The sequence below is a fragment of the Belonocnema kinseyi genome, chromosome 2, assembly GCF_010883055.1.
Source record: "Belonocnema kinseyi isolate 2016_QV_RU_SX_M_011 chromosome 2, B_treatae_v1, whole genome shotgun sequence".
In the NCBI taxonomy this organism is placed as follows: domain Eukaryota; kingdom Metazoa; phylum Arthropoda; class Insecta; order Hymenoptera; family Cynipidae; genus Belonocnema; species Belonocnema kinseyi.
In genome coordinates, this window is record NC_046658.1 from 56847178 (window position 1) to 56899453 (window position 52276).

The following is a 52276-nucleotide window of genomic DNA, read 5'->3' on the forward strand; positions in this document are numbered from 1 at the left end:
GCCTCACATATGCTATATAGGGTGTTTTAACGTTGTTACGAAACTGCGAAAATACTTAACTTCAATCAATGATATATCGATGAAAAAAAAGCTATCTTGAATTTGAAAAATGGATTTCAGAGGGCAAGGGTGCTCCTTTGTAATGCTTTCGCCCGTTTTTGAAAAAAAAAAATTATTCAAGATGCTATGTAACCTCAAATATAGCAAAAAACGGTGTTTTTTGCACTTTTAGGTTACAATATCTCGAAAACTGAGGGTGATGGAATTTTTCTGAGGTCGGATTCGGATTCAGCGCAGCAAAAACCTTCGGGTATACTAGGTCTGGTCTCTGGTTCCAGACCTTTGTCAAATTTTGTCGGCCTGTGTGATCAGTACTGAAGTGTTAGTTTCAAGCAGTTTTTTCGAAATCTCATGTATGTATTCGGAATGTGGTATTTGGATGAAATAATAAAGGGGCACACCTCAATCCAATTAGCAAAACACTAAAGACACTGTAAATAATGCCTTGTGATTGCATACAAAGACAGTTTACTCCCAACTCACGGTAATATTTACTATTTACCAGAGCGGACAGGTAATAGCAAACAGTTTGCACAGTAAAAATACTAAATTTTCTGCACAAAAATTTACTTCTAGTTTTCTCATTAAATACAGTCTCTAAATTTCGGCAATTTTATCAATCTATAACATTTTTTAATTAAGATATTTTTTAGAATTACTTGGCAAACATTCATGTCGCAAACTACGTTGATTGCACAGATAAGTTTTGACATTAAGGAATTTTTTGCATCGTAGATCTTTTTCGTGGGATTATTTACATCTATTAAAAATTCGAAATATATTTTTTAAGCTGTTTTTCCTGTATGGCAGTGTAAGGTTTTAGACAGAACCAAAAAAATAATAATCCACAAAAGAAACTATTTGAAAAGGAAAATATAGTAATTTTGCTCAATTCAGGTAAACCGAAGTGTAAAATTTCTCTGCGTGTGTCTTGGAGATGATTATTTTTTCCCAGAACGGACTGTCTCACAATCGACCACCTCATCGATTTAATTTTTGAATCTCACTATGTCAAGGATATAGAGAAGCGATCTATACGAAATTTTTGACATCTGTCTAGTACGATGGACTCAATTTCACTCTTTTGAATTTGTTGACAATCGAAGTCATTCGAGAACGAAAAACGACTCCCAACCGCATCCTCTCGACTTCTACAAGGATTTAAACGGCATCGAATGGTGCACTTGGAATTGTCGCGTTCCGCACAATGCTTTTCACAGTGGCTCTTTTACAATCGTCCCTTCATTGCAACTTCAGCTATTGCCATCTTGGACCATTGGCCCTAAATCGTCGATTGAATAGGAAGAAAAGTGATCCCTGGAAGCCTCACGCCCAACTCATTTTGAGTTGTATTTCACCCTTGAAAAAAAAAACATATATACAAAATCCGAGATCTTATTTCCCCTCAAAAAAGGCGCCAGCCAGGTGCACTAATACTTTTTACATTAGTAAAAAATTAAGTTTTTATTTTATTTTCAATTCAACGAAAGAGGAATACAAAAAATTGGACAAATAATAATTAAGGAATATATAATATTTGTTTATTTAATTAGAATATAAAGCTGCACTATAAACCAGGGTAATTATGGTACCAAATAAACGTACTTTGTTCTTTTCCAAATATAAAAAAAACAGTAATTGTGCAGCAGTTTCTTTAAATTTTCGACAAATCTTGTGGAATATATTAAAGTTAGAAAAAGTTGTTCATTGAACAAAATTGTTTGGTTAATTAAATTTCGCTGATATGAATACAAAATTTGCTTAAACAACTTTGTGTTAAGTAGACAAAATTTTTTCGCAACTATTAACTAAAATTTTTGGTTCAATAAATTTGTTTGATTACACCAAATATTTGTTTGATTCGATCCAATATTTTTCTGAGTAAAGAGTACCCCCTTCATAAAATATTTTCTCTTTCTTTTTAAACATGGTTAGGGGTGGAGAAAAGTATTTCCGTTATAGACTATAGCATTTTTTCAAAGTATTACTTTTATTCTATACATTTTTTCGTAAAATTAATATTTTCGAAAAAAAATGGTTTGCAAATTAACTTCTTTGCAGTTTGGGCCATTTACATAAAAAAACTACATGAAGAACATAATTTCCTAATACTACTACAGACCTATATGATAAAATAGCGACGGCATAGATTTTAAAAATTTTAGTTGCTTTTGTTCAAAATTTAGATATTAAAATAAAGTTTAAATTTTCACTCGGTGACATGTCCTCAAATACAAATTCATACATAAAAATTGAGAAATTAATGACGAAAGGATTTTTGTGAATTATTTATTCTTATACAAGTCATTCGTTTTAATTTGACAAATCCAAAAATTATGAATATATATTTTATATTTCTAAAGGTGCTTTATTGAAGCGGGAAAAGATAAATAAGGATTTTAATTTTTCGTAGGTAAGTTAGCAAAATTTGCAAAATATGCATCGTACGATTTTTATGTTACTGAATTCGGTGACTCTTTTGAATGATTTCTCATAAAATAAGGAATAAAATTCATAATTTGGTTACAGAGCCATGTAGAGGACGACAAAAATATATGTAAGTATTTTTAAACAGATTTTTACTTCCAATCTAAATTCTTTTCCTAAATCGCTAAACTTAATATTCTACTCGATTGACACTGGTTCTTTTATATAGATTATTTGTTCTGCTATGCATATCCAGATTTTAACTCCAGTCACTTCGTTCTGACTGATAAAGCTGGTCGAAATTTAGGTCAAAATTGATTAGGGAAAGCAAAATTTATTAAAGTTATCAAAAATCGCCCTTCTGAATTGTGCTGTCAACCATGTCTTTTTCCAAAATGAATAAAAGTACTCAATACTTTAAATAAAATATTTCAGTAAATAATTCACAGATATAATTTCTAAAGATAACAGGAAATTCATTCCATTTGAAGAATATTTAATATAAAAAAAATAAAGCAAAATTTTAATTTGAAATTACAAATTTTTATATTATTTTACAATTGCGATATTAACCTCAAGTTGTTTGTTTAATGTTCCATTTTAAGAAACCATAGTTTAAATTCCACAACTTATATAGCATTTTCTGTCAATTTTACAGCATTTTTAGATGTCTTACAAATTTACTGACATTTTCTGTAAATCTTATAGATAATTATATTTTCGGTAAATCATATAGAATATTGCACAAATACCATACGATTCTCTGTAAACATTAAAAATCATTGCATGCAGTCACCATTTCGTAAAATTAGTAGACTCTTTGATTTCTTTTGCAATGAAAAAATTTCTGAAGATATTTTAAAAGAAACATATATTTGAAATTATATTAATTATCAAAGTTTCAATTCGTTATTTCAAATTTGTTCTCAATATTTACTGAGCAGCATATTGATAATTTTGTCCCATAATTATCACATTACAGATTTTTATATGCAACTATTAATAAACAACCTCTATAGTCTACAGTATACTGATTATGAAAGAATGAAATTCTATTTCCCATGCAGTTCACTCTTGAATGAAAAAATTACAAGTAATAAATTGCACTGTAAATTAAAAGACAAAGGCGAAGGTTGAAGCAATTAATCTTCCTGAGGCTCCGAAGGTACTTGGAAAATTTCTCGGGCAGTGAAGCAAGATCACCCCCACCTTATTTTCTAGAAACCTTGCAGAACGTTTATTTTATGCTCTAAACTCTACACTCTAAAGCGAGTTAGTTCCAAATTGTTCGATTGTCCTTTTCGAGTGGATGGTCTATTGTCGTGTGGTCGCAGCTGCGCCGTTTGGCTCTTGCCCCTTGGCGTGCCTTTTAAATCGCAATTATGCGTCGCGAGCCCAGAAGAGGCCCATTTTCTGGCTTTTCGCTCAAAAACTGATCCTACACCGGTCACCAACAATGCAGTCAGGAACGAATTTGAAGGACCCTAAAAGGGTCCCGCATTGTCGAGGGCGTGAGGCCCTTCCGAAGACCATTTCCTTGCCATTCCCTGACCCACCGTGAAAAAGGCGAGCACTATTGATTGTATGTATCTATGGCCTATGCCTATACCTATAGGCCTATAATAGTAGAGCAGGTAAGTTACAACGAGGATCGAGTTGTAAAAGATACCCCGTGGCAAAACTTAAGTTTCTGTTGTCCACTTCAAGAAGAGAGCAGGGCAGTGTATCGATCGTTACTCAGAAAGTCCTCGAAAGACCAAGAAATCAATGACGTCCAGATACTATCTCAGACCAATTGTTGATTGTTCCTTCTCTTTCCTCGAGAATCTGCTCTCCTTCGATCCTTCGAGTCTTCGAATTCCTTTTTCAGGCAGAGCTTCAATTTCGAGTGCAAGCTTCGAAAAGATAAATATAAAGACAATTATTAATATTATTGAAGGGGCCGTTAAAAAATTACGTCAAACTATTTTGAATTTTTTCCACCCCTTTCCTTTTTCATCATAGATCATCACACAAACTTTAAACCACCGAGGATGACCTCATGGATCCTAAAAATCTTGTGACTGGTCACAGAAATAATTTTGGTCAAACCCCAACACTTTTCCAACGTCTCGTAGGGCGTTAAGGCACCCCCTGTTTTCCGTTTACTATATTTCAACAAATATTGTCTCAGAAACTATCAATTTGGGAGGGAAAGTGTGCAGAATCAAAAATGTATACATTGATTGGATCTACAACTTTTATCAAAAAATTTTCCGAAATTTTTTGTAGTTATTGAGATAAATTCGAAAAACCATGCCTTTTATATATCATTTTCGTAATTAGTGCGCCAAAGTATAAGGATATACGGAGATTTAAATTAATCTGAGGTATGCGTTTTTGGGAATAATGGGGGAGCAAATTATTTTAAATAAAATTTACGTTTAGTTACCATAATTTAATGATTGCATTTTCAACAAAAGAGTTAAATTTTCAACCAAAAAGTTTTGTACCGAAAAAGATAATTTTTTAACCAAAAAGATGATTTTTCAGTCCAATATTTGAAATTTAAAAAAAAAATAAAAAAATTGTAGGCGAAACATTTCTAATTATAAGCAAATAGTTAAATTTTGTAGCAAAAGAGTCTCCTATACAATTTGTATTTTGACTGGAAAATTAAACTATTTGGTTGAAAGTCCAACAGTCTTTTGTTGAAAATAGTTTAATATTCAACAAAATAATTACATTTTTAAAAAAATAATTCATTTTTCAACTAAAACAAGTAAATTTTCAATGAAAAATGAAGCAGTTACATTTGTAGTCAAAACTATTATTTTGAAACAAAACAAAATGGTAAAAAAGATCAATTTAGGCGAAAGAAAATTTTTAATTTTCAATTAACAAAATAGAAGGTATAATTTTTTAACAATAAAATGAGTTTTTACCTAATGTGATGAACCTTCAAACAAAACAAAAAACATTTTCAAACTAAATAGTTAACTTTTTAAGTCAAATAATGGACCCACAACAAAAAGAAAATAGTTGATGTTAACCAATAAAATATTTTAATTCTAGATAAAAAAAACAGTTGAATGTAATTAAAAATATGAATTCTTAATGAAAAAATTAATATTTGAAATTTCAAGAAAAAAAATAATTTTAAATAAAAAGAGTCGAGTTTAGCCAAAAAGTATCAATTTTAACCAAAATATTTGAATCCTCGACCAAAACACTTTTTCATCAAAATAGATTAAACTTCTATCAAAATAAATGAATGTTTTAAATGCATAAGAATTTTCAAGCAGGAAAGATTTACCAGAAAAAAAAATGGTTTTCATCAAATTATTGTATTTACAAATAAAAAGGCAAATTCTCTAGAAAAAGGTTGAATTTTCAACCCGAAAATATGAAGTCTCAACCAAAAAGGTCATTTTTCAGCAAATAGCTGAATTTTAAACTATAAAATATATTTTTTTAATTGAATAGTTACATTAGCAGTTGAAAATGCTGATTCTTAACTGAAAGAAAAAACTAATTTAGAACCAACGAAGCGGATCTTCGACTAATAAAATGAATTGTCAACCAAGTAGTTCAACTTTCAACCAAGCGAATGAGTTTTCAATCAAGAAGATTGATTTTTTGTCAATGAAGACGAATTTACAACCAAATACATACATTTTCAAATAAAAACTAGCCATTTTTACTTAAAATGAACGAATTTATAATAAAATAATAAAATTGTTAAACAATACAATAAATGCTCATTAAAGTAGTTTATCTTTCAACCATGTACTTGAATTGTCAACCAAAAAGGATGAATTCTCAATGAAAAATTTGTTGGTTGAATTTTCAAATAAAAACGATCAATTTTGAAAAAAAAATATAATAGTTAAATTTGGAACCAAAATAGATGAATTTTTACATAGAACAACCAATTATTCGCATTGAATGAAAAAAAACTAGAAAAGGTGTATTTTTCAAAAATAGGAGAAAAAAGAGGAATAATTTTTTTACATTCTCATCACAGAAGGTATTAGATTTGTATAAAATTTGACCTCCCTAGTTTTTGTCAAAAGGTCCACGTTTTGCGAGACCCCCTGAATCCGAAAAACAGGTTTTTACGAATGTGTCTGTTTGTCTGTATGTCTGCCTTTATGTCTGTTTGTCGTTATGTCTGCCTGTCTGTGGGCACGATAACTTTTGAAAAAAATCAATCTATTAGATTGGCTTTTGGTACACTCTTTTAGTGTCCTAAGCTAAATGCAAAGTTCGTTAATCAGACAGTTGTTCATAGTACTTGAAAAAAAATGTTACTTTTCAATAGCTTTACAAGATTATCATATCAACTTTTTGATTTTTTTTCGAAACATTCAAATTTTGACCGCACGAGAAATAATTAAAAATCAAAAATTGCATTTTGCGCTCAAACTATGCAAGATAGGAAAAAGAAAATGATAAGACAAACATTGTGCACCCAAAAAATATCTACAAATTTGTTATCAATCACTTTTTTATAGGACACGTAGTTTTTATTTATAAAAAAAAATTAAAAATACAAAAATTCAATTTTTAGACACACGGCACAAGCTAAGCCAAAACAAATAGATAACATTTTTTCACCGAAGGTAGAACAAAAAATTTTTATAAATGGTTTTTTTACATTCTCATCAGAGAAGGTATTAGATTTGTGTAGAATTTAACAACAGTTTGTATGTATTTATGCCTGTCTGCCTGTCTGCCTGTCAACACGATAATTTTTGAACAAATAATTCTATTAGATTGGCTTCTAGTACACTCTTTAAGGGCATGTGATACTTACAGTTTCCCCGGCTTTTATTCCACAAAAATGAAGAATTTTAAAAACTGATTTTTTTCATAGGAAAAGAGGGAAATAGGGGAAAGAATGAGAAACCTTTATTGAGGCCAATTAATCCAGTGCCTCCTGTTAGTGCGATGTATATTTTTAGAACAGGCCAAAAAGCAAAACTATAAGTTAATTTAATTTTTAAGAAACTATATAGCAATTGAATTTTGTATGAATCCCATCTCTTCATTTGGTTTCTTTTCCCAATTGGATGATTCCAAGAAAGAAACAAAACAACACTGTTAATTATTGCATGATGTGACAAGACTTTTTTGTGTTAACAATCAGTTTTAATATATAAGCGTACTACCATTTAGCGCAACTTTCTCTCGAGATTGTTCATCGGCATGCCGTATATCGAATATGCTGTTTCAAGTTTTGCCTCACTTTTATCACACACGAGTCATTATATTACCTAGGTATCTATCTCCCGATAAAGTCGATATAGGCCACATTAGCTTCTCATGTACCTTAAAAAAAGAGACGGTGTGCTCACATCCGTTGCCTGTCAAGTGAAGCCAATAAAGAGATTAATGTATCACGTCGGAAGGAGCCTGTCGAGCTTACGTAGCTAATAAGTCTCGGATTACTACGATTAATTATGGAATTGTACGATTGCTAACGATCCTGTTCTGGGCCCACGTGTCGCCTCACAAATACCTTCATTATGGTGCTTTAACGATTGTCAATTAAGCCTCAGGAAAAAACACGAAGCGAGCATTTTTTTCGGTAAAAAATGAAGCAAGTGAAAATCTAGTTCAAAGGAAAGGAAAGATTTAAAAAATGTTTCCTCTTTTGAAAAAATGGTTTGAAGATGAGAAATAGAAAATTAAGAACGCTTTCTCGACGACTTTTTTTTATATTTTGCAGTAATTTTGATGAGCACAGATGCTTTAGCATTGCCAGTTTAGACTTTACTGGGAAAGAAAGTGACAGTCACATAGCTGCGAGTTTGAGCGTTAAATCACTTTGTGTTTGCATGGAGTCCTAGCCAGAATTGTGACATATGAATTGTCAGTGTAATCAGTCAATTGCACGCTTTTGCTTCAAGCTAAAATTGTAACTCAACAAGAGAAGTGTTTTCAGCGAGTCTTGAGTATTCAATCATAGTGAAATTGTCTAAACTCTAATCTAAACATTCCAATCATGTTTTTATTTTTTTTCTCAATTTTTTTTTAAACAAACAAAGGATTCTGTCATTCAAAGTAAAATACAAGACCAACCGGCCCTTATAACCTGATCAGATTGAATCACTTTAAAAAAGCGTATAACTGCACTATATGCTATCGATCCTATCTATAGTTCTTCAATTCGCCTAAAAATCCTTGAATTCTATAGTCAGACATCTGCTTTCACTCCCCTAGCCCAGACTTCGCAGTCCAAAATCATCTCAAAAAAGGATTAAAAGGTTGCTTTTTACGAAATGAGGGGAATAATAGGAGAATAAATTCTTTAAAATAAAATTAATAGATGCACCATATTAAATTCAGTATGAAACAAATTTTCTTAAAAACTCTAGAGATAAATGCATGTCTTCAAGACATAGAAAGTTGTCTCCAATGCATAAATTAAAGTCTGGCTCCGTCTCAAAACTGAGGCATGCTCAAATCGAACTTTTCGACTTTAGCATGTCTTGATTGGGGGCAATTAAAGTCGAACTCAAGTTGAATCATTTTTACTTGGGCAGCCACATACCAACAATAAGTCAAGTTGACTAAAGAGATGAGAATGTTATAAATTAATTTAAAACGATTTTTGAAATTTTTTGCGGTGGTTTTGTTGGTAAAAATTAGGATCATAACGTAATTTCTAGTTCGTCTTTTACCGCTGTTATCCTTACAAAGAGTCACGATCGTTGGACGTGATCGATATATCTCTCTTCAAGTATTTCAGTGATATAAAAAAGTCATGTTTCGATTTTTTGCAAAGTTACTGCCTTATCCGTAGAACGTAAAATAGGGAAAGAGTGTGAAATCTGCAGTCTCAACAATTTAAAGTCGTAGCAACTGTAAAAACTTCATATCGCTCTCATATCACATAAACCCAACGAAGCAATTTTACCCATGCTACCAGAGATCTGCTCGTTGAACAATTTTTAGAGAAATTGTACGTGTTGACTAATTCGTTTCCGGTATTATCTTGACCGCAATGTTCAGAGAATCTACTAAGGCATTGGTATTCTCACTAATAGATAAAAATTCCCAATCTAGAGCGGATAGGGTCATTGACAAAGTTCCCGATCATGGTCATTGGCTCGGTTGCATATCTATAGACACCGATGCTATAGCACGCGCAGTGAATATACCCACACCCATAGCCTCAACCGCATTCCAAAAGCGTGCCAGTGTCAGTTTTGAAAGTGAATGATATGTAATTTATAACCCAGAGCAACCAAAGCTAAATTCTCTTGAAGAAAGAAAAAAGAAAGGGGTGTAGAAGGAGGAGAAATTGGTGTTTTGGTTGGAGCAAGTGAGATAAAATGTGGAGAGAACGAAGAAACTGAGAGCCAACAGAGTCTAAATATCGAGCACATGTCGAGTCGTTCTCCCTAAATGCCACCGAAAATAGAACCCTGGAGTCCCATACGTCATTTCAGGACGCCTCGTATGTTTGGTGTTACGCGGTCGATGTTTCACGGTGTTTCGCGGTGGTGTAGACTGTAGATCGAGGGAGTGTCACAAACTGCATCCCTCTAATAGACCGGCTGTCTTCTTAATTGACTAGGTGGGTCGTTGTCGCGTGATGGGTCGCGCCTACCGGTCTAGAGGGATAAACCCGTCGAATCGACTTAAAATCAGCGCAGGACGTGATTCATGGAAAACGCAAGCTAAATAAACTCAGCTTTATGATCCTAGAAAATCTGCTCGCGATACGATGTGCTTTACTTTTACTTAGCACTAACACGGCTACTACAAGTGGTACTATATAGAGTAGGTATGCAACCTGTTTACGACTTCCACAATACAAATACAAAGTTGAGGTTTCGGGGACATCTGGAATGCGACTCGAATGGCAGATTTTTCTCACTGTAATGCCACTCTCATGCGATAAAACAGTTTTGCTGCCAGGATTTGTAGTTAGGTTGTAGCTTGAGGTTATGTTGAATCGTAAAGCATAGAGGTTTAGGAAAATTATGTTCCTATGCAGGAAAACAGAGGAAATTTTGGTCTTTGTGATTCACGACTCGTAAAGCTAGCTTCTTAAAAAAGAAATTGTATAGTGATTTTAGTCTACTGATTTTGAAATAAGATAACCTTGATATGATATACAAAGGCCTTAAATTTAATTCAAAGTATTTTGCGAATTTGTATTTTTAAAGAGAATATCATTGGTAAAAGATATATACACAATGTTCTTCGAAAAGTCATAGAAAACTCGTAAAATTCCGACGTTCACTTCGTATCATATAAGTACCATCTGAATAAAATTTCAATGGGTTAAAAAAACGAATAAATATAGGTTAAATGACTAATAAAATTTATATGATGACATTCTTATTTCTAAAATGAATGCTTCATTTTCAATTTATGCAATCATTTCCCCACTTGTTCATCATTTATCAATATTAGGACTTTGAATTAATTTTTTGTTATCTACTTCGTACTCGTTTCCCCTATACAAAATCAGAATTTTATATAACCTATAAGATGCATACATTGGAAATGTGACATCGAACTCAAATAAAGCCCTTTTATTGACATCTACTCTCAAATCTGAATCAGTGAAACGTGACTGATTGTCAGTGAAATTTCACTGATTCAAATAGCTAGAAATGGGTCACTGACAATCAGTGATAGGTTACTTATTGATTCAGTGATATAACCACTTTTGAGGGTTGACAGCCCTGCACCATGTCAATGAAGCAATCATAATAAAATACTATTTTATTACATTCAATCAAAGAATCATAGTAAAAACTCAAAACCCATCAATATGATTAAATATTAAAAAGGTGAAAATTTCCTGTACTTTTAAATGACAAACAACCTCGCATATTACTTTAATTTCAAGATTGAACTGTCATGTATTAACCAGGTAAGTAAGTATTTCCTATATAAGTGAGAGTATATTGATCCCGCAGTTAATTCAACAGACTTACAGCCCGAAAATTAAAAAATTGATTTCATTAAGGAATTATTTTTGCTACTTTCGTAAAAGATGAACAACAACACTAAACTTAAAAATGTACAGGTTATGCTTCATATGATTTACTCTGGTGTTACTGAACTTATTAGTGAATAAGTCCGAAATCACTAATTAATCAGTGAAATGTCTAACTATTATTTCAATCAGTGAATTTTTCACTAATTTATATTTAGAGAGTATATCTTTAAGCCAAAGATATGCTATTAATCACATTTAAAAATGACCTTTTTGTGTGTTTTTTTTTCAATTTCAGCAATTTAAATTCGCCCCACTGATAAGCCATCTCAGGATTGGTTAAGCACTTTTACTTGAAAACTTGGTGGATATGTAATATGTTACTTGTTTCTCTTATATATTCTCACGGAGAATACTGCATGGTTGCAATATCCATAAATATGATTGTCACAAATACAAAAAAGGTAGGATATGGGCCAACTACAATTGTGGCTGCTACAGCCACATAGGTGTTTTTATAATAGATTATTTATAACGTCTACACTGTGTAACTGCCATAAGTATATAGTGTGGTTGTTACAACCACACTATGTAATTGCAACATTAATAGACGCTGTGGTTGTCACAACCACACAGTAATGATGCTCACCCATAGAAAGTATTTGTCACGACCAGCATTTCTGGCCAAAGAAAAATTTTCTGCAGTAATTATTCATTAACTTTCATCGAAATCTTCATGCTATCAAGACTGAATCCATTTTAAATTAAGCAGGTTCTACAGTTGGATTTGCAGAATCTTTATGGGATGAAATATATTACACAGCCACACAAAAAAAGTGTGCGGATCTGGTAACAAGACACACGTATTCCTATGGATTTTGGGGCGCTGAATTCAAATTCGGTATCAAAAATCACCCATCACGACATGGTTGAGCCATAACCTCAAAAAATGACGAAAAATCATGCACTGAGGCAAATAAATTTCAAAATAATTCCAGTGATGCAAATTTTCAATTCAAAAACATGTCGACAATTGTGAAGGATCAACCCTTGCCTGATATCAACTTATTTAACATAACTTTACCCAACAGAACCTGACCTCAACTAACCTGAATTAACAGAAATTTATTGAACTACACGTAAAGCAATAGGTCAACTCGAGCCTAACCTAGAAATAAATTTAACCTAGCCTAACCTAACCTAGCCTAACCTAGCCTAACCTAACCGCACGAAACACAATTAAACTGATTGTGTTGTCCCCTTGTGTTTGCGGTACCGTTTGAATCAGCTTGGGCTTAACCTGCAAAGAGGTCAAAACTATCCTAACCTAAAAAAACCTGACCTAACCTAACCTAACTTCAACAAAACAAAACGAAATTTTGCTTTAGGTCAGGTTTTTTTAGGTTAGGATAGGTTTGACCTCTTGGCAGGTTAAGCCCAAGCTGATTCAAACGGTACCGCAAACACAACGGGACAACACAATCAGTTTAATTGTGTTTCGTGAGGTTAGGTTAGGTTAAGCTAGGTTAAATTTATTTTTAGATTAGGCTCGAGTTGACCAATTCGATGTAGCACACATTTGCTACTGGGAAAATATGCTACCAGAGCTTTACGTGTAGTTCAATAAATTTCTGTTAATTCAGGTTAGGTGAGGTCAGGTTCTGTTGGGTAAAGTTATGTTAAATAAGTTGATATCAGGCAAAGGTTGATCCTTCACAGTTGCAGACATGTTTTTGAAGTGAAAATTTGCATCACTGGCATTATTTTGAAATTTATTTGCCTTAGTGCATGATTCTTCGTCATTTTTTGAGGTTATGGCCCAACCATGACGTGATGGGTGATTTTTGATACCGAATTTGAATTCAGCGCCCCAAAATCCATAGGAATACGTGTGTCTTGTTACGAGATATGCACACTTTTTTTTGTGTGGCTGTGTTATCTTTTAGAGGAAATTACTAGTTAGGCGATGCGCACTTTTCCAATATGCAAAAAAAATGGTCTATGACATTATATCAGAAAATCTGCATTCCTGTAAATTTTGTCCACATTTTCTCTTAATTCTGCATTGTTCAGACACTGTTGATTTCCCAATATGTGAGCACATTAGTAATTGCACCAGATTGCTCTCTCTTTTAATCTGCATTATGGTAGCACACAAGAAGCAATATAAAGGCGTCGGGGCCTGATGAGTGACGGCACATGAAGTATTTTTTTGTGTACGTGAATCTGTGCAACTAAGCGCACTCTCCAGGAATGGATGAGATCGAACACTATGGTTGTGGGAGATCCAAACACTGTCGTTCTGGCAATTGCAAGACTGCAGATACAATAAGCTAGTGGTTTTATTGGATCTGACAACATAAATAAAAGATGTCTCAACAAGACTATTGGGAAATTCAACTATATTGTATGCAACTTTATAGTTTTAGTTTCTGCAACCATACCAGTTTTCTCCGTGCCACAATCGCTTTATAAATACTTGGAATCATGTCTGACTTCCGTTCTGATACAGAACTAAAAGTGTCGACTCAATTCGACCGTCTCGAACGATCGGAGCAGACCAGTGTAAATCAGGGAAAAGCATATAATGTGCAATGGATTGCACTTCGTAGAAGCGATTCGTTTTAACATAGAATGGGAGGTGTGGGATCGAAAATATCTCATCCTTAGGATGTGAAAGGAACTTGCAGAGAAAGAAAGTCAGGAAAAAAGGAAGAAAGAAAGGAAGTGAAGAGAAAAAGTAGAGGAAAAGCAAGAAGGATAGAAGAAAGGAAAGAAATAAAGATGGAAAGAAAGAAACACATAAGGAAAAAAAGCAGAGAACAACTGCAAACTCAGATGCTGCACTGGGGCGTGATAAGGAGAGAGAGAAGAGATGAGACGAAGAGTCGAAATAGGCGGAGTAGAAGCAAAAGGATACGCGTAAACACAAGTAGTTAAAGCGATCTTTAACGACAGGAAATGTTAGACGCCAGGAACATGTGTTTCGGGGTTTCGCGCTCGTTCTCCGCAATTGCACTCGTAACTTCGATAACTCGCTTATTATCGCGTACGTGCTGGACTTAATTACGTCGCTCTCTTAGTTTTACTCGACTCTCCCATAATCTTTCATTACTAAAAATATCCTCTAATTGCTGACATTTGAAAAACATTCTTAAAGCATCTTCCAACTCCAAAAAATATAGACTAAAAAGACCAGTAGACTGATACACAACGCATCACCTTCTTACTGCAAACCGAACTATTCTAAAATGGTTTTCTGAATTAAATATATTCCACACTCATTTATTATTCAGATCGAAAAGGAGATTCGAGGAATGATCAAAAAATGTGTTCGCCTTAGCAGAACTACACGAATGACTGCAATTAGTATAATGAACAACATCGGACTAAACATGTTTTTGTCACCTCAAAGGCATCGGTTTTTCGTCAATGTTTCCAAGTCAAACGCTGGATCACCTGCTCAGTTAATCTGCCTTTCCGCTAATTAATTAGCCCTTCCACTAATTAATTTATACAATTAGCGAGAAGCGGAAAAAGTCTCTACAGTCTACGTCCTACGAGTACAAGAAAGACTTTTAGGTTGGGTGCTGTCTGTCAGCGTGAAATCAATCGAAAGAGTAGCGGCAGGTGATCGCCGCCTTTTACCCTGTGGTGGGACGTAGCAATTTAAATTCTGCCAGACACCCTTAACCAACTGGGGTTCAAAAACAGAGCAGCGCGGATCACTACGAGCATAGAAAAATCGAGCAAGAAAATGTCCGGTGCCAACGACAAGAGTTTGTTTTTTGAAGTCTATATTGCTTACAAATGTCTCGTTGTAAAAAACAACCGCCAGGGCCCTAATGAGTCTGGTTTGTTAAAAGATGTCGTTCCTTTTCTCCTTTTTTTACCGCTGCATCGCGTGGCTCCATTAAGTTGAAAAACATTGTAGAGCGGAATCTTAATGTTTCCCTTTTCGAGGAAGGGCCGGCGAACTGTTCACCGATGTTTCGCGAAAATCGGTGGTTTATAGGTGCTTAAAAGGCTTAGAACGATCGCTTATTTCCAAAAGAGGAGCTGCGGGATTTGACAAATTGATGCTGTTTCCGAGAACCGCAGGTTATGAGTTGCTGATCGACAGACAGACTCATTAAGATTGCCTAAAAAGATAAGTTTTTTATTTCTCTTTTCGGCTCAGTTATTTTTTTGTAAATAATTTACATGTTTTTAACGATCGTCTACTGCTATGAGTTTTTATTTCGGTCAAAATATTCTCACGCTTAAGAAAAAAAGGTTCATTTTAAGACTAGATGTCAGTGCTAAAATTAAATACGAAAAAAATATTCTGACGGCGGGCACGGAATTAATCCCAGTTCATTCTATGAGGATAATATTTGTTGGCTTCAGATTATTTTCTTTTGTAATTAAATGAACAATATGAAGTTATCCTAATTACATTAGGTTATCTAAAATTTAAAAAAGAACAGAATTTTCAAAGAACTAGAATACTCGATATAACACCGCGCGCAGCACAATCAACGCATCGTTAGAGATGGAATCTCCCAGATGGTGGCTAGTTCGCGCTCGGAAGTGACTTCCGTAAATTCCAACATACACTCATCTTGCCATTCTGTGCCAGTCTCGGGGCTCTTCTGCACAGAATCGAACGCGTTTTTTCATTTCAACACCTAGGACTGTCTATATAGTCTCTCAATCCGGAACAGTATGGCACAGTAGCGCCAAAAGACTGAGGGTGACAGATTTCAAGCGTGAGGTATTAAAAATGAAAATACAAGCTTGAAGGGGAAGCTTGATGGATCTAGTAAATATGTTCTCATCAAAACAAAAGCTCGTAACGATAGAGCATGGCATCCGCAATTTAGTAATGTCAAACATATCTGGTAACGCAAAATTGTAGGTGGTAGTCGCAATTCCAAAATGAAAACGTCGCGATGTGACATGAACGATTGTAAATGGTCCGTGGGTGCACTTAAACGCCCATTTCCTCCGAAATCCACCGAAATCACTTAGACCGGAGCTAAGCGTTCCAATTAAGAGGTATGCGTGTCTCGCTTCTGGTATTCACGGACGGGGGGGGGGGGGGGGGGGGGGGGGGGGGATTTTTTCACTTCTTTCTCTTTTCTTGGTTCACGCATACGTTAAACTGCACCCAGTTTCTTCTTCTTTGTCAGTTTCTTCTTTTTCACTTATTTTTCTGCGTGGAGAACTTTTTCTTTTATAGCTTTAAAAAGCTAGTGGCTAAACAGATGAGCCTCGTTCGGTCTATTAGCGGATCTGCCATGCTCGCACGCAGAGGAGAATTGATATCTCTCCCAGAGATCACCCTTGTGTGCAGTTAGTGAATCTTCACGCTCTTCCGGTTCAGAGAAAACGATCATCGCGCTTACAATTAAATGCATCATGACTTGCATCCTCGGGAGATCGAAAAAATAATTTTAGAGGAAAAAAATTGTCTCTCGTGATGTGGGAGACCCCAGACAAGCACTTATTTTATAGCTTGTTTAACACGCACTTTTAGACGTGCTTCAAGTACAATGTTCGTTTGGATTCGAATTTACTGCTGCTGCAAAATTTATTGGATACTTTAGCGAGGGTGAAAAATTAAGGGTATTATTGCTATATAAGATGATAAGTTGGTTTAGGATAATTTATGGATACCAGTCCCTTTTTATCAATATGACCAAAAAACTTAATTTTAAAAATTCCCTGATATTTCCCTGTCCAATTTTTCATTTTTCCTGATCATTAATATTCAAACGAACACCACAGTATAGTGGTGTATACTACATAAATATAAACACTTATATCATTAGTGTACACAATTTTTACTTTTTACTCGAATAATAATTTAATTTTTCGTGATTTTAACATTTGGCTGCACTGTGCGAACGAAGAAAATTTGTACTTTTTGCTTAAGCTTTCAAGAAGTCATTTTGGTACCCACAAGGAGCTTACCATAGGTCTCCAGAAAAGAAAAGACCAAAATTTATTATCTTCGATACGCCCTAATGTATAGTACATATTTTCAGCAAAAAATATTTTCTTCAACCAAAAAGGTCGAATAACTTTCAAACAAAATAGTAGAATCCTCAACCAAAAAAGATTCATTTTCAGCTAAAGAGTATCATTTTTAACAAAAAAAAAAAAGATTAAATGTCTTTCAAAAAAGACGAATTTTTAAACCGAAAAGAACAAATTTCAACGGAATATAAAAATTTTAAATTATTTTCCATGAATTTCAATTACACTTCGACTCGGTTGAACCCGGTTACACATCATAACCACAGACTGAGTCAAGTGACTGTTGAGATTAGAATGTTATAAGTTAATTACGAGCGGCCACGAGCGTTGGAGGTGACAACAGTCACCCTTGGATGCTTTCTAAAAGCTACCATTTCTCATGAATTTAAATTATTATTATCATTATTATTATTATCAAATTTATTTATATAGAAATTCTCTAATTGCTTAAGTTTTTTTCAAAATCCCTAACTTTTACCTGATTTCAGGTTTTCCCTGACCGGCGGCCACACTGTACAGTGGACAATCAAACAATTTTTCTGTTAATATTTGAATTCATGAAGGCTTGGTGAAGAAAATTTTGTTTATAAAATCTCTTAACTTGTTTCATTGCCGAAAAAAAAGACTAGAAGGCTGACATTTTTTAAGACTGGAATGTCGAGTTTATGATTCATAACATCAAAACAGTCGACTTTCCAAACGTTGGCACGAGCCTAGATTTTTTCCTGCTCTTGTTCTTTAGTTGTTTGTGCTCAAATGAGTGAAGCGGGTCATCGGGGAACCAAAGCCAGCGACCGAACAAAAGTCAAATGCCTCGCGTGTCCCGCTGGAGCGAAAAAAAATGATGCTGAAGTTAAGCGGCGTGCACACTCCCATTCATCTCTAATACGCCAAGCTAAACATAGGTTCTTGAGACGAGTTGAGTGCTGCGTTTACGAAGTTTGTGGTTTTACTCACACAATCGTAGCTACAAATTTCCATTCAAACTGAAAACATTTATCTTTTCGTTTTTTTGTTGTTGTTTCTATTTAAACTAGTGTTTTTAAGCCATTGAGATGAATTTTTATTTTCATTAACACGTGAAGGCTATCAAACTTTGCAAATATGATTGAACAGTAATAGTTAGGTATCGTTATCATTTGATCACGAAAAAAGTAACTATAACGTTAAGGCCAAGTGTCGAGGCCCATCACTTCTTTTGATGGCAACTCGCCCAAAAAATATCTAAATTGCTTAATAAAAAGCATCTACAAGCTTAAAATCTTCCGAATTCAATGATAATGACCACTTTTAGCTTGAACAATGTTTCTCAATTGTTAGAAGGAAAATTACCAAAATTTAGAGTTTTTCGCTCCTTTTGCCAATCCTCGAATTGCATCTGTTCTCAAGACGAAATCGACAATAAGGAAGGTCTGAAAAAGTTTTCAGATATTCTTTCCAAATTATTTAATGCAGCACTTTTTTTAAATTCTAATGATCTGATATGCGAGTTCACTTCAATAATTAAACGAATTATAAAATAATTGTTACTATTGTCATTGAAAGGAAGAAATATTCCAAAATTTATTTCTTTACGTTACAGTGATTTTATCATTTTAATTTTTACACTGCACTTATCACGAACCTGCCCATTTAAAGTTATTAAACGGCTTCCTATCTTCATTCATTCTAAAGATACAGTATTTGAAAATAAATCTCCGTAAAAAATGAATTATTGGATATTTCAGAATTTAACAATATTTATTGCATTAAAGAACGTTAACAAAATATATGTGCATTTTTTTCAGATTTTTCCTAACATCGGCCGCTTTCTGGAAACAGGTGAATGTCGATGCCTGAAAAAGTAGGCCAAAAAAACCCTGTTTTTGGGATGTTTTGACCTTTAACAATTGATAAAATTTTTTTAGGATAAGAGTGATCATATCGTTGAATTTAAAACACTTTAAGCTTTCAGATGTGTTCAATCAAACAATTCACTTTTTTTTTTGCGAGTTGCAATCAAAAGAAGTGAGGGGCCTCGACTCTTGGCCCTGATTTTAGCATTGGAGCGTGGAAGGCACGGCAGAAAAAATAGTTGTGAAAAAAGTAACATTTCAATGGCAATAGTAATTCTAGAAGTAAGCCAACCCTCGTCAACAGATTCCGCAAGGAAAAATCCGAGGGAAAATCTGATCGCGCTGGCCAGGCCCAGAATAGACTGACATTTTTCTAGCCCTAAATCTAATCAGATGGTCTAGCTTGGGCCTGGCCAAAAGTGTAACAAAAGTGTATTGGGAACCCAAGTGCGAAGTCACATACGGCCCAATATTGGCCCATAGTCGGCAAAAATATTGCCGAAGCTCGGCTGCCATTATCGCGCCAATGACGGAATGATAACTATGGCCTGCACTTGGTAGCCAAGGTTTGGCTGCCATTGTCGGCCCAACACGGGGCACCAGTATTGGACCAAATCTGGCTGCCATCGTCGCCCCATTGTCGGATTGATAACTATGGCCTTGACTTGGCAGCCAGGGCTTGGATGCCATTGTCGACCCAACACTGTCTACGGTCTAAGGATATGACAAAAAAGATATTTAAAAAATAAATATTAATTGATTGCGAGTACTTTGAATATAAATATTAATGGTCCTGTTTAGATAGAATACATATATTTCATTCTGAACATTATATTACAAATAAAATTTTTAACGCTACGGGGTATCGAACCTACATCTATATACCTAAATCTATTGCCTAGCAGTCGGATGTGCTAAACACTCCGCTAAACCGACAAGTAGAAACTCTGTGAAAAAGTCATCCTCATAAGCTGCAGTTCAGAACAGTTAAATAACCAAATTTTAAGCTCTCTTTTTCTAATTATTTATTATTATGCGACGAAATGTTAACAGGAATATCAATAAAATAATTTTTTAATAAATAATTTAAATCGATTACAATTTTTCTTCGTGCAATATATTTTTTTTCCGTTGTAGCCTGCTTTACAGCTTTTTGCAATGACAGGAAATGTAATTTTTCATAAACATTAAAAATTTTTAATGACTGAACTTAACAAATTTCATCGTGAAGTTTGACAATTTTTCAAAAAAAATTTTTTTATCTTTCGTGTGAGATTTATTTATTAGGTGCTAAAACTGAGACTTGGCGAAACAAAGTGCCGATTCTGGGTCAAGCATCGGTGGAGAATCGGCAAATATAAATAGCCAATATAGGCTGCCAGCACTGGCTCAACATTGGGCCGATTTAAATAAAACATGGTTTGCCGTGGTAAAAGTGACACTTGGCCCAGTAATGTGCCATCACTGGGCCAGACTTTGGCTGATCCTCGTGAAACATGGTTCCCCGTACTAAAAATGATACTTGGCCCAATAAAGTGCCGATACTGGGCCAAGCATCGGTGGAGGATCAGCAAATATAAATAGCCAATATAGGCTGCCAGCACTGGCTCAACACTGGGCCAATTAAAATGCCGATATTGGCTCAATAACTTTAGCCGACCTTTGGCTGCCAAAATTAGACCAACACTGGGCCGTGTATTTAGCTCCGTCAATTCGCACTTGGGAAGCTGGCCGGTACAAAACTTTCCGAGCATTTTTTTTCAAATAAAAAACAAAGCTGGTATAAGGTAAAGATGTTTGTTTCAACGTAAACTGCAAACGGTTGCATAAAGTTTGCAGTAGTTCAGGATTTATTAAGGATTTTGTGAAAAGTTGCGACAGGGGACTGATGCATGTACCAGGGGACTGTCTTTGTGAAGTAGTCTGAAGGTTCAAATGAACGAAATATTTGTTCCCAATTCTATTTTATCCATAAATATTGTTCCAACTGCAATAAAAAAAATGCATTATGATTTTCTTTTAGTAAAAGTATTATTTCTAATATAAATTAACATACATTTTAGCCATATTTATAGTTTACAAAGTTATCAGTAAAAAAATCGTTCATTTGAACGTTCCGAACTTCAAGCACATGAAACATTTGAAAATTAAAGTTCCTACTTTGAGGATCCAACAGTTTGAATCACGTGCATTTTAGATACATAATAATAAAAACTATTTAAAATGATTATTAGTCTACATAATATCGTTCACATTTTTTTAAAGGAACATTAATTGACTAATAAACCTTGCCTCAAATTATTTCTTAAACTTATTTATGGGGAACCTTAGTTTATGAAATACTTTTTCCCCTTTCATTAACAAGTTGGGGCTAGGTAACTTCTCTACAACTTCTTCCTTAGCTGCGTCGGAGACATCCTTGTGATCCAACTTAATCATTTGTTTAGAAGTTACATAACTATTCGTAGATTCTTTTTTATTTTGACATTCAGTGAAAACATATTCGACTGTGAGTTTGGTGTTCTCTTGATATGTCAAGCCTCCTATGTTGAAATATTCGCACGTATTAGAATTGCGGAAACAGCTCAAACTGCTCATTGTTAGTATTGTTAAACGAACTTTTTCACTCATTTGATGAACTTTAAGAGTGCCATTGAAAGTCTTTGCGTTAAATACTTCTCATTGTCTTAATAGCTTCATAGTCAATAGTGCTTATAATAATTCGAGGGCACTTTTCCTGAATCGCTCTAAGAATTTTTCCATAGATTATTTATCGACGTAAACTAATGTAGCAACATTTTTTATATTGGGAAGTTGTTTTGGTAGTTTTGTAGTCAAGATATGAAACATCGGTTTGTTGCGATATTGGGCTACCTGTCCAGTGCTTGAAAAGTGAAGGCACGTGATGTCGGAGGCAATGCTTTTAAAATGGGTAGCAAATGTGCCAAAATAGCAGTTATGGAATAAGATGTGTTTAAGAATGCTGAGCTATACGAGTTAGTCATATTTTGTAAGTTGACTATAGTAGTGTGAAGACTAATTTATACGAGATAACCTCCAAAATAAACGGGTTGAATTTCTTGAGATGTATTTGCCGGCATAATTTTGGGGAAAATCCATGTGTATTAAAGCATCATCATTAGGAATGTTTTTCTTTAGAGTATTTATTACATTAAACTGGCGGACAATGTTTCTTTCGCGGAACAAAAATGTATCTAAATCCTCATTCAGTTTTCCTATGAGTTGACGTGGCTGGATGATCAACGTCTTTTTCAGATATTTTGTTAATTGAAGTGGTATTTTAGCTTTGGGGTCTATAAACTTTTGTTTTTGAGCCATCTAATTTAGGAAATGCAAGGGTTTGTTATAAAATTTTTTGTTAACAGGAGTTTTATTGATACACTTTTGACACTGTCTGGATAAGCAGTGTTCACTGTAGCGATCACAGCATATCTCAATCAGCAGTTTCTGATAGCTATTGATGGCTATTCTCTCTTTCTTTGTCAGATTGGCTTCCTTGTTAATTGCTTTTTATTTGTAGGATGCATCGTTGACGAAAGGTCTCTTGGAAATTATTATTTTGTCAGTATCCTGGTAGTTCCATCAGTTCCCTGCCTCATTCTCTGACAGGGGACTGACGCCAGGGGACTGAGAAATTCCACAAACGTCAAGGCTATCACAAATACTAATAAAGTATTATTAATTGACTTGCAGGAATAATTATCTGTCCACTTTGAGTATATAAAATACCAAAAGCTGTTAATTTAATTTCAAAAACAAAGTATAAATTTACTTGCCAGGGGACTGTCTCAACAGCCGGCTGAAGCACTTGTTTCAGCGTTAACCTCGAGAAATAACCTAACAGAATAGTATATGAACGCTATCTATTGTACATCAGTACAAAGTTCACGTTGGAACCGTTCCGTTTAACGCAAAAAGATGACTTTTTGTTGCACATAGAACGATTAAAATAATTTTCAAGTTGAACCAGGGGACTGACTGAAAAAACTGAGGGACAAAATTAAGCTCAAGTGTTTAAATATTAAATTTTAAAAATATGTGCCACAGAAATTTATCTTCCATTATCACACCATTTAAAAATTGTAATAGAAATGACATTTTTCTTTTAATTTATTGTGAAATTTTTTGCTTTAATTGTGATTTACAGCTTGTGACACGCCAGTAGACTATTTTTTAATGTACTTAAAAGAAGATTACACAATGTGTATTCATAATTTGCCCGGGACACTGATTTTCCCAATAGTAGAGAAGTACCCATATAGCTGATTAGCGCCAAATCTGGATCAGACCAGACTATCAAGTTAATAAGAAAAAAGTATTCGTTTGATAGTGTGGATTTCTTTTTTTTTTCATTTCAGACGTTTTGTAATTTTTTCGAAAAGTGTAAAAAATATTTGGTGATTGAACTTTCAACTTTTTTATTTCTTGGTTTACTGATCAACGCCAATCCTTGGCTTCATCAGAACTATCAGACAGTCTAGATTTTGATAAAGCCAGACCTGCGCCAGACCTGACATCAGACCATATTGCAATTTTTCCACACGGGTTGAGAGTTAAGGAAGCAGTCAAAGTCTCAGAATGCAAAATAAAATACAATATTTTTCGATTAAAAATTTTTTCAATTTATTTGAATTAATTTGGATATGAACCTGAATTATTATAAGTTTATCCTGAAGTTCATCCTTAAATTCTTCTAAATTTACTACAATTTTACTGGAATCAGAGGCGTATTTTGGACTTAAAAAATTTTTTTAATTCACAAATTTTTGAACAATTCACCTTAATTTCTGAGGAATTTCATGGAATTCTGAACATTTTTCTTAAATTTCTCTAAATTGTTTTTTGGTGAAAAAATACCAAAAATGATCATTTGCCGGTTGAAAAACGACTGGTGATTGTCATATGACGTCCAGTTACTTGCATAGTTGAAAGTCAAACGCTTTATACATCACAGTTTTAGGTTAATTTAAAACACAAATATTGTTGAAATCCGGTAAAACCGTGACTTAATATTTTTGGAGTCGATAATACAACCTACATATAAAATACAATAAAAAGGATAAACATAACGAAATTTCAAGCAGACGATGTTAAGTGACCCAGGCCTTCCAGATAAATATTGACAATTATCTTCACAACGTGGGTAATAGGGTGGTCCAAAAATAAATTGGAAAATTCCTTTTAAAATTTATATGGGGACAGCCCAGAAATTTGTTCGCATCCGCACAAAAATAAATGCATTTTTGTTTTGTTTAAAAAAATGATATTTAGAGGTGCCACAAGCCCTATGAAGTTTAACACGTATTTCACATCAGAAAAAGGATGTTTATGTCAATCTTATTCAGAAGCCTCAATATTATTTCAATCGACTTGAAACTCAACATTTCTCTTCACAATTAGCCATAGAATACGAATAAAATATCACTTTTCAAATATCAACGCCATAAGTCTGTTATATAGGGTCCCAAAAAAACCTCTCTAAATATGAATTAGAGAAATTTCACTAATTCCATTAGCGAGAAGTCGGTCACTAACGATTAGTAGGAAACTACTAATTTTATTAGTAGAAATTATCCACTAATCAAATCAGTAAGTCTGGGTCGTTTCAGTGTTTACTAATTAAACGGCAGAACGTTTTTGTGGATCTAACCTCTGCGACCATCGACTTGAATCAGTGGCGTAGCCAGGGGGAGGGGACTTGGGGACTCAAGCCCCCCCCCCCCGAAACTAAGTATTTTCATTACTCGATTATCCTTTTCCCCACTCATTTCCTATACAAAAGCCAGAAGCCCCCTGCAAAAAAATCAAAGCCCCCCCCCCGAGAAAAAAATTCTGGCTACGCCGCTGCCTTGAATAAAATAAGAATCTATCGCCTGACCGTTTACGCGGATAATGTAGGGCCTAACGACCCCTTTTGTTACTGCTTCTGGTAAATCATCAATCTTTTCATATTGCTGGACGAAGTACCTCTATTATGCACTTAGTCAATAACATCAGAATAAATCCTTTCCTTTAAAAACTTATTCACAACAATACAACACTTTGAGACCTTCTACATAGCTTCACTTCGCTTCTGATAAAACACATAGCCGCCATAGCCTCAAATGGCGCGGCATCGCTTGGCGTCTGATTGTTTGAAATCATTACAGTTCACTAATTCGTTAGTCATCGCGCTGGGTTACTATTGAATTATTAAAGCGAAGTTACTAAATAATATATTATCAAGTAACTTCGCTTTACTGTTTACTAATTGATATTAGTAAAATTTATACTAATTTATTAGTCAAATACTTACTACCTCAAAATATTACTATTTTGTTAGTGAATATAATACTAATTTTAATATTAAAATTTGCATTAATTCAGATTTACAGAATGAAAAAATGGGTTTTACGGGTTTTTGGCGCTAATTATGACTTTTTTGCGGTTTTTTCAATGCCAATATTTTCTGGCATATAAAATACAATGTTCACATAAATTTTGTAAACACTTTATTACTTTTTTTAGCAATTTTCTCATAGAATGGAGTTAGATAGTTCATCAATGGTAACAAGGGTGATTGTTTAAACAATTTAATATTATTGTTAATAATATTCTCTTAGAAAAATGCTACAAAATCGCAGTTGAAAAAAGTCACTTTTGATGAAATTTCCAATTCTCCGGTTTCGAGTTTGTATCGTGTCGGCCTTAGCTCGACTCGACTTTGGAGCGAGAAGTCGATATATCGGCTCAGGATCGGGTCGGGTTTTCGATACTCCTTCGGCAGATGTGATCTTCTCACTTGAACCGAGCGGAGAGGGAAATTTGTCAATGGGTTGACTTCACTCGTTCCCTCCTGACTCCTCCTGCGCCTAACTAAATCGGTTATGGCTAGAGTGAAAATGCTGAAATACATTTTCCCCATAGATAGTGGAAGATTTGTACTTTGGCTTAGAATTAAATAATTTGAAACATCGAAATGCGATTATGCCAATTATAGAAACTATTTTCAACAGTCATTCGATTTAGAAATGTTTTTAATGAAAAAGAATATATTTTTTAGTATGTGGCAATATTGCACTGTTTGTTCAAGAAGAGCAAATATGAATCAGATATTGGAAAGTGAACAACTTAAAGCTCAATTGTTATAAATAGACTGCATTCTACTGATTCTTCAAATTTTCCACTGATTATATGAATTTTTAAGAATTTAGTTAAACTTTCCTTCCTACAGTGGTATTTACAAAACAAATATGTATGATAAATTCTCAATAAAAACTTCAATAGTTGAATTTTCATTAAAAAATAGAATGGTTAAATCGTTACTTAAAAACAGTAATGTTTAACCTAAAAAAAGAATTCTCAATAAAATATTTAAGACCAAGAGGTAAATTTTCAAATCAAGAAGATAAAGTTCCTACCAGAAATGAAGCAGTTACATTTTCAGTAAAAAATTAATTTTCTACTTCAAAAAGAACGAACTTTAAAAAAAATATTGCATTTTTAAATTAAGAAATTACTTTTGAAATAAAATGGTGAACTTTCAACTGCAATAATTACATTTTTAATCATAAAATTTATTTTCAACCAAGAAGAACGTTTTTTAAAAGTAATAGTTCAATTTGAAAAAAATAAAATGAACTGACAAAAATGTACCTTAACTTTGAAACACGGAGTTGAATTTTCAACCAAGAAACTTCATTTTACATCGAAAAGAAAAATTTGTGAATGATTTGAGCAAGGTCAAATAAAAAAACTGTTTTTGCTTCAAAACGCCGAAAATGTGCATTTATTTCTATAATTTGTTCATAAAATTAACAAATGTTAATGCATCACTAAATTTGTGGATATCATTTGAATAAGGTCAGATAAAAAACGATTTACTTTCGTTGGAAAACGCCGAAAATTTGTATTTGTTTATATAAACTGTTCGTCAAATTAACAAATGTATAACTAAATTTGTGAATGATTTGAGGAAGGTCAGATGAAAAAACGTTTATTTTTGCTTGAAAACGCTGAAAATGTGCATTTATTTCTATAATTTTTTCGTAATTAAGAAACTTTAATGCATGACAAAATTTTTTCAGAATATGTAATTGCAATAAAAGTAGATGAAAAATCGGTTTTATTTAGCTTCAAACTCCTAAAATGTAAATTTATATAAAAATGTAAATTTGCATATATTTGGCTTATCGAATAAACAAATATCAATGGTTAATATAATTTTTATAGAAAATATAATCGGTGATATCATTACAATAAGAGTAGACGAAAAAAAGATTGTTTGCTGCCTATTAATTTCTGTGATGTACATTTGTTTACAGAATTTGTTTATAGAAGTAATTAATAACATTTAATTCTGAATTTTGATGGTCACGTATCATGCAAACAATAAAAGCAAGCAATTTTACACCAGGAATATACTTTAACAACGAATATTCTTAATGTATATTATTTGTTATTAGATTCCGCTAATAACAATAACCTTTGAAAGATAAAATTTTTACTGTTTACTTATACCGCTTCGCATTGCATTAAAGTGATCTGAAGTTTAAAATCAATTGTTTCTACGGCAATAAACCATGAAGGGCAAAAATTCAACACTTTTCGCTATTTGCACTAAGATAAAAATTAAATAAAGAAAAAAAAATAACAAATCGACTCTCAACTGTTACTAAAAAATTTAGTCCTGAATTTTTAAAACAAAAAAAGAACTAATACAAAATCGGTGCATTATTGCGTTCTTTATATCATTTTGAACCTCGTTTTTCATTTCACCTTACTGAGAACCGCTAGTCGCTACGTCACAAACACACATCTGGCGAAGGAGTATTGAAAAGTCGACACGATCCGACCCGATATATCGACTTCCCGAGCCAAAGCCGAGCCGAGAGAAAAACGAGCACGGGTATCGGAATCACGATCCCGACCCGAGACAAAACCGATCCCGACCCGATCACGAGACAATATCGTATCGAACGGCACCACTAGGAGTTAGAAAGACGCATTTTTTTCAAAAATTTTCCACTTGTTGTCCAATTATTATAGAAGCACATTTTCTTTTCGGTGTAAAACGAAGTGTCTTGGTTGAAAATTCAACTCCGTGTTTCAAAGTTAAGGTAAATTTTTGTAAGTTCATTTTATTTTTTTCAAATTTAACTATTACTTTTAAAAAACGTTCTTCTTGGTTGAAAATTCATTTTATAACTAAAAATGTAATTACTGCAATTGAAGGCTCATCATTTTATTTGAAAAGTAATTTCTTGTTCTTTTTGAAGTAGAAAATTAATTTTTTATTGAAAATGTAACTGCTTTATTTCTGGTAGGAAATTTATCTTCTGCATTTGAAAATTTACCTCTTTGTCTATAAAATTTATGTATTTGGTGAAAAATGAGTCTTCTTAAGTTCTTATGTAGAAAATTAAAGTACTTCATTAAATGTCGTACTACTTGGTTAAAATTCCAATTGATTGGTTGAGGGGCTTAACGATTTTTTTGATAACTTTTTTTAGGTTAAACATTATTGTTTTTAAGTAACGATTTAACCATTCTATTTTTTATTGAAAATTCAACTATCGAAGTTTTTATTGAGAATTTATCATACATATTTGGTTTGCAATTACCACTGTAGGAAGGAAAGTCTAACTAAATTCCCAAAAATTCATATAATCAGTAGAAAATTTGAAGAATCCGTACAATGCAATCTATTTACAACAATTGAGCTTTAAGTTGTTCTCTTTTCAATATCTGATTCATATTTGCTCTTCTTGAATAAACAGTGCAATATTGCAACATACTAAAAAATATATTCCTTTTCATTAAAAACATTTCTAAATTGTCTGACTGTTGAAAATAGTTTCTATAATCGGCATAATCGCATTTCGATGTTTCAAATGATTTAATTCTAAGCCAAAGTACAAATCTTCCACTTTCTATGGGGAAAATGCATTCCAGCATTTTCATTCTAGCCATGATCGATTTAATGAGGCGCAGGAGGAGTCAGGAGGGAACGAGTGAAGTCAACCCATTGATAAATTTCCCTCTCCGCTCGGTTCAAGTGAGAAGAGCACAGCTGCCGAAGGAGTATCGAAAACCCGACCCGATCCCGAGCTGATATATCGACTTCCCGATCCAAAGTCGAGTCGAGCTAAAACCGACACGATTCAAACCCAAAACCGGAGTCTGGGATCGAGTCGGGATCGTGTCGAGATTGGGAAATATCGCTCGACGGTATCACTACTAACTCCATTCTATGATAAAATGGCTAAAAGCCATAATAAATTGTTTAAACAATTCACGTGAACATATAAATATCAGTATGAAATAGTCTTTTATGTGCCAGAAACAATTTTCGTTTAAAAAACCGCAAAAAAAAGTCATAATTAGCGCCAAAAACTCGCACTACCCATTTTTCTCACTTATGGGGTTTTTTTGGAACCCTAGAAAGCAGACTATGGCGTTGATATTTGAAAAGTGATATTTTATTCGTATTCTATAACTAATTTTGAAGAAAAATGTTCAGTTTTAACTCGATTCAAATAATATTGAGGATTCTGAATAAGATTGACAAAAACGTCTTTTTTTCTTATGGGAAATACGTGTTAAACTTTATGGGGCTTACGGCACCTCTAACTTTTTTTTTTTTAACCAAAAAGAAATGCGTTTATTTTTGTGTGGATTTGAACAAATTTCCAGAGTGTCCCCATAAAAATTCCAAAAAAATGTGTGGACCACCCTTAGTGGGTAAATACAGAAGACTACCCGAGATGCCAGGGTTAAGATTACCCTACTGAAGTGATTTTTGTTGCAAGTATTTTTTACGTCGAAATCCGGGTAAAGATTACACTTAGCTTTTTCTATGCAGACTTTTCTTATTTACGACGACTGAATCGGAGTTACAAGATTCAAATAATTTAAATGGCGAAGTATGGTTCAAACGCGCCATTTCGATTCAGAAAAAGATCATCCAATCAATTTTTTTTTTAAAGAAACAGATTAACTAATATGAAGCAATCAACCGTGTCTTTTTCCTGGGTTCTGAACTATATTTCCAGAAAATTAACAATTTTTATAGTTTTAAACAATAGTTCTATACTTGCAATTTCGGCCCCTCCTCGCCCTCTATGTAGCGCTATTTGCGATTTCCCCTGAAGGTTTTCGTCATTGTATAACACTGGGCTAGACCCCCCCCCCCCACACACACAGTGTTATGCAATTTATGGACGACCCCTAACTAGTTAAAAGAAACCAGTTCTTCATGCCACTGTTATTGAGCTATTAAAAGATCTTTCAAATGATAATAAATGCCTAATAACTTCATTTTTGTCGATTTATGCCGGTAGATGATTCTACAGAAATAAGAAATCCTATTAATAAGTCGTTCAGTTGATTGCTATATAATTTTCCCGTGTCTCCAATTTCTCACAATAATCTTAATGGGCTGCTCTTTGAGACAGACTTCAGCCCCGACAGTAATTTTCCAGCCGCTTTAGTTTTCTAACGCCACTGGGTTTAGTTCAAAGCTTTAATTCGTCGAGGCGTGTAGCTCGATCCAAAATACGTAATAAATCTTCCGGCATCTAAAAAGCTCCGAAAAATAAAAACCACACCCCACCGAGCGGAAGCAACGCTAAGTGACGACACCCGTCGACCCGTTTAGCGCTGGTCGCATATCTGTGAGTTAAAAAGCACGTCTCCGGAGTTATTAATGATTCCCTAAAATTCTCAGGACACTCAAAAACAAACGCGCGGAAAACTCGCCAAAAGCGAATCAAGCTCAGGCGTTAATCGCTACAAGAGAAAGCTTGTTAGGTTCTACAGCATCGTCTGCAAATAAGATATATTTCTCAGAAAGTGATTTTTGGGATTTGAAAAAAATACGTATTTTACTAATTTGAGAAAAAACTGCATGAAGTTACGAGTATTTGAATTATGCCGCCTATTTTTCAAAAAATACGTACACTTACATGAAAATTCTTTTTCCTGAATTTTTCCCATTATATTTATATAAGGAATACATCCGTGAGCAACAATAATGTTTGAATATCAAGAAAGAAGTAATACAAAAAAAATTCTTGCTCTCTTTTATATTTTGCATCGCTCATGAGAAAAACTCGAAAATTATATTTTCAGGAAAAAAATACTTCCAGTTTAAAAAACAGAATATTGAGAGCATGTACAAAAATATAAGAAAAAGTAAAAAGGTTCGGGCTTTCCAGAAAATCCTATTTTTCCAGCAGAGGAGTGGTGACCTCGCTATCGCGTTGACGTTTTATTCGAAACAGTGATAATGAGTAGTGATTAGTCCAATACAAATTTATGAGATACCCTGAATTACTGATCAATTATTATAAATACCAAAAATTTCTAAATAATTAAAAAAAATTTCAAAGTCTAATCTTTGAAAACTTTTGTATACTTGAAATTTTTTGAAATTTTCTGTAATTTATACAATTATCAGACATTTCCAAACTTGCCAACATTTTCTGTGACTTCTTAAATACAAAAACATTTTTTATATTTATTTATATCAGAGCCGGACAAAATAATTTAGGGGGTGCGCTCTGAAACTTTTTTTAGCTCGCTTTCAATTATTCTATGGTTCGCCTACAATCAGTACGCCTTCGCCTAGCCTACGATTAAACTTTCAGTTCGCAGAAAAAATTTTCTGGAAAGCACTACTTTTTTTATTTTCTCTAATACTTTTTTAAGTTAATGCTAATATAAGAAGGGCATCTTAATCAGTTTTTTGCGAGAAAACCAATTTTTCTGACCAGAAGAGTTTCTTTTCTGAAAAACATAATTTTCTAATTTTCTTCTTAAAGCATGCAAAATAAATATGATGACAAAGGCCGAATACTCGTAATTTCATAGACTTTCTCTCAAATTAGGTATAGATTTATGTATTGCCATTTTAGCTTTCATTGATATTTTTTTACTTCTGATAAGGGGACCTGCTTTACCAATAACCTTCTTACCTTTGTTTATGCGTCTATCTAATTCCTCATCTATCTTCCCGTCCCTAGTAAATAAGCTACCAAGGTATACGAACTTATCAACTTCTTCAATTCTCTCATCATTTGATAAAATATTGCATAGTGTTTTCTCACTATTTCCATCGAGCACCATAGTTTTTGTTTTATTTGCATTAATTTTGAGGTCCGTGCTCTTCATCCTTGCATCTAGTTTATTCAATGTTCTTTGTAAGTCTTCGATTGACTCTGTCATAACAACATTATCTTCTGCGAACGCTAGCCCACGTACCCTTACTGTTTCGAGATCCACAACCTCTTAGTCGAAAAGAGCCATTCTTAAACACTTGTCCATAAATAATATAAATAACCATGAAGACATAACGCATCCTTGTCTAACTCCTTGAATAATATCGAAACAGTCACTCAATTTCCCATTCACCCTTACACTCGCTTTGCTACCCGTATATATTGTTTTTATAGCTTTTAGGATCCATCCATTGACTCCATACTCTTTCAGGACTTCCCAAAGTTTACTTCTGTCTACCTTCTCAAAAGCTTTTTCTAGGTCAACAAATGCACCGAAAACTTTTTTTCTTACTCTCAAACTTTTTTCTGTTATTTGCCTTAAGCTAAATATTTGATCCGTACATGACTTTCCTGGCATACACCCACTTTGGACTTCCCAAATCTTGGCTTCTGTTATTTTCATTACCTTACAAATAAGTATTTTTGAGTGTATTTTACTTACTGTACTTAATAGCAACTGGATCTGTAAAATCTACGGATCCGCAGGTCAGCACGACTTGAGAATCGGTACTATTAACCGTAAATGATAGTCATACTTATTTTCCTATAATTTTAATGTTTACCTAAACTGTCATGTTGTCCATAAAAGTACTAGGAAGATCGGTTGATTTAACTTGGTTTTCAGTAAAATGTAAGGTTCTTTTTTCTGCGTGTGGCTAACTCTTCCACAGTTAGGCTGTCGTACTCCTAAAACTCATTAGACATATCGGCGCGGATGACGCATATACCTTAGGGTAACCAATACCTAATAATAAATTCATTTAAAATCGTCAATAACCATAAACAACGACACTTAAAATTGTCATGCATATTTACATAAAATATTTGCTGGAGTCAACCAATAACTCCAACAGTAAACTATATTACAAGACAAGGTATAAAAGTAAACTATAATGTATATTTAAAAATTAAATTAATTTATGTTGATACTGTACTTAATAAAGAAAAATCTCAATTCAGCTTTCCATTTATTTCTATAGAATTGAATGGAATGCTGAATTTCGTAACCTCAAAACGAACACAGCGCTCATTTTCTGTAGCAAACGTTTTTGCCTCGATATACATTTCGCCACATAATAAGGACACTATTCACTAGGAAACTACACGAAAATATAATAAACTGAAAAATATTACTAACCTGTGTTTTAATTTTTGTTACGCTCGTAGAAAGAAAAATGATGCAAGATGACAAATGTAAACGATGAAAAAGATGCAAACGAGACGTGAGCGCGGGTTGGCGCGAGTCCATCATTAGTCGTGATCACGGCTTCGATCTCGACTTCACTAATTAAATAGTGAATTAAACCACTAAATAATAGTAAAATAAAATACACCAATTGGAAATATTAAAATTATCACTATTTTTACAGTAGAGGACCACTAATTCAATAGTAAAAAGCAAAAAAAATCACTATTTCAGCAGCGAATCATTCAATCACTAATTCAGTTAGTGAAATTTTCACTATTTCAAATTTAGAGAGCGTGTAATAATAATCTCAATGTTCTTCTTTAACGGTTCATGCGACAAAAACCTTAAATGAATGTCACATATTTTTATTATAAAAATTACGAAAAATATGAATAAATTCTGTTAGTGATAAACCAGGCTAATTTCTGCGTTTTGCCTGTTTCGAAGATTGATCTTTAACTTTTGACGAAAAAAATATTAGGAAAATAATGGTAAAAACTTGAAAGTTACAAAAAAATGAATCTTAAAATCTTCTCTTTAAAGTTTAAAAGGTACTCAAGAAAATATTTAAATGTTCAATGGTTTGTGAATTATCATAAAAAATTGAGAGGTATGCGTGCATGACGAAACTCGCTTAGTCCAGTGACAACTGCAATCTTTTGTCTCAATTTTCCATAAGTGTACAAAAGACCGAAGATCGAGCATAACTCAACAATAGTTGAATTGTCGCAGCTATAGTTGGCCATCTGTTCAAATTTTCCAAAAGAAATGGACCCGTGTAACAAACGTATCTCAAAAAAATTTCTTAAGTAAACAAGCAAAAAGTATGTAGAAATAAGGGGACGGTTTGAAAAAAAATAACAGATGTGAATATAAATTAGAACCGTAATTTTATGCATTTGCGAATACTTTTTGCCTCCAGACAAATTGACAAACTCGCAAAAGGGCAACAAAAAAAGGGATCTCTAGTTTCTGGAATTATAGTGAAGATAAAATGCTGTGAATTTGTCAAACAGATGGCAGTGTAGAAAAATCTAGTTCAAGTGTAATTCGACGATTAATGCTCTGAGAGATCAAAGTGCAGGTATCTGTCTATCTTTACGACTTCTCGGGTTTTAACAACCGGAAGCGAGCGCGGAACACTTTCGAAACAAATGAACTATTAGAGGTTCGTAAACCACAGTGGGGGCAGAAAGGGGGGAACCGGTTCCTCGAGTACTAAAGAAGTAACCATAGCCGCATAGCGCCATGGAAGGAGGTGAAGTGGCCGGAGGTGCAGGGTTATGAGGCGCCATGATGGCTCTTAACTAGCTACGCATGGTGCGCACGTGTTGAGGTGTCAACTGAAACCAACGAAGCCAAGAAAGACCCTTCGGCATCTCTCCCTTTTTTGAGACGCTCCATTTCAGACGGGGATGAAATATCGAAGCAAAAATATTTGTGCTCGCCGCATAATTGGTCACGCGTTGCCACTTCCTCTTCCACAAAATCACATTAGGCTGTTTAGCGCCACTGAGACTTCTTCAAGAGTTTAACGCTTTTAGGGGAGTTGGGAAATTGAGGTCCGTGACAAGTGTCACAAAATCTGTCTACTACAAATTTTTGCGGTCCAAATATACGTGGTTTTTGTTTCAGAAACTCAGTTTTTTAAATCATTCCATCATCAACCGATTTTTCTTCGTTAACATCTTGGGGGCCGCCTATAAACTAGCTTACCAATTTTGGGCAATGTTTGACCCCCGCATGCGCCCTCGTTGACGATATTAATTTTTTCCTTACCTCTCCCCCTAGCCCGAAAGTAGCGTTTGAATAAATACGGATATCACTTTTTTCCTGCGATTTTTCGCGTTTCTAAAGGTGGGACCAAAATTCGAAACACCTCACTTCTTTTGATTACAACTCCCACCAAGAAAAACTTCGGAAGTGTATAATGAAAAGCATCTGAAAGCTCAAAGTCTTTTAAATTCAACGATATATGATCACTTTTATCCTAAAAAATGTTGTCAATTGTTAGAGGGCAAAACACCACAAAAAAGGGTTTTTTCGGCCTAATTTTTCAGGCTTCGATAATTACCTGTTCCCATATATTCTTGGAACGTTCTTTATTGCAACACATTTTTCAAAATTCTGAAATATTCAATAATTCACTTTTTAAGAGGATTTACTTACAAATACTTTATCTTAAGAACGAATGAAGGTAGGAAGTCGTTTAACAACTCTAAATGTGTAGTTTTGTAATACGAGCGTAGTGCAACAATTAAATTTATATAAAATCATTGTTACGCAAGAAATATCATTTTTAATATTTTTGACTCTAATCAGTGTTGGCACGCGGGCGGCACAGCAGGGCAGCCGTTAGAAAAAAGTAACCTATCGATGACAATAGTAAGTCTGTTGTAACATCTATTCGGGGAAGTCGGCTTGCTCCTGGAGTTACTATTGTCATCGAAAGGTTACTTTTTTTTTACTACTTTTTCTGCTGCGCCTTCCACGATACAAGACAGATTATAAGTTCAGAAATATTCAAAAAAATATTTCCTGCGTACCAGCTATATTATCATAAATTTAATTCTTGAATTACACTCGCATCATGAAGCAACATATGTTCGAAAAACTCTTTTTTGAGATGTTTTGCCTTCTAACTATTGGCAACAATTTTTTTGCATTAAAGTGATTATATCGTTGCATTCAGCGGACTTTAAGCTTTCACATACTTTTTATACTACAATTCAGATATTTTTTTGGACGAGTTCCCAGGTGGAAATTTCGGTAGTGTGCCGAAGTTCACCACCGGCGCAGTACTACCCAACCAGTACAGACAGCTGGTGGTTCGCCCAGTACTGGCGAAACGTTGGCTGGCGACCGGGGCGGCACTATGCCAGTAGTAGCAAAACGTTACACAAAGGTTTAAAGAAAATCGTTATTAAAAAAATTGTTGCGCAACGTGGTAAAATTTCTAAGTTCCGTCGATACAAATTTTAAATGCTCATTAAATGTTATTATCAGAATTTTTAAAATGGTCTACAACGCGAAAAAATAAAATATTACACGAAGAAAAATTCTAGTCGATTTAAATTATTTACTTAATAATTATTTTATTGATGTTCCTGTTAGAAGTTCGTGTATTTTACATTTACATAACGTCGTATAATAATAAATAATTAGAAAAAGAGAGCTCAAAATTTGGTATTTTAACTTTTCTGAACTGTCGCTTATGAGAATGGCTTTTTCACCAAGTTATAACTTGTCGGTGTAGCGGAGTGGTTAGCACTCCCGACTGCTAGGCGATAGATTTAGGTATATAGATATGTAGATTCGATCCGCCTTTGCGTTAGAAATTTTATTTGTAATATAATGTTTAAAAATGTAATATATTGTATATATTACATAATAATACATATATACATATATTACATAATAATGTATATCACTCTAAGCAGTGCCATTAACATGTATTGACAAAATACTCGCAGTCAATTATTATTTATTTTTTTAATACCTTTTTTGTTATATCTTTAGATTATAAATTATTAGATTATTTTTATTAGATTATTATTATTAATATTAGATTATAAACAAACAGTTTGAAAATTATATCTCTGTAATTATAAATAATATTCGGACGATATGCAATCGTATGATGATGAATGGATGGTCTTTAAAAGAATTAAATAATTTTTAATCATTTTTAAAATTAAATCCGGCATCTTCGTACGCCAGCGGTTTGCCAGTACTGCACCAGTGCTGGCACGCCAGTACCGCCAAGTAGTTTACGGACACTCTTAAAAAAATCCAGTTACACCAATTCGCTCTAAAATGTAAGACATTTTGAGGAACGCCACCATCAGTATGAAAATGGTTAATCTCACAAATACTGTGATGTTCTCGTATAGATTAGAAGACTGTTAAGCTCTATTGTTAATACATGCGGGTCTCCATAGAATTCACATTTACTTTGCCACCTACACTTTATAGGGAAGTTGGTGGATGTTTCCGTAAAACTTGCAATGGCAAAATAAGGGTGAGTGCGAGCGGAAAGGTGCAGCGAGGGCGTCGACAGGAGTATATTCTGCGGGATGCACAGGGACTCGCCAATTCACAAAGGGGGTCCATATACCCGGAGATTACGATCTTCCATTCGTTCGCTCGCTCGCTCGTTCCAATTATTTTGTCCAATTAAAATATCGATTTTCTCCCAGAACGTCCAAACCGGCACCAACACTAGCGTGATATGCTACTCGCCTTTCGCAGTGTCGCTCACCCTCCTCTTCCGATGCTCAATCGGATGCTCCTACCTTCCCATCCCTCTTCCTCCTCTTTAAAATCCCCCTCTAAAATCCTCTCCCTCCGATATTCAATTATTGGCTACGCAAGCGGGCGGATGCTTTGCAAAAAGCCGGGAAACGAAGTCGCTTACAGTCGCTGCGCTTACACCTGTGACAAACCTTATACATATACACAAATCCCTCGAAACACATTCAAATCCACCTTGATGCACAATATATATGTCGATCCATACATATGAAGTAGGATGCAAATACGTAACTAACATACACGCGAACTCACGGAGAAATCTCAAAACAAATGGTCGATGCTGCTGTTTCGAACAGCTCTCTGTGTACTTACTTACTCCCAGGCAGATCAGAGCTGAACGCCGGTTCTTTTGCGAATCTTATTTTCGATATCGACGTACCTGCCTCTGTAATGCCTTCATTAAAATGCCTCGTAGAGAGCAATACGAGGTGGCGCAGAGGGCAAACGTAAAAGTAGAATAACGAATCAATGACTCTGCATCGCGAACGCTAACCGATTAGGATTGTTACAACTGTTTTTGCTGTGCATTACAGGAAAACGCTTTCACAATTTCTGATAAATTCCTTTATAATGTCCGTTACTAACTACTTGTACAATCGAGCAAGTATTTCCTTTGTCAATTAAAATAATGGTGTAGTAGAGCTTATTGAATTTAATTTAATTTGCTTTCCAGGAGAAAATTAGAATTTTCCCTTTTCTATTCATTTGTACGATAATTGAAGCTAGCTTCCCTAGGTGACTTCACGGTGCATGTATCTCACATTAAGTAAAATTTGTTAATGACAACCTGCTAAATTACGAAAGATTTCAATCTTGTATGAAAAAAAAAGAAACTATAAGCTAGGAAGAAAACAATTTTTTTCAATTGAGAAGTTCCATAATTTAAATCTGCTAAGACTACAAAGGTTTATAGCCTTCTTGAAGCTTTTGTTTATAGAGAAGTAATTACTACAATGGATCGGTTGGATGCAATAACACTCTGCTTGCATTTTCAGAAGTCACTTGTTTTCTATTTCTTTCTAATGAAATTATGTGCAAAAACAAATGAAACACAAGTGACTTCTGAAAATACAAGTAGCCAGATTAAAAAAAGTTAAAGTCCCGCTCAAGTAATGGATGTGGAATCAGTCAGTGCTTTAATAAGAACTTTTTTTAAACAACTTTTAAGTTTCAGATATGGATATAAAAAATAATGTTTACACGTTTTGGTGGGATTTTTTTTCCCGAAAAAGTGCTGATTATAAATAGGACTAAAGTAAAAAATAAGTACGAGTCCTAAATACTTTTTGAGACAAAAATACCTAAAAGCTCCCACCTAATTTGTTTAGCAGGCCTTGATTTTGGCTGAAGTACTTTCGCCCTAGAAAAGTTTAGCTAAAAAGAAGGATGTAAAACTTCTCCGGTATTGTTTTCCTACAACAGTCCTGGTGAAACGGACATATTTCGATCATTTTTGGTACTTTAGCTCTATTTTAGCAATATTTTTGAAGAAACAAGTCATATCAGAAAGTGTACAAATTTCATAGTACTTTCGTAGTACTTTCATAGTACTTTCGTCTTTATGTGGACTTTATATTTTTTGAAGGGCATCCTGCGTAAATATTTCTTCGGTTGGCCGTAATACAACAAGGTTTCTGGTCGAATCCCGGCCGGGGTACCCCTGGCTGGGTTTCATGGACAGGAACCGGGCGGGAGCCGGTCGGACTACATTTTTCTTGAATCACGTATTCCGGGGCCGGGCGGTAACTGACCGGGCCAACCCTGGTTATATCCCATGGTCGGGAGCCGACTGAGCACTGGTCAGGTTAATGTTCTTGTATAAATTACACATTTTTTAAAAGCCGTGACATTATCAAAGACGTAATTATGGATGCTAGATAATTTATTATTTGAAAATTATAATTTAAAGATTTATTAGATCAGTGAAACAAAAGTGAGTTTTATAAATTCTTACAAAAACATTAAATTTTTTCGACTAATTTAACATTTTAAATTAAACTGTTGTCGATTCTGTTATGTACAACAACAGAAATGATACAATTTTTATAAACTTCTCTATATTCAGACAATGTTTAGCCTGTAAAATTTCAAATTTACCGCCATATATAGCGCCGTCTGTGTCTGTCGTCTTCATAGACACTCAGTAACTTTCAGTTTCGCACCTGGAACGAGGATGCTCCTTGCACTCATGTTGCGTCGTCTCTTCGAAGTTCGCAACTAAAATCGAGACTCGTGATTAAAATCAACCTTATTTCAGTAATTAGTTTGAAACCCTCACTTGGTGCAAGAATAATTATTATTTTTAATTAAGATATAGTCTTGAGTATACAGTTTTTACTTTCTTTCTTCCTAACCTTAAATCACCACATGGCTTCCAAATTGCTATGATATTCTATCATCAGGGAATAAAATTCTACTCTAATTTTCTTGCCAGAATTGGATCACTTGATTTGACTTTTAAAGTTTACCGCAATTTTTTCGATAAGCCTTAAAAGACAAAACAAGTTACGAATTTCTCGCCTGACCGGATCCCTGATTGGATTCCTACACGGGATGTGTTACACTCAAATGCATATATTACCGGTCTCACTTTATCAGTTCACTAAAATTTGTTTTTGAACTTAAGATCTTTTTTTGTAAATAAAATATCAGACTGAAACATTGGAAAATGTATGAAAATATCATAAACTATTTGCTTATGTACTTATTTTGAGTAGGAGTTTCGCTAAAAATTATTTTTAAAGAAATTAGAACTGGGACCATTTTTTTTTTACATATTTTCTTTGTAACGTCATTTATAGCCTTCTCAGAAATTTTCCAAAGTTTCAGGCCCATATTTTACTTACAACAAAATTTCTTAAGTTTAAAGAAAATTCAGTAAACTGAAGAAGTAAGGTCGGTAATATAGGTATTTGAGTGTGTCACATGCCCTTAAAGAAAGTTAGGACAAAAGGATTGATTCCTCTCATAGCCAGTACTTTAGTGCGACTTGAACCTCTTTTTTTACTTAGAAGTAAAATCAATTATTATAAAATCAATTATTTGTATGTTATGATATTCCTTGTCAGGAAAGTACATTCGCGATCAATTTTATTTGCCTATGAATAATCAAACCAAATAATACCGAATAATAAAATAATTTGGGGTAATTCTAATTTTTTCAACAATTCATTTGACCTGCATTTCAATTGGACGACTTACCAGTTGCCATAATTTTAATTTACGCAAATTGTTTTCCTTTTTTAAAGTTTTTTAAAATTCTTATTTGATCCAGTATTAATTTTTAGATTACCGATCCTTATAATGTTTGTCGAATCCTTATTCAATTTGTCACGTTTCCTAATTTTTATTCGAACGAATTTTTACTTGACCTAATTTTTATTTGTTAATATTAATAGTTCCCACAGTATATACTATATACAAATTAGCCTGAATTGTTATTTTTCATATTGTTTAATTGTCAGAATTTTCGTTTGACTTAATTCATACATTTTTTAATTGTTGCCCAGTGGGTACAATCGTTAAAGAACATCTTAGAACGGTTTAAAAATGTCCTAAGTCAGTCCATATAACGTTCCATTAACATACAATGTTCCAAAGACGTTTTAAAGACGTAATTCGAACATAAAACGTTTCTAAAACATTATTTTGTCTGACTTAGGACAGTTTTTAGAACGTTCAAATAACGTCTTTTGATTTGTAGGTCAAAAAAACGTGTTAAGGACGTTCCAATTAGGTTCTAAAAATTTGTGCCCACTGGGTAGTTGATTCAACATTAATTTACGCACTAATTCCTATTTCATAGTGTATCCTTAAGGACTCTAAATAACTAGCAGGTCAAGCTGCAAATTTGAATAATAATTATTACATCAAATAATAAACGGGAAAAATGAACATCACATGTCTAACGATAGTTTAAGGAAGTAAAAGTAATGATAAGTGGTAACGCTAATTAGAAATGGTCTTTGGGTCAACTGAAGATTTTGGGACGAATGATGATGACACATAAACTATAAGCACGACAAAATTCACCAATATTATTGTAATATCTTTCAAATTTGTCCTAAATATACACAATAGAAATATCCCCTTAAAAAGGAAATTTTCCATAACTATTTAAAAAATATTTTATTTTTTTTTCAATTTTAACAGGAAAACTTCCAATGATTGAAAAATATTATCCATTGTATTTCGGGTTATTTCACACTTTATACTGGTAAAATTACTTGAAAAGTAGTATATTACCTTCAAAAACGATGATTTTTCCTAAATAATCGAAGCATTCTAAAAACTATATGAGAAAATAAGCTTTCCTATACAAAATAAGGAATTTCTTCTACCAATTGTTTATCAAATTCCCGAAATTTATTAGATTGAAATGTCAAATTAAGCGTCTCAATTTATGCCTGATTCGAAAAAAAGTTTCAAAAATTCAGAGTAGAGAAGGTATTAGGTTACCACTGCTTGTAACCTGACACAAAAAAAATCTTTTAAAATTGTATTGACCATTACAGAAGAAATTTATTTCAAGGTCATTGCGATTCAAATAGCTATCATGAAAATCTCGGTTGTTCGAATTTTTCTAAGTGGTCGTCGTTGTTTAACGGGGCGCGGGGAGAAGAGTCGTAGACGAGTGAAGTTCTCTGAGAATAGAAGAGCTAATTCCGTGGTCGACAGCAACCGACAACAAGAGAAGCAGAAGAGAAGGGAAAGGAGGAAACAGGACCACCGTGATTGCAATTTTAACGCCAATTTGACTTGAATTTCGTCCCATTTCCCCACAGGCCGAAAGAAATACTGTTTTCATGCTCAATATAGCGACTTGCTAATAATTAATGGACAGCGTGGCCTAAACCTCGCGCAACATTCAGTACGTACTTACGTACAGGGTGTCTCTGATGTATGTCCGTGATTCACAAGAATAGATTCCTCGAGGACGATAAAGAGGGGATCCAGAGCTGAAAGAAGAAAACATATTTCTGTTAAACGCTAAGTGATGTTGTTTGAAAATTAAACCAAACACCAATTTGCGATATACATTGCGATAGTTTTTCATTATCTCATTTATTTCTAAAATTATAAACGTCGTGAAAGGTGTTGTTAAACTCCATTTTCTTTACCTACCTCTCCATTAACACGTTAAATTTGTCCTTATGTTCTCGCAGAATATTCAAGATGATAGGTTTAAGTACCCCAGAATGCGTTCACACAGAATGGGTTTGTCTTCCTCATTACAATTATTTGAACTGTAGAAACTGCAAAGAGGAGCTAATTACATGGTGGATGTCCGTTGGCAGCGAGAAAAGTCAACACGAGCGTTGAGTTATGATCTTAACTGTGTAAACCTGAATCTAACGAACCACACGAACAGTGACTATCTAAATAATGAGGCATAAAGAGGCTAATCGAATAGCTTTACTTCTCAGTGTGTAGACACTTTTCTACAAAAAAATGGCAAACACTTATCCTCTAGCGTCTCTCTTCTTCTTGGTGATAATTAGGAAGGAAAACATTTGACAATTTTTTTTTTAATTCGTCTGTAGAGCTAAGTGTCTCTTAAGTTGGTATTAGGTGTTTGCACAATTTCATTGCTTCTTAAGCTTTGATTATCATTCCACTTTGTCAGAGGATAAAACTGTCTAATTTTTTCAATAGCATCTACTTGAGAATTACAATTTGAACAGTCTTTATTGATTTTGTTCATGTTAAAAATGATAAATCCATATTAGCTCAATTATTTGTAGTCCGAAATTATGTTGAGAACTTTTTTGATTCATCAAGAGCTGTCAGCAATTCCGTCTTACAATTGGTTTAAAAGAAGTAAGGAACAAAATTTGTTGACACCGTGTACGTTCACGAAGTGGTCTTGTGGGTTTGGCGGGTGGTCCTCATTATGTTGGGTTGTTCTCTGGTTACACGTCCTATCTATTAAACGTATCGTTTTGCATTGGTAACCATCCAAATTGGACCATCCCTCTCTATCCATTCGAAAAAGCATCTACTGATCTCTCTCATGTCCTCCGTAATTATTCTCAAGACGATACTTAATAACGATACCCTAACCTTTTCGTTCTCCTCGTATCGGAAAGGTATGTCTTACCGTGAACGACTTTTACTCCTTTTATTGCAACTTTACCATTCATGGATAGAATGTGACCCTCTGGGTAAAGCCAGACAAACTAAAGCTTCTTTATATATTTAAGACTATTAGATTCAGCATGGCAGTTTCTTCTGATTTTAGATACACCATTATATCTAAAATCAGAAGGAACTCTTTTCATAAAGGTCCCTTTTGTGGAAAAATTATTCAATGCAAAATCGGTTTTTGTAAATAGATTCTTTTTTCACTCTGAAAGAATTATACAAATAGAAATAGAATTTTATCGTATTGATGTTGTTACGAAAACGAGATTGACAGACAGTAAATCCTTTCACGTCCGATCGACGTGCATTCGATGAGATTCACAATCGAAGCGGATTCCCGTAAATGAAAGAACGTCCGAGAGCTTTTATATTTGAAAGCTTTTATCAAATCCCCTATCGAGACTCATTTGTTTTCGCTTATCACTCGACTGCGTCACGGGACGCCGTTAACGTGATGGACGCGAGAATGGGATGTTTGGTGCCAGAATACTGCATCCCAAAAAGTCTGAAAAAAATGAATTAGTTTTCCTCGTGTGAAGATGGTTGAAGAAAATAATTTGCATAAATACTTATGTTAACTGTCGTTATTTCTTGAATCGAACTTATTCAGGCAAATGGAAAAAACAATTTTCGTGACGAAACGCACTAATTGACCTTGAAGTGTAACGGGAACAGTCGATATCTTTGACTTTCTATCTGGAATATAAATATCGATAAGTGTCTGTAGAGTAAAAATGTTTTTGAAGCGAGCGTAATCAACGAGCCTAATTGGTCAATTACACTCATTACCGTCGTCAACTTAGGAAGGCGAGCGTCGATTAAATCTCTCCTTCTCTCTCCGTCGTTTGCTCTCTCTTGCCCCTTAAAGCGTTAAAGCATCCCCACTTTGCAGCCACCAGGTCGTATTTGCATGAGGGGACCTTATCCCTTTGCTGCAAAAATATATACCCACTTGCCCGTTTCCCCTCGTTGCGAGGTGGAAGAGCAACTTCAGAGGCGGCAGCTGGGACCACGCCCTCGACGATAAAAGCCCGCCTCCATTTCGTCCTCTTCCCATCGACGATCCCCACCACTAGTTCCTGCCAGCAAAAGGAAAAAATCAGTCCCACCAGCAAGTTGGTCAAGTCAGTCCACTCGGAGAGCTCGACTTAGTAAGAGGTTTGTTAGCTGATTCTCTGCCAACTAAACTTTACATCTGTCAATAAACCCCAAGTGATCAAGTGTTGCTAATACCTTCGTAGTCCTCAATCTGCACATGTGCTTGAAGAAAAAAACATTGTGTATAGACTGTGCAACAATTCAAGGAAGAATTAAACGAACTTAGACTTTTCATCTGTGTTGTGACTTATATTATCAGTGTTGTTATATTCCGAGAACATTTAAGGAGATGTGATTAACATATGTTTTTCTAAAACCGTGTATCGCTTATTTGAACAATTCTTTTAGACAGCAAATTCGCAAAGTCTAAGAATGACAGTCCTAAGAATGACATCCCCGGTAACACCGCCCTCAACCAGTCCTGGTTCCCCAAACCAGGCTCAGGCTCCTCAGGCATCGCCAACCCCAGCTCATCGGTTGAGCTTTTCCGTAGCATCATTGTTAGCTGGCACCAAGAAATCATCAGATACATCCTCAAGAATCAGTACCTCCTCACCATCTCCAAGATCCTCTCCCAACAATTCATATTCCATAATTCACCACATATCATCTCCTTTATCAAAATACACGTCCACCGATCTGAGATCTCACCGATACAGCATCACGGAGTCCCTGAAGGATTATTCAGATCCAAGAATACCTCACTATGCCTCTTGTGACTCGCCAAAAAGCGTTTCGGACCATGGGACCTCCTCGAAGAATTACGACCTGTCAGAATTCACTGCCGGATCGCCTACTCATCGAAACTTTTCTGGACTTTTAGATTATAGGATGTCTAGCTCCCCAGTCTCCACGGACTTAAAAACCCCAGACTCTAGAATTACTCTATCACCAAAACATCATTCCGTCATCGGTGCTCGCGATATTCGGTCCCAGTCCCCAAGGAGTTCACATGATGAGGGGCGTTCAAGGTGTTCGGAAGGTGAAGACGTCGAGGATGTGGCGGATGATGAATCGAGTCTGGTTGACGTCGAGGATCTTCAGCAACACGCATCTAGTCCCACGCCCGTAAGGCCCACTCCAGCATATATTGGTGGTTTTTCTGCACTTGGGAACATCTCTGGAATCACGCCCGGCCTACATCCAGCGATGTGGGGTGGACATCAGTCAGCAGCGGCAGCTGCAGCTGCCACCTTTTTTCCGTCGCACTTCTCTCATCATGCACCTTTGAATGGTAAGCGACCGTCTGATTATTTCAATTAATTTCATGTAAATAAATGTGCTTCTTACGGGGGAAAGTTCTTTAGATTTAAATCTTAAGAGCGAAATGAATGTGCCATTTTTAAACGGATCAAATGATATAGAGATCAGACATATTCAAATCCAACAAAGTTCTGATAGCATCTGTTGAACCAACTACTTGTAATTTCCTAATTTTGACAATGCAATCTCAAATATATTCAGTATAATAAAAAGCAATAAAATTAATCGATAAATATCAAGGTCGACTCCTGGTTCTGTTCATCTGAGGACAGAAGCAAGCATATTAAATACCCATTCGGATGGGTAATCAAATTCTCACTTCATTACAAATCCGGTTTTGCGTCGGGACAAAAAGAAATGAAAGGAGTGGGGGATCAGGAGAATTAGCGGTTAATAAGCAGGCATTCCGATAAAAAGGCTGCCTATATCATTATAATGACTGACTCTAGAGACAAATAGGTATTCCACCGGGCAAAAATTAATTTGCAGGACAGGTAGTTTGTAGAAGCGAGCCGATAGCTTACCGACGGTCGATGGCGGTGTGGTTAGACAGGCTTTGGTATCCGCGCCGGCAACTCGTTTCTTATATTACATTATCGTTCCTTATATTACATTCATTTTAACTGCTTATATATTAGCAATATTGCCTATCCCAAGTGCCACAACAGGAAAGCTCCGTTTAGCTTACATTATGACTCGGGAGTGGTATTCTTAGCTTTGAGTCTGCGAGTACGAGAGGCGGTGTATATGTGCGAGGGAGAGGCGTCGTAATTCTGAAATATAGCCTCTTTGGAAGAAGCACCCTAAACATACGGCTTCTTCAAACTTTTACGCCTCCATCTTTTATTTCGACTCTCAGAGAGGGAAAGCTCTGGTACTTGAAGGATGAGAATGAAATTACGAGTTGAGTTACTTTTACGATCAAGTAGAATGAGGAGAGCTCATGATCTTTGCTTACCATCAGGTACAAATCTGAGGGAATTTGGGTTATTAAGATATCCGAGATGCATAGATTGAATTTGAATAATATAGAATAGTTAGATGTTGATAATGTCTACAATTTTGTATTCGGTGCATGAATACATGAGATAGAATCTTATAGAGGGTAACGCGTATATAGCTATACACAGGGACTTTGATATGTTGACAACTTTATAGACATGCCAGATATTATGAGGAAGTGAACATCTGAATTATAGTAATGCCAGGTGTCATATAAGGAAATAAACATCTGAGTAAAATCTTTATCATTTGTATTCTTGGTTTTCAATGGGCTGATGTAGATTGTAGATGGGGATAACATTTTTTTTTAGTTTGTGGGAAGAGAAAAAAATATGGTCATCAGTCAATTTCCTTCAACTAGAGAGGAGATTGGGACAAGACGGTAGCAGCGTCATTACGCAATGGGAACAAAGGAGTTTTGCCGGTCCGATCATCTTTGCCTTCGTGGAAGACACTTATCTCGGCAAAATCAGCTAATTATTTCGAATGCGTTCCCGATCGAGTCCGGATTAAAGTCCGTCCGGGTCGTTTTTGGCCCGGTGGCCCAAGAAAGATTCCGAATGCCGAGACTAATTGGACCCTTAGCCAGTCGGAGGAGGAACCGATACAAAGGAGGACGCGAAACAGCAGCAAGCAGGATCAACGCAACGAGCTCGTACGGGGCTTCGCAGCCGTATCTGGCGGGGCCGAATTTGAAATTCAGAAACGCCGATGGCCTTTTGTCTCCCACGTAAGACTCTGCGACGTCGAGCCATCCAACTCTGTCCTACAAATCTGTCAATTGTTTCGGGACAAATCTCGGGAGTAACTTGGATATTCGACCCCAGCCTTATTCCTCAATGTTTCGACTTGTTATGCCTTTTGAAAATACTCTGTTTGAAAGCCTTTAAGAATATATCAATGAGTTTTTTTCTTCAAGGGTTGATATACTCTTATTAGAGCCAATTTACATCTTCAATTGGTGATCAAATATTCTAAGAGATACATTTCAAATCATGATATTAAAACAGTCTGCGTTCTGCGTACAGAAGAAACAATTTAATTGGTTTTTAAATATTGCAGATATGAAATTCGATATGCACGTGTCTATCAAATAGGCTTGAATGACAGCAAACAAGTCGAAAGCAAAGTAAACAAGTTTTCCGGAGTGTTAATTGTTGCGTGACTCTTACATGTCTCGCGAGGTTATCGGTTTAGTATGAGTTGAAAAAGCTCTTAATGCAATCAGTATCATTGAGCAATATTTTACATAATATAGCGTAACGGATGGGTAAACCAATAAGATACATTCTCTATGCTATAATTGCTGAGTGCAAACATTGTTCTTTTTGCCATTTCGCATCAATGAGATTAGATATATAGGAAACCAAAATTAATTTTTGTAATTAAATGAGATAGTTCGTGCGAGATACGTGCACCTCTATACAGATTCTTGATCACACAGTCTGTCTATGCCTATAAACCGTAAAGAGAACAAATTACATGAGATTTACCACGATATAGGCGCGGTTCAAAAAGTTTCACGGGGGAACAATTCAAAGCCGGAATTTGCGGTTGCTCTGAAAAAGTGTAATGAAGCTAGTTTGTGGCATCGAGCCAGCAGAAAATTGTTATGGTTTACGTCCTAAAAATAAACGATACCTTATGTATCCTACATCTTGCAAAAACGGTACATTGCGGTCGACCTCTTCTTTTCGATTTCTTTGGTATTATGAAAGGTTCATATAATCAGGAATCTCTTCTTTTTTGTTTGCAGAGAATGGAGAGCCAGCCAAAATCAAGTGTAATCTGAGGAAACACAAACCTAATCGGAAACCGAGGACACCTTTTACCACGCAACAATTATTGGCACTGGAGAAGAAATTTCGAGAAAGACAGTACCTTAGTGTTGCTGAACGAGCAGAGTTTTCATCGTCCCTTCATCTAACAGAAACACAGGTGAGAATTTAAAAAGTCATTTATCATTGTCTGTTAAACCGTTGAACGATTATTGTATATGGGAAAGGTTTAAAGTGGATTGAGTATTAATTTGTTCTCTTTCTCGCTTGCAGGTAAAAATTTGGTTCCAAAATAGGAGAGCGAAGGCAAAGCGTCTCCAAGAAGCAGAGATCGAGAAACTGAGAATGTCCGCAGTAAGGCAACATCATACAGCACTTTATGGATCTCATCATGGGCTTCTCGGACCAGCAGGGCTTTATCCAGTAGGAATGTTGTCCCATCCCGGTTTGACGTCTCATCACCCTATTTCTCAGCACCCTACAAGGGAATGATCTTGGAATTAAACGGGAATGAATAAATCTGGGCGGCCTCAATCTCAGTGAGCATGTTTGTAAGTGTAAAGTAAAAACGACCCGCAAGTCTAAGGATAGATTACAGACGATGGTTTCAGAAACGATATTGCGAGTAATCGCGCTAATTAATAATTGCCAGAGTCGTATTTAATTGGACGTGAAATGAACTGGCGGTTTATGCTCGCCAGTAGCGGACTGAACCATGAAACTCCGGGCGTCTTGAGTTTGTAAATAAATTGTAAATAATATCGTCTGACGACGATCAAATTATTCTGTAAATATGTGATCCTGCGATAAATGTGTAATTAAAACTGTAGGCAGACGCCTGCGGTTTCTTCTCATTTTTGTATAAATGTAAGTAAGATATAATAGAAGAGCCTATTTAATAAATTGCAATGTCTTGAGTACCTGCAAATCTTTTTTCTCGATGTTTACCTCTCAAAAATTCCTCACATGACAATAATTTCTTGAGTTGATCTCAAGAAGGGTATGTAAGTTTCTATATAGGCGGAAAGTTTCTTCTTGGGTTCTAATATTAAAATAGACCTTGAAGAAGTAACTACAGTTTCTGGAAAGTCAAAGGGAGAATTTAAAAGAGTGCGATGAACCACTTAAGTTAAAAAAGGCAGGAAGGTGTAGAAATCATGTCGCGTGATTTCGGTCCGTATAATTTAGCATAGAAGGTAATTTTTTGATTCCACCTAATCGTAAGCGGTTTCCTGTGTGGAAGAAGATCTCTTTTCGCGATTACTTGGTATATCCAGAATGGAGTCTCTGTCCGCGTATGTCGCGGGATAAATTAGCCGAGGCAATTAGTTTCGGAATCGACCGCCCCGGGCGGTTGGCGCCACCATCTTGATTACGGGAACTTAAGACAGTAGCCAGCACTGTTTGCCGAAAGGCTAGCGGCCGCAAGCTAATTAGCGATGCCCACCGAGATATCAGAACGTACGCTAATAATACGAAACATAAATATTCGGAATTTTTTCGTCTGGTAGCTAGCCTGTCTCACCCTTCGCTCGTCGACTACATCTCGTCACAAGCCTCCCCTCGAATCTCCTTTAACGTCCGGAATTTTTTTTTGATACCACTTCATTTGAATGCGCGTTTGAATTTAATTTACGTAATTGTTTGTTCGCTACTTTCGAGCCTCGAGAACGATATCTTCAAGCTTGTTAACCCAACGGAGTTCCTATTAAGATTTCGAATACGATCAGCTTTTTAGCCAAACAAGAAAGGACGAGGAATGGGAATTGATAATCTTGATATGATTTGGCATATAGTTTCCGTTTTTCCTCAAAATTTTAAAATTAAATTAAGTAGTTTTTTCATAAGTAAATTACGCTTATAACTTTTTAATATAAATTAAATTTGTTAAGGATGTACACTACGTAAAATCAATCTCAAAAGTTTCCTATCTTTAAAATGATTTATAAAATCAACAAAAAAGATCTATTATTAATTTATGTAAATCTTGATGAAGGCTTTTAAGCACACTTCAGAAACAAACAATTCAGGTTGAAATTCTTTATTTAACAGTAATTATTTCAAGGTTTAGTTTCTCTTTTTCTTTAGGGAAAAGTTGCAATTTTTATTTAATCCCAATGACCAAGGCCTCATTTCCTTCTTTGAAAGATTCTCTACAATTCCATTTGGGTCGTGTTAATTAAAATTTAAACTGTGATTGGTTATAATAATGATAACTGCATGATTTCTCAATTAATTTTTCTATGTAAAATCAACCCAAATAGAAATTTAGAGAATCCTTCGAAGAATAAAATGAGGCCTTGCTCATTAAGATTAAATAAAAATGGTAACTTTTCTCTAAAGAGAAAGGAAAAACTAAACCTTTAAATAACTGCTGTTAAATAAACAATTTCAACCAAAATTATTTTTTCTGAAGTGTGCTTAGAAGCCTCCATCAAGATTTACAGAAATTAATAATAGATATTTTTTTGCAATTTATGTAAATGAATTTAAAGAAAGGCAACTTTTTAGATTGACTGTACGTAGTGTACATCCTTAAATTTGATGAAATGTTATGAATATTTAAAAGGACGAAGATCAATAAGGGTTCATTTTGTGCTCAGAATATAAAAATAATTTTGTCATGCAAATAAAGAGTCAAAAAGCTTTACACTAGTTTGCTATGCATTTTTTATGCACGAACAATCTAAATAACATAGCTTTTCGAGAAAATAAAAATTAAAAACTGTAAAAGGTTCTCCATTTTTAACTTTTTAAAATTAAAATTAAAATTGAATATTTGCATTGATCGCGAATTGGTTTAAAGCTTTTTGAATGTTTATTTCCGCAAAAAAATGATTAATTATTTTGCACACAAAATAATTTGGCCTTTACTCACATTACTTCTTTTATTGGATTATTTGGATAGAAATCATTGT

General features: G+C 34.7%; 1 protein-coding gene across 1 annotated transcript; it reads left to right on the plus strand.

Moving 5' to 3' along the window:
* The first annotated feature begins 45362 nt into the window (after positions 1-45362).
* On the plus strand, positions 45363-50286 carry LOC117168012 (muscle segmentation homeobox-like). Its single transcript, XM_033353326.1, has 3 exons — positions 45363-46549; positions 49337-49518; positions 49632-50286. Exons 1-3 carry the CDS (start codon positions 45688-45690, stop codon positions 49848-49850), a joined length of 1263 nt encoding a protein of 420 aa, XP_033209217.1. The 5' UTR covers positions 45363-45687; the 3' UTR covers positions 49851-50286.
* Positions 50287-52276: the final 1990 nt, after the last annotated feature.

Excerpts from the sequence above, each read along its gene's own strand:
- LOC117168012 (XM_033353326.1), top strand. The coding sequence starts at position 45,688 with ATGACAGTCCTAAGAATGACATCCCCGGTAACACCGCCCTCAACCAGT. Across the intron at positions 46,550-49,336 it reads TCATCATGCACCTTTGAATG|AGAATGGAGAGCCAGCCAAA; the intron begins GTAAGCGACCGT and ends TTTTGTTTGCAG. Across the intron at positions 49,519-49,631 it reads TTCATCTAACAGAAACACAG|GTAAAAATTTGGTTCCAAAA; the intron begins GTGAGAATTTAA and ends TCTCGCTTGCAG.